The sequence below is a fragment of the Lampris incognitus genome, chromosome 3 (assembly GCF_029633865.1).
Source record: "Lampris incognitus isolate fLamInc1 chromosome 3, fLamInc1.hap2, whole genome shotgun sequence".
Lineage (NCBI taxonomy): Eukaryota > Metazoa > Chordata > Actinopteri > Lampriformes > Lampridae > Lampris > Lampris incognitus.
The window spans coordinates 2,640,700-2,698,199 of NC_079213.1; the positions used below are offsets into that span (position 1 = coordinate 2,640,700).

Here is a 57,500-nt window from a genome sequence, read left to right on the forward strand (position 1 = left end):
TTGGAAGCTCCTTCAAGAATATGTAAGACATAAAGACTAATGAGTAGGACTTGAGAAATATTAGTGTTATTATCGCTACTTTAAACTAGAACGACCAGGACGGTCATTTTGACCGTTTCATATTTTCAGAGTTTAGTACCACTGCCCTGTGATGGCCTGGCGGCCTGTCCAGGGTGTCTCCCTGCCTGCCGCCCAATGACTGCTGGGATAGGCAAACCCGACCGACCAGAGGAGGCGCTAGTGCAGCGACCAGGACACACACCCACATCCGGGTTCCCACCCGCAGACACTACTATACTATCCGTCTGCGTCCCGCAGAAGACTACAATCCGCGCCCACTAAGTACAAACCACGCCCACTTTGATAGGGACGTCACCACTACAATCCACGCCCACCACCCGCTAGGGTTAGGGTTAGGGTTAGGGTTAGGGGTAATTACCCTTCCGCGTTTGTTACAGTATGTTCTCTGTTACTGTGCTGTACAAATAAAATTACTTAAAAAAAACAAAAATGCTTCACTCGTCAAAACGTGTTACCTTCCCACGATCCTCCATTTTCACCACTAAACATTTAGAACAGCCCCGCTTCATCTTCTTCTTTGGTGTCTTCTAGTTTATGGCGGTTAGCAAACAATTTATGATGCATAACCGCCACCTCCTGGATGAATTCTCCGTTCTTGGTGTGATTGAGAAAAGTACAAGTTACACCTCCTGCTACAAGTTACGCCTCCTGCTACAAGTTACACCTCCTGCTACAAGTTACGCCCTTTTCTTGCAGTCCGCAGACAGACCCTTCTCGGAGAGACGCAGACACGGCCAACTGTGTCTGTAGGGACGCCCGACCAAGCCTGAGGTAACACGGGGATTCGAACCGCCGACCCCCGTGTTGGTAGGCAATTGAATAGACCACCACGCTACCCGGACGCCCCTGCTCTTGAGCATATTCATTCTGAGTTAAGCGCGAGCGTGACGACTACAACAAGTCATCGTCAATGGAGCTTCGACACTGCGACTCTCCGGGACAGGAGCAAAACCATGTCCCCCCCCCCCCCCCCCAGTTAAAAAACATTGCTCGTGTCCCTTTTGGGGCTCCGTACAATTCACCATGGCAACTGAACCACACCAACCACAGGCACGCTCACTGACGGACATAACACGCTAAGAACAAGCGCTAAGACCAAGTAACTACCCGGTTACCCTGTTACTTGTTCTCAGCAAGACCAAGTAACTACCCTAGAACCCTGTTACTTACTCTCAGCAAGACCAAGTAACTACCCTGTTACCCCTGTAACTTGCTCTTAGCAACACCACTACCCTGTTACTTGCCTTTAGCAAGACCAAGTAACTACCCTGTTACTTTGTTACTTGCTCTTAGCAAGACCAAGTAACTACCCTGTTACCCTGTTACTTGCTCTTAGCAAGACCAAGTAACTACCCTGTTACCCTGTAACTTGCTCTTAGCAAGACCAAGTAACTACCCTGTTACTTTGTTACTTGCTCTTAGCAAGACCAAGTACTACTACCCTAGAACCCTGTTACTTACTCTCAGCAAGACCAAGTAACTACCCTGTTACCCTGTAACTTGCTCTCAGCAAGACCAAGTAACTACACTGTTACCCTGTTACTTGCTCTTAGCAAGACCAAGTAACAGGGTAACAGGGTAGTTACTTGCTCTTAGCAAGACCAAGTAACTACCCTGTTACCCTGTTACTTGTTCTTAGCAACACCACTACCCTGTTACTTGCCTTTAGCAAGACCAAGTAACTACCCTGTTACTTTGTTACTTGCTCTTAGCAAGACAAAGTAACTACCCTGTTACCCTGTTACTTGCTACTTAACAAGACCAAGTAACTACCCTGTTACTCTGTTACTTGTTCTTAGCAACACCACTACCCTGTTACCCTGTTACTTGCTCTTAGCAAGACCAAGTAACTACCCTGTTACCCTGTTACTTGCCTTTAGCAAGACCAAGTAACTACCCTGTTACCCTGTTACTTGCTCTTAGCAAGACCACTACCCTGTTACTTACTCTTAGCAACACCACTACCCTGTTACCCTGTTACTTGCTCTTAGCAAGACCAAGTAACTACCCTGTTACCCTGTTACTTGCCTTTAGCAAGACCAAGTAACTACCCTGTTACTTTGTTACTTGCTCTTAGCAAGACCAAGTAAATACCCTGTTACTTTGTTACTTGCTCTTAGCAAGACCAAGTAACTACCATGTTACCCTGTTACTTGTCTTACCACTTATTGTATTCACTCATTTATTTAAAAAAAACTCTTGCGCTTTTACTTCAGCATTGGTTCTGCTCTGACATGCTCGCTTAGACGCACTTATGACCTCTGGTGACTAGTAGTTCTCCTGATTTCCTACTTTAAACGATGCACTTATTGTAAGTCGCTTTGGATAAAAGCGTCAGGTAAATGACTAATGTCATGTCATGTCAGGTCATGTCGTGTAATGTAATAACATGCAGTCTCGTAATGGCAGAGAGCCCCCGGCTCCTGGGCCCCGGGCAGGTGTGGTGGTCCGCCCGGAGGTGCTGCAGCTGCTGCTGGCGGGCCTACTCGGCCTGGGCTCCAAGTCTGCTTCCTAATGGAGGTGGCTGCATTATACTGAGGAAGGTGATCGCGTTGTCTGTTTTAGCTGTGTGGAAACAGTGGAGAAACGTCTCATACCCCCCCCCCCTCTCTCTCCCTCACTCTCCCTCTCTCTCTCTCTCTCTCTCCCCTCTCTCTCTCTGTCTTTCAATCTCTCTCCCTCTCTCTCTCTCCCTCACTCTCTCTGTCTTTCAGTCTCTCTCCCTCTCTCTCTCTCTCTGTCTTTCAGTCTCTCTCCCTCTCTCCCTCTCCCTCTCCTCTCTCTCTCTCTCTCTCTCTCTCTCTCTCTCTCTCTCTCTCTCTCTCTCTCTCTCTCTCTCTCTCTCTCTCTCTCTCTCTCTCTCTGTCTTTCAGTCTCTCTCCCTCTCTCCCTCTCTCTCCCTCTCTCTCCCTCTCTCTCTCTGTCTTTCAGTCTCTCTCCCTCTCTCTCTCTCTCTCTCTGTCTTTCAGTCTCTCTCCCTCTCTCCCTCACTCTCCCTCTCTCTCTCTCTCTCTCTCTCTCTCTCCCTCACTCTCTCTCTCTGTCTTTCAGTCTCTCTCCCTCTCTCCCTCACTCTCCCTCTCTCTCTCTCTCTCCCTCCCTCTCTCTCTCTGTCTTTCAGTCTCTCTCCCTCTCTCTCTCTCCCCTCTCTCTCTCTCTCTCCCTCTCTCTCTCTGTCTTTCAGTCTCTCTCCCTCTCTCCCTCTTTCTGTCTTTCAGTCTCTCTCCCTCACTCTCCCTCTCTCTCTCCCTCCCTCTCTCTCTCTGTCTTTCAGTCTCTCTCCCTCTCTCCCTCTGTCTTTCAGTCTCTCTCCCTCTCTCCCTCTCTCAGTCTCTCTCCCTCTATCCCTCCCTCTCATATATATATATATATATATATATATATATATATATATATACACTGCTCAAAAAATAAAGGGAACACCTAAAAACACAATATAGACCTCGATGAATGAAATATTTCAGCTGAAAATCTTTATTTATTAGACAGAGGAATGTGTTTAGAGCAAAATAACCTAAGAATGATCAATGGAAATCAAAATCCTTAGCCCATTAAGGTCTGGATTCAGAATCATACTCAAAATCAAAGTGGAAAATGAGAACATAGGCTGATCCAACTTCTGTGGAAATTCTTCAAGACGATTCAAAATGAGGCTCAGTAGTGTGTGTGGCCTCCACGTGCCTGTATTCACTCCCTACAACGTCTGGGCATGCTCCTGATGAGACGACGGATGGTCTCCTGAGGGATCTCCTCCCAGACCTGGATCAGGGCATCGGTCAACTCCTGGACAGTCTGTGGTGCGACATGGCGTTGGCGGATGGTACGAGACATGATGTCCCAGAGGTGCTCGATTGGATTCAGGTCTGGGGAACGTGCAGGCCGGTCCATAGCATCAATGCCCTCGACATACAGGAACTGCTGACACACTCTGGCCACATGAGGACGAGCATTGTCATGCATGAGCAGGAACCCAGGCCCACTGCACCAGCATATGGTCTGACAATGGGTCTGAGTATCTCATCCCGGTACCTAATGGCAGTCATGGTACCTCTGGCTAGCACGTAGAGGTCTGTGCGGCCCTCCAAGGATATGCCTCCCCAGACCATCACTGACCCACCACCAAACCGGTCATGCTGGAGGATGTTGCAGGCAGCAGAACGTTCTCCACAGCGTCTCCAGACTCTCTCACGTCTGTCACATGTGTTCAGTGTGAACCTGCTCTCATCTGTGAAGAGCACAGGGCACCAATGGCCAATCTGCCAACCAAGATGTTCTCTGGCAAAGGTCAATCGGGCTGCACGGTGTTGGGCTGTGAGCACAGGCCCCAATTGTGGACGTCGGGCCCTCATACCATCCTCATGCATTCTGTTTCTCACTGTTTGAGCAGGAACCTGCACATTAGTGGCCTGTTGGAGGTCGTTTTGTAGGGCTCCGGCAGTGCTCCTCCTGTTCCTCCTTGCACAAAGGACCAGATAGCGGTCCTGCTGCGGGGTTGTTGTCCTCCTGCGGCCCCCTCCACGTCTCCTGGTGTACTGGCCTGTCTCCTGGTACCTCCTCCATGCTCTGGACACTGTGCTGGGAGACACATCAAATCTTCTTGCCACAGCACGCATTGATGTGCCATCCTGGAAGAGCTGCACTACCTGAGCAACTTCTGTAGGTTGCAGATACCGCCTCATGCCCCCTCTAGTGGTGAGGGCACTAGCAAAATGAAAAACTAACCAAAGATCGGCCAGAAAAGATGAGGACAGGCAAATGGTCTGTGGCCACCACCTGCAAATCCATTCCTTTTATAGGGCTTGTCTTGCAAATTGTCTAATTTCCACCTGGTGGAAATTAGACAATTTGCCAGCAGGTGAAATTGATTCACAAATCAGTGTTGCTTCCTAACTGGACAGGTTGATATCTCACAAGTGTGACTGACTTGGAGCTACATTGCATTGCTTATGTGTTCCCTTTATTTTTTTGAGCAGTGTATATATACACACACACACACACACACACACACAAATATATACATGTATATACGTGTATGTATGTATGTATATATATATGTGTGATATATATAGACACACCCGCACACACACATACGTCGTTTTTAGTCATTTCCCATTGGCTGCAGTGGTACCACGTGACCAAAGAAAGCTGGGATGTTTTCATTTTAAACTCCTCTTTTACGTTTAATCAGCCATCAGAATGATCCACCTTTTACTGGTCCTCACCATGCAGCATGTGTTGTGTGTATATAGGTGAGCGACATGTGGTTTTGGGTGAACCATCATGGACATGTATATGTAGGGGACTCAGACTCGCAGCTCAGCGTCCGGTCAGCATCGCTTCTCGGCCTTTTGGCTAAGATCAAGTGTAGTATCTGTTCTTATCAGTTTAATATCTGATACGTCCCCTACCCGGGGACCATATATTAAATTGATTTTTGGAGCAGGGAGATGGAATAGGGGCTTGCTCCGTCCACTCCACGCATCGACCTGGTATTGCAGTACCTCCAGGACCGGTGCACCCCCTCTGCTGTTGATGATAAACTTACATTTGTTTTTTCACTATAAGATAAGAATCGACCAGAAAGCTGTGGAAGGTTACCTGCCTCCGGCACATTAATTATCACAGAAAACAAGTTGTAGTGGTCATAAAATTACAATGCTACGTTACCCTGTTACTTGCTCTTAGCAAGACCAAGTAACTACCCTGTTACCCTGTTACTTGTCTTACCACTTATTGTATTCACTCATTTATTAAAAAAAACTCTTGCGCTTTTACTTCAGCATTGGTTCTGCTCTGACATGCTCGTTTAGACGCACTTATGACCTCTGGTGACCAGTAGTTCTCCTGATTTCCTACTTTAAACGATGCACTTATTGTAAGTCGCTTTGGATAAAAGCGTCATCTAAATGTCATGTCATGTCATGTCATGGCAGAGAGCGATGCAGCTTAGCTACGGTCTCCCCTGTCACCACCTTGCAGTATCCAATCCCTTTCAGATGGCGCCTCCTACATAAGATATAGTCCACTTGTGTGCACTTTCCTCCTCTCTTGTACGTCACCCTGTGTTCCTCCCTCTTCTCTCTTCGTGAGTCAGAATAATCCATACATTATACTTTATTTTTCTTAACTCAAAAACGAGTTGTATTAGCACAGGTCAGTATGGCCTACAGGCCGCAAATAGGAGTTCAAAACTTGTAACGTTCACAAGAACTTACACTACCGTTCAAAAGTTTGGGATCACCCAAACAATTTTGTGTTTTCCATGAAAAGTCACACTTATTCACCACCATATGTTGTGAAATGAATAGAAAATAGAGTCAAGACATTGACAAGGTTAGAAATAATGATTTGTATTTGAAATAAGATTTTTTTTACATCAAACTTTGCTTTCGTCAAAGAATCCTCCATTTGCAGCAATTACAGCATTGCAGACCTTTGGCATTCTAGCTGTTAATTTGTTGAGGTAATCTGGAGAAATTGCACCCCACGCTTCCAGAAGCAGCTCCCACAAGTTGGATTGGTTGGATGGGCACTTCTTTGAGCAGATTGAGTTTCTGGAGCATCACATTTGTGGGGTCAATTAAACGCTCAAAATGGCCAGAAAAAGAGAACTTTCATCTGAAACTCGACAGTCTATTCTTGTTCTTAGAAATGAAGGCTATTCCATGCGAGAAATTGCTAAGAAATTGAAGATTTCCTAGACCGGTGTGTACTACTCCCTTCAGAGGACAGCACAAACAGGCTCTAACCAGAGTAGAAAAAGAAGTGGGAGGCCGCGTTGCACAACTGAGCAAGAAGATAAGTACATTAGAGTCTCTAGTTTGAGAAACAGACGCCTCACAGGTCCCCAACTGGCATCTTCATTAAATAGTACCTGTTAGAGCCTGTTTGTGCTGTCCTCTGAAGGGAGTAGTACACACCGGTGTAGGAAATCTTCAATTTCTTAGCAATTTCTCGCATGGAATAGCCTTCATTTCTAAGAACAAGAATAGACTGTCGAGTTTCAGATGAAAGTTCTCTTTTTCTGGCCATTTTGAGCGTTTAATTGACCCCACAAATGTGATGCTCCAGAAACTCAATCTGCTCAAAGAAGTGCCCATCCAACCAATCCAACTTGTGGGAGCTGCTTCTGGAAGCGTGGGGTGCAATTTCTCCAGATTACCTCAACAAATTAACAGCTAGAATGCCAAAGGTCTGCAATGCTGTAATTGCTGCAAATGGAGGATTCTTTGACGAAAGCAGTTTGATGTAAAAAAAATCTTATTTCAAATACAAATCATTATTTCTAACCTTGTCAATGTCTTGACTCTATTTTCTATTCATTTCACAACATATGGTGGTGAATAAGTGTGACTTTTCATGGAAAACACAAAATTGTTTGGGTGATCCCAAACTTTTGAACGGTAGTGTAAGTTTATAAAAAGATCTAAAAAACACATTAGGTGATAATATATATACATATTATTATGGATTTATATCAGCTGTGACGGGGCAGTCATTTTCAACCGGGAACACAGTATTAATTATCATGTAAGGAGCACAACAGGAGGACCAGTCGGAGACTCACGCAACACAGCGCATGCCCAGTCAGCTGACATCACTTGACCAATCATACACGAGGACCAGCGCAGTAACGTTTGCATCGGTTGGGTAGAAATCCAACATGTGCGTCACGTCGCCATCACACTGCTGTAGAAGTACGGGTGGAGCAGCATGCCTGAACCCGCCAAGTCAGCCCCCAAAAAGGGCTCCAAGAAAGCCGTGACCAAGGCCGCCGGCAAGGGCGGGAAGAAGCGAAGGAAGGCCAGGAAGGAGAGCTACGCCATCTACGTGTACAAGGTCCTGAAGCAGGTGCACCCCGACACCGGCATCTCCTCCAAGGCCATGGGCATCATGAACTCCTTCGTGAACGACATCTTCGAGCGCATCGCCGGCGAGGCTTCTCGCCTGGCGCACTACAACAAGCGCTCCACCATCACCTCCAGGGAGATCCAGACCGCCGTCCGCCTGCTGCTCCCCGGGGAGCTGGCCAAGCACGCCGTGTCTGAGGGCACCAAGGCCGTCACCAAGTACACCAGCTCCAAGTGAGCTGCCAACTGACTCCACACAAACGGCTCTTTTAAGAGCCACCCCACCTCATCACAGAGCGCTTCTGTTGTCCATTCTGCTTTGAGAACGGATCATTCGTGTGAATGTCTCATTCTTATATTTACATTTATAACAACTGTCTTCGTACATGAAGATGGAGACAGACACAGTCACACCCTGGTCCAGATTACGAGGTATTATGTCTTCATAGAGACACAGTCACACCCTGGTCCGGACTACCAGGTATTATGTCTTCATAGAGACACAGTCACACCCTGGTCCGGACTACCAGGTGTTATGTTGTATGAAGATGGAGACAGAGACACAGTCACACCCTGGTCCAGACTACCAGGTGTCAAGTCCTCCAGTCAGAAGCAGTTCTTGTCCAGAAACAGGAGCACGTGTCTTCTCAGGCTGTCCATGTGAGCGTTCAGCACAGAAGAAGAACAACACATTCAGTGTCTGCATACAGTTTACAGCAGTCGGCTCATGTAGAAGTGATTTGCCGTCTCGCTGTCGTGAAGAAGACAAACGTTATTCATGTTCACCTCCCCAGCTGCGACGAGGCGCTGCTTGCTGCTGGCTCAGGGTTGCTGAAGAGGACGCCGAGGCAGGAGATGGAGACCGGCGCAGCCTGGCAGACGCGGGACGCTGGCTCATCTGTACACCGTGTAGGCCGAGGTGTTGGGCCATATTTGTTGTGCGTCCTCCCTTGCACGGAATAATGTGGCCACAGGTGCCAACCCTTCACTTTTCAAGGCAAGATGAAGCCACACTTCCGACCGCCGCGCGCTCTGGTCCACGGTTTAACTTGCGGAGGCGGAAACTCCGGAAGCTGCACGCGCCACCACCACGGGAACTGAAACTAACTTTAGCGCGAGCGGAAGCGATAGGCAGAATCGAAATGTGAATTTCTTAACGATTCTTTTGGCCCGGGTCCATAGAACCGGTTCTTGATGTCCAACCCTAAATAAAATGCATAACCGATTGGAAGCCCGCTTAAACTTAACGTTAGTTTTCTAGCTACGTTAACTCTAAACTATGCTAGGGTAATGGGTTATTTTGTTGCCCGGTGCGGGATTCGATACACGGTGTACTGCGCCACAAGGCGGCGCCACTAACCGCTCGGCTAAAGGGTCAGCAGACCCGTTAGCTAGGGGCTAACGGGTCTTATTAGTAGCTTACACTAGCGTTAGTGACCTTTAGCTTTCTGGCTAACGTTTGAACAGCCAATACATTCGCTACAATGGCACCTTCATGTACCTTTCTTACCTTTCTGCCTGGACTTCTGAGCATGCGTAAAGTCAATAAGGCCGTTTGCATTTTTCTTGTTACTTCAGAGTATCTCCATTTAGGCTTATTTATTTATATATTTATTTATCTATACTCGTTTATTCGTCACCCACTACAACGAGCAGGAGGACTGGAATGGTTGATATATAGGTCAACAGGTCAACTGTTGCAACCGGGAGACCTTCATGATTTCTCCATATGCCCTGTGAGTCTTGGGAAGCCCCCCCCCTTGTTGCCATAGCAACCACTCCGCATCTGATGCCGCCGCTTGGACGTCAGCAATATCCTTTTCTGTGACTTCTGTTGTAATTTCTGCTGTTCATGCCAGCTGTGCTGGGACTGATGAGGTTGCAGGCCTTTTGGCGGCCTCGTCTGCAGCGTTGTTTCCAGCTGTTTCTTTAGATTTGTCTTTTTTGTGCGCTTTGCATTTTATAATTGCTATTTGTTCTGGCCGCACCATCGCCTCTGTCAGTGCTATGACTTGCTCATGATGCTGTGTGGGGGAACCATCAGTCTTCTTGAACCCTCTTGATTTCCATATTGAGCCGAACAGATGACACACGCCGTGTGCATGAGCAGAGTCTGTATAAATCATAACTGACTTATTTTCTGCCAACACACCTGCTTCAGTTAAGGCTACTAGCTCCGCCAGTTGGGCAGAGCAAGCTTGCGCACATTGTTCTGCTTTGACTGTGACTGGACACTCAGTTTCATCCATCTGGATTACCGCATATCCTGCTTTTAACCCCTCATTGTCCGTATAACAGGAGCCATCTACGAAGTAGCACAAATCAGCGCCCTCTATAGGCTCGGCTTGCAAATCTGCACCTAGCTTTGAAAACTTGTTCAACTCTGCATCACAATATCGCGGTATCCCGTCTGTTGGCAGCGGGATTGAATCAGCTGGGTTGACTGTCTGACAATGTTTAATTTTCACATCTGGGTACTGGAGCAGGTTGTAACAGGTCTTCAGTCTTTGGGTAGTAAGTACAAATTTGCCTTTCTCAATCAAATTTGCCAATTTGTGATGAGTATGTATTTGCACTTCATATCCCATAGTGATAGTGGATGTTTTTTCATACATCAGGTAGGTTGCAGCCAGACCCCCCCCCCCCCCATTAGATCCTCTGGGCACCCCTAGTACCCCTGGTTGGGGCCCTGCCAAACATTGACAGGTCCTGAAGGGGGTCTCCTGTCCTGCTGTGGTGCTTGTGGCCATGGTTGTGTGGGGCATTCGTTTCTCAGATGCCCCATCTGTCCGCACCCCCAGCAGGCCCTCGACCCATTGTTGGACTTTCTTCCCGGCCTCCTTCCTCGGGATGGTCCTGGGTGTCCTCCACCCCACCACCCTTGGTATCCTTCTCTTGGAAAGGGAGGCTGTTGATATATTGGAGGATGTTGCATGGACAGCACAGTAGGTTGCGGTGGTACAGGGGCAGGTTGTGGAGCTTGAAGGGCTTCTTGTTGTCCCCCTTCAGGTGGTTGTGTGGGGGTGGTTGCCATCACCCCCTGCACCTGCTTTTTCCCAGCTGTCAGCTGCTGTTGAGTCAACTTTCCAACCGACCCTTGACTGGTCCAGGGTTTACACCAGGCGGAGGGGTCCAGTCCCAACAGCCCAGCCTCCGCTCCACCCGCACTCCCCCTCCCCCCTGGGGTGAATCCTCTGGTTTCCATCTTGAATAAAGCTCTTACTCGTTTCCCTGTTACAGCAGGCACTCCTTCTTAATGTGCAAATCCTGCCTTCAGATCTTAGTCAGTTAACTGTTCGTGTTTCTACTGTAATTGTCACAACTAGATTTACCCATCATGCTCCAGCCACCCCTATTTGTGCTTCACAGCCGAGTTCTGGTTGTTTTAGGAGGGAGAAGACTTCTCCAGGTAAGTCTCCCGTCAGCGATCCACACCCGGTGGTTATGGTTTTCTCTAATACAGGTGCTGCTGTGCTGTGCAGCTCCCACGAGTAGTTTAATGATGCATGTTGTGGATGTTGGCCAGTCGTGTCCACACTGAGCTCGCCCTCCTAATGTAGGAAGATTCTGCAACACTGATCTCTTATTTTCATCTCCCACCTCAGAATAAAACTGATCTTCCCAGAAATTGTCTCTAAATCCTTTTGTTTTTACCAATTTTTCACTTTTTCTGTTATTTCCTTCGATTACAGTTTTTTCTCGACTCCTTTGGCACATTTTGTCCGTCCTCAGTTTACTTTTTCAGACCAGCTCACACACAGCCCTTCACAGAAGACCAAATGACCGAAACAGCACAGGATGTCTGCAGAATGACACCACCACCTTCTCCAAACTTGTCACACACCCATCAACACCAAACATTTCCTTCAAAGCCTTCAATTTGTACTCAACTGGAAACGTATATGTTTTCTCCCTTGTTTAACAATGGATAACAAAACTGAAAGTACAGCCGTCAATACCAACCTCTGCAGCCCTCACTTCCACCTGTGTGCAGCACCCTCGCAGTACTGACAGCCACGCTACGGTTTGGGTTTGTCCCGAGCACTCTTCCTCAGGGAATACACTGCTGCAGGAAGTATTTGAAGTTGTATATTGTGAAAGTCCGTTACTCTATTTGTAAATGGCTTCAGTGAAACGGCAGTACTGCAGTGTATCGAGGCAACGCACTTTACAGAAGTATAGAAATGGCTGTTGCCAAGGGTGCAAACACAGTGAAACACAGTCCAGTAAACTGACTGCAAGGCGGCAAAGTGACTTCCCCATTTTCGTGGCGGGACGTACGAACAAGTGATGCCACAGCATGACGGCTCCGGTTTGGCTGAACCCTTCGGCCAGCCGCTCTCATGGAGAGGCCCCGATGGACCACGTGATCAATGACTGTTGCCCTAGTTTCATTAGAGCATCTTACACAAACGCCACGCCCCCTGACAGGGCCCCTCTACCGAGACCTCTTCCTCCTCTTCCTCGTCCTCGTCCTAGTCCTCGCTGAGCTTGTTGGTGGTGGCGGGGCCTCCTCCTCCTCCTCCTCCTCCTCCTCCTCCTCCTCCATCCATGCTTGGTATCAACTTCAGTCCGCTGACCTCTTGTGCAGGTTGAGAGCTAAGTGGTGACTTGTGCACAGGGAGGTCACGCAGGTGCTGGTGACCTTTAGAAGTGAGAGAGCAGGTGTCAGTAGGCGGCTACTAAGTGTCCGCAAGGTGTTGGCACGCTTATTCAATTAGGCTTTGTGTCTCTCTCCGAGAAGAGTGTTAACTGTCTCCAAACGTGTGTTAAAACTCAGAGAGACGAGCATGAAAGCGGTGAGAAACAGCTAAGCCACTCGCCCGAGAAGAGACTCCTGCTGAGCAGAGCAGGTGTGAGCACGTTATCATGTACACTAGTGTGTTATCATGTACACTAGTGTGTGATCATGTACACTAGTGTGTTATCATGTACACTAGTGTGTTATCATGTACACTAGTGTGTGATCATGTACACTAGTGTGTTATCATGTACACTAGTGTGTGATCATGTACACTAGTGTGTTATCATGTACACTAGTGTGTGATCATGTACACTAGTGTGTTATCATGTACACTAGTGTGTTATCATGTACACTAGTGTGTGATCATGTACACTAGTGTGTGATCATGTACACTAGTGTGTTATCATGTACACTAGTGTGTGATCATGTACACTAGTGTGTGATCATGTACACTAGTGTGTGATCATGTACACTAGTGTGTTATCATGTACACTAGTGTGTTATCATGTACACTAGTGTGTTATCATTTATCCTAGTGTTATCATTTACACTAGTGTGTTATCATTTATCCTAGTGTTATCATTTACACTAGTGTGTTATCATGTACACTAGTGTGTTATCATGTACACTAGTGTGTTATCATGTACACTAGTGTGTTATCATTTATCCTAGTGTTATCATTTACACTAGTGTGTTATCATTTATCCTAGTGTTATCATTTACACTAGTGTTATCATGTACACTAGTGTGTTATCATGTACACTAGTGTGTTATCATGTACACTAGTGTGTTATCATGTACACTAGTGTGTGATCATGTACACTAGTGTGTTATCATGTACACTAGTGTGTGATCATGTACACTAGTGTGTTATCATGTACACTAGTGTGTTATCATGTACACTAGTGTGTTATCATTTATCCTAGTGTTATCATTTACACTAGTGTGTTATCATTTATCCTAGTGTTATCATTTACACTAGTGTGTTATCATTTACACTAGTGTGTTATCATGTACACTATTGTGTTATCATTTATCCTAGTGTTATCATTTACACTAGTGTGTTATCATTTATCCTAGTGTTATCATTTACACTAGTGTGTTATCATGTACACTAGTGTGTGATCATGTACACTAGTGTGTTATCATTTACACTAGTGTGTTATCATGTACACTAGTGTGTTATCATGTACACTAGTGTGTTATCATTTATCCTAGTGTTATCATTTACACTAGTGTGTTATCATTTATCCTAGTGTTATCATTTACACTAGTGTGTTATCATGTACACTAGTATGTTATCATTTACACTAGTGTGTTATCATGTACACTAGTGTGTTATCATGTATACTAGTATGTTATCATGTACACTAGTGTGTTATCATGTACACTAGTATGTTATCATTTCTACTAGTGTGTTATCATTTCTACTAGTGTGTTATCATTTATCCTAGTGTGTTATCACTTACACTAGTGTGTGATCATGTACACTAGTGTATCATTTACTTTAGTGTTATCATGTATACTAGTGTGTTATCATGTACACTAGTGTGTTATCATTTATCCTAGTGTGTTATCACTTACACTAGTGTGTTATCATTTACACTAGTGTGTTATCATGTACACTAGTGTGTTATCATTTACACTAGTGTGTTATCATGTACACTAGTGTGTTATCATTTACACTAGTGTGTGATCATGTACACTAGTGTATCATTTACTTTAGTGTTATCATGTATACTAGCGTGTTATCATTTATGAGCAGCAGCCTCTCTATCGCCGCAAGGATGACGTCAGGGCTTCTTCAGTCATCGCCCTCTGACAGTCCAATGGTCGTCTTGCTACTACTGCTGCGGCTGCTGTTTCCTGCATAAGAATGGCGACACTTCCATGCTGGAATGTCACTCAACAGAAGCAACACGGTAGCAGACAGGAACCCTGCTCTCCATCATGGTGGTGTGGCTCTTAAAAGAGCCTTTGGGGTGTGGGGGTGAGGGATCTGTGTGAGGATCTACTTCTTGGCGGGCTTGTCGGTCTTCTTGGGCAGCAGGACCGCCTGGATGTTGGGCAGCACGCCGCCCTGAGCGATGGTCACTCCGCCCAGCAGCTTGTTGAGCTCCTCGTCGTTGCGGACGGCCAGCTGCAGGTGGCGCGGGATGATGCGGGTCTTCTTGTTGTCCCGGGCCGCGTTTCCGGCCAGCTCCAGAATCTCAGCGGTCAGGTACTCCAGCACAGCCGCCAGGTAGACCGGGGCTCCGGCACCCACACGCTCCGCATAGTTACCCTTACGGAGGAGTCTGTGAACACGGCCCACAGGGAACTGGAGCCCGGCCCGGGAGGAGCGGGTCTTGGCCTTGGCCCTCGCCTTTCCTCCGGTCTTTCCTCTGCCGCTCATGTTGGATTGTGCTCGTTCAGTTAAACGCTGAGAGATGAAGTCTCAGCCAGCCAGCCGGCGGTATTTATACACCACGCTACAAAGCTGAGACACGGTCCAATCAGAGAAGAGGACTCGCCTGACCAATTGGAGAAGCTCTCCACCAATGAACTTTGCAGATTCTCTTAAAAAGCGCGCCTAGCATTTGGACCAATCAGAGCTAGTGTCGTTAAAACGTCACTCTAACAGACTCCGCCTCTCGACCGTCTTCGCTACAGAGATTGGCTAAACTAACTGTCCATCTGGATACAATGTTTATTGACCGAAACGTGTCTGGGAATGTTCTCGTTCATCCAGGTCGTCCTGGTTCTCCAAAGGAGCTGAATCAAGTGCAACCGGACTTGGTGTATATCCGCGAAGACGTTTCGCCTCTCATCCAAGAGGCTTCAGACTAGCTTGGTCTAGTCAGAAAGGCACGAACTGAGGAAGCCTCCCTCTTGGTCCAGTTGCACTTGATTCAGCTCCTTTGGATTGTTGACTGAAACGTTTCATCATCATCATCATCATCGAACTGACCTCTTCAGTGTCAGCTGACTTTTTAAACTAGCGAGTATGCTAGTTTAAAAAGGTGGGTTTTAAGAGCAGTTTTGGGTTCTAGTAAGCGGATGTGACGGGGAAGGGAGTTGCAGAGTCCGGGTGCAGCATGGGAGAAAGTCCTGTCCTCCATGGTGCTGAGGTTGATGGCTGGTAGTGCGAAATAGACCTGCTGGTGAAGAGCGCAGGGGGCGAGACGGAGTGGAAGTCTGAAGGAGGTCTGTGGGAATGGCAGGGGATAGATTATGAAGAGTTTATTAAATCAGATAAATGTCCCACATTGACTGGAGGCTTCCCTGTGCATGTAGGGTGACGGGAATATAAATGGAGGACGGCATGTTTATAAATAAGGACGGTATAGAACAGCAGCATGTTTATAAATAAGGACGGTATTGAACAGCATGTTTATAAATAAGGACGGTATAGAACAGCATGTTTATAAATAAGGACGGTATTGAACAGCATGTTTATAAATAAGGACGGTATTGAACAGCATGTTTATAAATAAGGACGGTATTGAACAGCATGTTTATAAATAAGGACGGTATAGAACAGCAGCGTGTTTATAAATAAGGACGGTATAGAACAGCAGGTTGTTTATAAATAAGGACGGTATAGAACAGCTGCATGTTTATAAATAAGGACGGTATTGAACAGCAGCATGTTTATAAATAAGGACGGTATAGAACAGCAACATGTTTATAAATAAGGACGGTATAGAACAGCAACATGTTTATAAATAAGGACGGTATAGAACAGCAACATGTTTATAAATAAGGACGGTATTGAACAGCAGCGTGTTTATAAATAAGGACGGTATAGAACAGCAGGTTGTTTATAAATAAGGACGGTATAGAACAGCAGCGTGTTTATAAATAAGGACGGTATAGAACAGCAACATGTTTATAAATAAGGACGGTATAGAACAGCAGCATGTTTATAAATAAGGACGGTATAGATCAGCAGGTTGTTTATAAATAAGGACGGTATAGAACAGCATGTTTCTAAATAAGGACGGTATTGAACAGCAGCATGTTTCTAAATAAGGACGGTATAGAACAGCAGGTTGTTTATAAATAAGGACGGTATAGAACAGCTGCATGTTTATAAATGAGGGTATTGAACAGCAGCATGTTTATAAATAAGGACGGTATAGAACAGCAGCATGTTTATAAATAAGGACGGTATAGAACAGCAGCATGTTTCTAAATAAGGACGGTATTGAACAGCAGCATGTTTCTAAATAAGGACGGTATAGAACAGCAGGTTGTTTATAAATAAGGACGGTATAGAACAGCTGCATGTTTATAAATGAGGGTATTGAACAGCAGCATGTTTATAAATAAGGACGGTATAGAACAGCAGCATGTTTATAAATAAGGACGGTATAGAACAGCAGCATGTTTATAAATGAGGGTATTGAACAGCAGCATGTTTATAAATAAGGACGGTATAGAACAGCAGCATGTGGACAAAAGCTCTTCAGTGACGTGTGCGTGGCTCTTAAAAGAGCCGTTGTGGGTTGCCAGGCGACGGGGTCTAAACTAAGCGCGCTCTCCGCGGATGCGGCGAGCCAACTGGATGTCCTTGGGCATGATGGTGACCCTCTTGGCATGGATGGCGCACAGGTTGGTGTCCTCAAACAGACCGACCAGGTAAGCCTCGCTGGCCTCCTGAAGAGCCATGACAGCGGAGCTCTGGAAGCGCAGGTCGGTCTTGAAGTCCTGGGCGATTTCTCTCACCAGCCGCTGGAAGGGCAGCTTGCGTATCAGCAGCTCGGTGGACTTCTGGTAGCGACGGATCTCTCGGAGGGCCACGGTACCGGGCCTGTAGCGGTGAGGCTTCTTCACGCCGCCGGTGGCCGGGGCGCTTTTCCGGGCCGCCTTGGTAGCGAGCTGCTTCCTGGGGGCTTTGCCGCCGGTGGACTTCCGGGCGGTCTGCTTTGTTCTGGCCATAGTAGACGCTGGTCTCTCCTCTCCTTACTGAAGACTTAGTGGTGCGCGGCACACGCCCTGCTTATATAGCCAGAGCCGGAGTCCAGTCACACGCTGATTGGTCTTAGCCAGGGCCACGCGCTCTCTGACAGATCCTTATTGGAGGAAAGACGCTTTGAAAACCCGCGGAACGTTCAAACTACAGCCGCCGCCTCCTGACGTCAGCTTCTCGCTCCACCCAAGTCTGAAGAGGAGCAAAGGAAAGAAGCTCAAACCATCTCACATTAATATTGGTATCGATTATTAAATTATTGGCTGATGAATGAAATGCTAAAATCATCCAGTGAGTCCAGTAAACTCTTCATGAGGCAGTCCAACAAGCCTGTTTCCTGCCATAAGCAGCCCCCAGCTGTTAATGGATCATGACATACTGAACCACAGATTCAGCTGGGTATTATATCGATATATAGCTTATCGTTTTGAATATGGTTTGATAAGTATGTTTATTATCGTCTCCCCAATGAGTGGCTGTGACAAATCAAATATGCTTGCCACCATTTCCCCGAAATTTAGTGACAAGTAGGAAAAAGAGGTTTTAAAGATTTGGAAGAAACAGGAGTAAAACAGGAAGGAAAAGCTTTAAACTGGTCCTTTAACAAAGCCTAGGCTGACTGCTGAGGATGGAGGAACCTTTGTAAACGTGTTCGTAGATTTACTGAAGATTTCTAAAGTTTACTGTAAGGCCCTTCCAATAAGTCACTGCTGCGTGCCAGTGAACGTGATTGACGCGCGCCGGCATCAGCTGTTACGTAACAGTGTCCAGACGTCACCGATGATTTGCTTCTTCATGTATTACATCAAACTTCTTCCTCACGGTTAGGGAGCCTATGGTAACTTCATACTGCTACTCTGTCCTCCACCCCCCGGACGCGGTCAAACAACTGTATGCCACCCAGCATCCACCCCTGACCTCATTAACCCACTCGTAGAAATGCGCTTCCCACAATAGCAAACTGCCACCTACTGACCAAAAGGTGAACTGACTCAAAATAAATAAAGGGCTGTTACATTTACATATAAATTATCAAAATACTAAATAGAGTAAATAAGCCATCAGAGTCCTGCAGGCATGTCTCTCTGCTGCATGGGGGGAATGGGAATGTGGAGGCTGCATGTTGGCTCACTAGAGGCAGGTGACTCCTCAGTTTGGAGCCAGTGTGCTTGCAGCGTCCCTGAACAGCTGACAGGTGGAGTCCAGCCAAGTCTTCTTTCTTTCTGCACGTGAGAATGAAGGCGGTGCAGTGCTGGACGTCCCGGGTCATGAGAAGAGGCCACTGACAACAGAAGCGCTCTGTGAGGAGGTGGGGTGGCTCTTAAAAGAGCCGTTGGTTTGGGGTCAGTGAGCAGCAGCAGCAGCAGCTCACTTGGAGCTGGTGTACTTGGTGACGGCCTTGGTGCCCTCAGACACGGCGTGCTTGGCCAGCTCCCCGGGGAGCAGCAGGCGGACGGCGGTCTGGATCTCCCTGGAGGTGATGGTGGAGCGCTTGTTGTAGTGCGCCAGGCGAGAAGCCTCGCCGGCGATGCGCTCGAAGATGTCGTTCACGAAGGAGTTCATGATGCCCATGGCCTTGGAGGAGATGCCGGTGTCGGGGTGCACCTGCTTCAGGACCTTGTACACGTAGATGGCGTAGCTCTCCTTCCTCGCCTTCCTTCGCTACTTCCCGCCCTTGCCGGCGGCCTTGGTCACGGCTTTCTTGGAGCCCTTTTTGGGCGCTGCCTTGGCGGGTTCAGGCATGCTGCTCCACCCGTACTTCTACAGCAGTGTGATGGCGACGTGACGCGCATGTTGGATTTCTACCCAACCGATGCAAACGTTACTGCGCTGGTCCTCGTGTATGATTGGTCAAGTGATGTCAGCTGACTGGGCATGCGCTGTGTCGCGTGGGTCTCCAACTAGTCCCCCTGTTGTGTTCCTTACATGATAATTAATACTGTGTTCCCGGTTGAAAATGACTGCCCCGTCATAGCTGATATAAATCCATAATAATATGTATATATTATCACCTAATGTGTTTTTTAGATCTTTTTATAAACTTAAGTTCTTGTGAACGTTACAAGTTTTGAACTCCTATTTGCGGCCTGTAGGCCATACTGACCTGTGCTAATACAACTCGTTTTTGAGTTAAGAAAAATAAAGCATAATGTATGGATTATTCTGACTCACGAAGAGAGAAGAGGGAGGAACACAGGGTGACGTACAAGAGAGGAGGAAAGTGCCCACAAGTGGACTATATCTTATGTAGGAGGCGCCATCTGAAAGGGATTGGATACTGCAAGGTGGTGACAGGGGAGACCGTAGCTAAGCTGCATCGCTCTCTGCCATGACATGACATTGCAGTCATTTACCTGACGCTTTTATCCAAAGCGACTTACAATAAGTGCATCGTTTAAAGTAGGAAATAAGGAGAACTACTAGTCACCAGAGGTCATAAGTGCTTCTAAACTAGCATGTCAGAGCAGAACCAATGCTGAAGTAAAAGCGCAAGAGTTTTTTAAATAAATGAGTGAATACAATAAGTGGTAAGACAAGTTACAGGGTAACAGGGTAACGTAGCATTGTAACTTTATAACTACTACAACTTGCTTTCTGTGATAATTAATGTGCCCGAGGCAGATAACCTTCCATAGATTGCTGGTCAATTCTTAACTTATAAGGAAAGAACAAATGTAAGTTTACCATCAACAGCAGAGGGGGTGCACCGGTCCTGGAGGTACTGCAATACCAGGTCGATGCGTGGAGTGGACGGAGCAAGCCCCTATTCCATCTCCCTGCTCCAAAAATCAATTTAATATATGGTCCCCGGGTAGGGGACGTATCAGATATTAAACTGATAAGAACAGATACTACACTTGATCTTAGCCAAAAGGCCGAGAAGCGATGCTGACTGGACGCTGAGCTGCGAGTCTGAGTCCCCTACATATACATGTCCATGATGGTTCACCCAAAACCACATGTCGCTCATCTATATACACACAACACATGCTGCATGGTGAGGACCGGTAAAAGGTTGATCATTCTGATGGCTGATTAAATGTAAAAGAGGAGTTTAAAATGAAAACATCCCGGCTTTCTTTGGTCACGTGGTACCACTGCAGCCAATGGGAAATGACTAAAAACGATGTGGGTGTGTGTGCGGGTGTGTCTATATATATCACACATATATATATATATATACATACATACACGTATATACATGTATATATTTGTGTGTGTGTGTGTGTGTATATATACACTGCTCAAAAAAATAAAGGGAACACATAAGCAATGCAATGTAGCTCCAAGTCAGTCACACTTGTGAGATATCAACCTGTCCAGTTAGGAAGCAACACTGATTTGTGAATCAATTTCACCTGTTGGTAAATTGTCTAATTTCCACCAGGTGGAAATGAGACAATTTACAAGACAACCCCTATAACAGGAATGGATTTGCAGGTGGTGGCCACAGACCATTTGCCTGTCCTCATCTTTTCTGGCCGATCTTTGGTTAGTTTTTCATTGTGCTAGTGCCCTCACCACTAGAGGGGGCATGAGGCGGTATCTGCAACCTACAGAAGTTGCTCAGGTAGTGCAGCTCATCCAGGATGGCACATCAATGCGTGCTGTGGCAAGAAGATTTGATGTGTCTCCCAGCACAGTGTCCAGAGCATGGAGGAGGTACCAGGAGACAGACCAGTACACCAGGAGACGTGGAGGGGGCCGCAGGAGGACAACAACCCCGCAGCAGGACCGCTATCTGGTCCTTTGTGCAAGGAGGAACAGGAGGAGCACTGCCGGAGCCCTACAAAACGACCTTCAACAGGCCACTAATGTGCAGGTTTCTGCTCAAACAGTGAGAAACAGAATGCATGAGGATGGTACGAGGGCCCGACGTCCACAATTGGGGCCTGTGCTCACAGCCCAACACCGTGCAGCCCGATTGACCTTTGCCAGAGAACATCTTGGTTGGCAGATTGGCCATTGGCGCCCTGTGCTCTTCACAGATGAGAGCAGGTTCACACTGAACACATGTGACAGACGTGAGAGAGTCTGGAGACGCTGTGGAGAACGTTCTGCTGCCTGCAACATCCTCCAGCATGACCGGTTTGGTGGTGGGTCAGTGATGGTCTGGGGAGGCATATCCTTGGAGGGCCGCACAGACCTCTACGTGCTAGCCAGAGGTACCATGACTGCCATTAGGTACCGGGATGAGATCCTCAGACCCATTGTCAGACCATATGCTGGTGCAGTGGGCCCTGGGTTCCTGCTCATGCATGACAATGCTCGTCCTCATGTGGCCAGAGTGTGTCAGCAGTTCCTGTATGTCGAGGGCATTGATGCTATGGACTGGCCTGCACGTTCCCCAGACCTGAATCCAATCGAGCACCTCTGGGACATCATGTCTCGTACCATCCGCCAACGCCATGTCGCACCACAGACTGTCCAGGAGTTGACCGATGCCCTGATCCAGGTCTGGGAGGAGATCCCTCAGGAGACCATCCGTCGTCTCATCGGGAGCATGCCCAGACGTTGTAGGGAGTGCATACAGGCACGTGGAGGCCACACACACTACTGAGCCTCATTTTGAATCGTCTTGAAGAATTTCCACAGAAGTTGGATCAGCCTATGTTCTCATTTTCCACTTTGATTTTGAGTATGATTCTGAATCCAGACCTTAATGGGCTAAGGATTTTGATTTCCCTTGATCATTCTTAGGTTATTTTGCACTAAACACATTCCTCTGTCTAATAAATAAAGATTTTCAGCTGAAATATTTCATTCATCGAGGTCTATATTGTGTTTTTAGGTGTTCCCTTTATTTTTTTAGCAGTGTATATATATATATATATATATATATATATATATATATATATATATATGAGAGAGAGGGAGGGATAGAGGGAGAGAGACTGAGAGAGAGGGAGAGAGAGAGACTGAAAGACAGAGAGAGAGAGGGAGAGAGAGAGAGAGGGAGAGTGAGGGAGAGAGGGAGAGAGACTGAAAGACAGAGAGAGAGGGAGAGAGAGAGGGAGAGAGAGGGAGAGAGACTGAAAGACAGAGAGAGAGGGAGAGAGAGGGAGAGAGACTGAAAGACAGAGAGAGAGGGAGAGAGAGAGAGAGGGAGAGTGAGGGAGAGAGGGAGAGAGACTGAAAGACAGAGAGAGAGAGGGAGAGAGAGGGAGAGAGAGGGAGAGAGGGAGAGAGACTGAAAGACAGAGAGAGAGAGGGAGGGAGAGAGAGAGAGAGAGAGAGAGAGAGAGAGAGAGAGAGAGAGGGAGGGAGAGAGAGGGAGAGAGACTGAAAGACAGAGAGAGAGGGAGAGAGAGGGAGAGAGACTGAAAGACAGAGAGAGAGAGAGAGAGAGAGAGGGAGAGAGAGAGAGAGGGAGAGTGAGGGAGAGAGGGAGAGAGACTGAAAGACAGAGAGAGAGAGGGAGAGAGAGGGAGAGAGAGGGAGAGAGGGAGAGAGACTGAAAGACAGAGAGAGAGAGAGAGAGAGAGACTGAAAGACAGAGAGAGAGAGGGAGAGAGAGGGAGAGAGAGAGAGAGGGAGAGTGAGGGAGAGAGGGAGAGAGACTGAAAGACAGAGAGAGAGACTGAAAGACAGAGAGAGAGAGAGAGAGGGAGAGAGACTGAAAGACAGAGAGAGTGAGGGAGAGAGGGAGAGAGGGAGAGAGACTGAAAGACAGAGAGAGAGAGAGAGAGAGAGAGAGAGAGAGGGAGAGTGAGGGAGAGAGAGGGGGGGGGATATGAAAGGTTTCTCCACTGCTTTCACACAGCTAAAACAGACAACGCGATCACCTTCCTCAGTATAATGCAGCCACCTCCATTAGGAAGCAGACTTGGAGCCCAGGCCGAGTAGGCCCGCCAGCAGCAGCTGCAGCACCTCCGGGCGGACCGCCACACCTGCCCGGGGCCCAGGAGCCGGGGGCTCTCTGCCATTACGAGACTGCATGTTATTACATTACACGACATGACCTGACATGACATGACATTAGTCATTTACCTGACGCTTTTATCCAAAGCGACTTACAATAAGTGCATCATTTAAAGTAGGAAATCAGGAGAACTACTAGTCACCAGAGGTCATAAGTGCGTCTAAGCGAGCATGTAAGAGCAGAACCAATGCTGAAGTAAAAGCGCAAGAGTTTTTTTTAAATAAATGAGTGAATACAATAAGTGGTAAGACAAGTAACAGGGTAACAGGGTAGTTACTTGGTCTTGCTAAGAGCAAGTAACAAAGTAACAGGGTAGTTACTTGGTCTTGCTAAGAGCAAGTAACAAAGTAACAGGGTAGTTACTTGGTCTTGCTAAAGGCAAGTAACAGGGTAACAGGGTAGTTACTTGGTCTTGCTAAGAGCAAGTAACAGGGTAACAGGGTAGTGGTGTTGCTAAGAGTAAGTAACAGGGTAGTGGTCTTGCTAAGAGCAAGTAACAGGGTAACAGGGTAGTTACTTGGTCTTGCTAAAGGCAAGTAACAGGGTAACAGGGTAGTTACTTGGTCTTGCTAAGAGCAAGTAACAGGGTAACAGGGTAGTGGTGTTGCTAAGAACAAGTAACAGGGTAACAGGGTAGTTACTTGGTCTTGCTAAGAGCAAGTAACAGGGTAACAGGGTAGTTAGTTTGTCTTGCTAAGAGCAAGTAACAAAGTAACAGGGTAGTTACTTGGTCTTGCTAAAGGCAAGTAACAGGGTAGTGGTGTTGCTAAGAACAAGTAACAGGGTAACAGGGTAGTTACTTGGTCTTGCTAAGAGTAAGTAACTACCCTGTTACCCTGTTACTTGGTCTTGCTAAGAGCAAGTAACAGGGTAACAGTGTAGTTACTTGGTCTTGCTGAGAGCAAGTTACAGGGTAACAGGGTAGTTACTTGGTCTTGCTGAGAGTAAGTAACAGGGTTCTAGGGTAGTTACTTGGTCTTGCTAAGAGCAAGTAACAAAGTAACAGGGTAGTTACTTGGTCTTGCTAAGAGCAAGTTACAGGGTAACAGGGTAGTTACTTGGTCTTGCTAAGAGCAAGTAACAGGGTAACAGGGTAGTTACTTGGTCTTGCTAAGAGCAAGTAACAAAGTAACAGGGTAGTTACTTGGTCTTGCTAAAGGCAAGTAACAGGGTAGTGGTGTTGCTAAGAGCAAGTTACAGGGTAACAGGGTAGTTACTTGGTCTTGCTGAGAGTAAGTAACAGGGTTCTAGGGTAGTTACTTGGTCTTGCTAAGAGCAAGTTACAGGGTAACAGGGTAGTTACTTGGTCTTGCTAAGAGCAAGTAACAAAGTAACCGGGTAGTTACTTGTTCTTAGCGTGTTATGTCCGTCAGTGAGCGTGCCTGTGGTTGGTGTGGTTCAGTTGCCATGGTGAATTGTACGGAGCCCCAAAAGGGACACGAGCAATGTTTTTTAACTGGGGGGGGGGGGGGAACATGGTTTTGCTCCTGTCCCGGAGAGTCGCAGTGTCGAAGCTCCATTGACGATGACTTGTTGTAGTCGTCACGCTCGCGCTTAACTCAGAATGAATATGCTCAAGAGCAGGGGCGTCCGGGTAGCGTGGTGGTCTATTCAATTGCCTACCAACATGGGGGTCGGCGGTTCGAATCCCCGTGTTACCTCAGGCTTGGTCGGGCGTCCGTACAGACACAGTTGGCCGTGTCTGCGTCTCTCCGAGAAGGGTCTGTCTGCGGACTGCAAGAAAAGGGCGTAACTTGTAGCAGGAGGTGTAACTTGTAGCAGGAGGCGTAACTTGTAGCAGGAGGCGTAACTTGTAGCAGGAGGTGTAACTTGTACTTTTCTCAATCACACCAAGAACGGAGAATTCATCCAGGAGGTGGCGGTTATGCATCATAAATTGTTTGCTAACCGCCATAAACTAGAAGACACCAAAGAAGAAGATGAAGCGGGCTGTTCTAAATGTTTAGTGGTGAAAATGGAGGATCGTGGGAAGGTAACACGTTCTGACGAGTGAAGCATTTTTGTGTTTTTTAAGTAATTTTATTTGTACGGCACAGTAACAGAGAACATACTGTAACAAACGCGGGAGGGTAATTACCCCTAACCCTAACCCTAACCCTAGCCCTAACCCTAGCGGGTGGTGGGCGTGGATTGTAGTGGTGACGTCCTATTAAAGTGGGCGTGGTTTGTACTTAGTGGGCGCGGATTGTAGTCTTCTGCGGGACGCAGACGGATAGTATAGTAGTGTCTGCGGGTGGGAACCCGGATGTGGGTGTGTGTCCTGGTCGCTGCACTAGCGCCTCCTGGTCGGTCGGGTTTGCCTATCCCAGCAGTCATTGGGCGGCAGGCGGGGAGACACCCTGGACAGGCCGCCAGGCCATCACAGGGCAGTGGTACTAAACTCTGAAAATATGAAACGGTCAAAATGACCGTCCTGGTCGTTCTAGTTTAAAGTAGCGATAATAACACTAATATTTCTCAGGTCCTACTCATTAGTCTTTATGACCTTACATATTCTTGAAGGAGCTTCCAACACTTGTCCGCTGAAGTTTTTGTGTGTGTTTTTTAAGCAGTACTGATAGTTTAAAGCTCTACACTCTCTCCCACTGCGCTCTTTCCAACTTCTTCCTCGGAGTCACATTTCTGACGATACAGTAATACACCACCCACCGTTTCTTCCTCTCCACAATATTCACACCTTCCATCATTATTATGCTGCTTTCCAAACACACACAGCGAACTGGTCTGAATCTTATGACCCTCCTCTCCTATGTCATCCTCCGAGAGACGCTGCGCCCCCAACTGGTAGGAGGTCGGGCCACCAGTATGAACTGTACACATGTCAACGTTACAGATGCAGCTGGGAGGGGGGAATAACAAGCTACCCAGGTAGCACGTGCCCGCCACTTAAATCTACTAATATATGACGGCCCGGAAGTTACGTAGCATTGTCACTTTATGACTACTACGAATTTCTTGTAATAAACTTGTGTGCCGCAGGCAAATAATTTTTCATTGATTTCTTGTTGATCGACATTTCGTAATAACAAATCAGATAAAGATTTTCTCTCAACATCAGAGGGGGTGCACCGGTCCTGGAGGTACTGCAATACCAGGTCGATGCGTGGAGTGGACGGAGCAAGCCCCTATTCCATCTCCCTGCTCCAAAAATCAATTTAATATATGGTCCCCGGGTAGGGGACGTATCAGATATTAAACTGATAAGAACAGATACTACACTTGATCTTAGCCAAAAGGCCGAGAAGCGATGCTGACCGGACGCTGAGCTGCGAACCTGAGTCCCCTACATATACATGTCCATGATGGGTTCAACCAAAACCACATGTCGCTCACCTATATACACACAACACATGCTGCATGTTGAGGACCAGTGAAAGGTTGATCATTCTGATGCTGATTAAACGTAAAAGAGGAGTTTAAAATGAAAACATCCCGGCTTTCTTTGGTCACGTGGTACCACTGCAGCCAATGGGAAATGACTAAAAACGATGTGGGTGTGTGTGGGTGTCTCTATCTATCTAGAGAGAGACACCCACACACACCCACATAGAGAGAGAGAGAGAGAGAGAGAGAGAGAGAGAGAGAGAGAGAGAGAGAGAGAGAGAGAGAGAGAGAGAGAGAGAGAGAGAGAGAGAGAGAGAGAGAGAGAGAGAGAATGTCAGTGAAATCAATTGTATCTTTCAGACGGCAGCAAACATGGTCCTACCAAGGACCAACAACAGAAAAAAGAAACAACCTAAAAATGAAAAATGGTTTGACAACGATTGTAAAAATATAAGAAAAGAACTGCGTAAATTGTCAAACCTGAAACACTACCAACCTCAAGATATGGATATAAGAAAGAAATATAGCGAAACATTAAAACTATATAAACACACATTAAGAATGAGCAAACAAAGCCATGTAGATAGAACCCTACAGGATATAGAACATTCCCTGAATCAAAACCAATTCTGGGAAATGTGGAATAATTTGAGCTCTACAAAACCACAAGACCTGCCTATCCAAAATGGAGACATTTGGAAAAGTCATTTTGAACATATCTATTCAGAAATCCAACAAGAACACTCAAATTACAATTACAATCTGATCAAACAGAAATTACGGTTGCTCGAATGCACTATAAAAGCCAACCAAAACCCACTGGATTTTCCAATAACACAAGAAGAATTGGCACAGAAGCTCAAATCCTTAAAACCCAATAAAGCTTGTGGCCTTGACAGCACCAGAAGCGAGATGCTTAAAAACAGCACACCTGAGCTGCAAAGGGCAGTACTCAAATTATTCCCAATCCTTCTAAATTCGGGATTTTTTCCTGACATCTGGAGCAAAGGGCTTATAACTCCTATTCATAAAAATGGAGACAAATTGGATCCTAATAATTTCAGAGGCATTTGTGTGAGCAGTAGTCTGGGGAAGGTGTTTAATAGCATTTTGAACAATCGAATTCTAACCCTCCTTAACGAACACAATGTCCTGAGCAAAGGTCAAACTGGCTTCCTCCCAAATCACCGGAGTACGGACCATATTTACACCCTACACACCCTTATAAATGAAAATGTGAATCAAACCAAAAATGGAAAAATATTTGCTTGTTTTATTGACTTCAAAAAAGCTTTCGACTCTATTTGGCATGAAGGACTATACTATAAACTCTTACAAAGTGGTGTAGGGGGTAAAGTGTATGACATAATAAAGTCAATGTATTCGGACAACAAATGTGCAGTTAAGATTGTAGACAAACACACTGAGTTCTTCACTCAGAATAGAGGGGTGAGACAGGGCTGTGGACTTAGCCCGACACTGTTTAATATATATATTAATGAACTGGCGGTGCAGCTGGAACAGTCTGCAGCCCCAGGTCTCCCCCTGTATGACATGGAAGTGAAATTTTTGCTTTATGCAGATGATCTAGTTTTATTGTCACCAACCGCAGGTGGGCTGCAACAACTACTAGACCTGCTTGAGGACTATTGCCAGCACTGGGCCCTGGCAATAAATCCAAAAAAGACAAAAGTAATGGTCTTCCAGAAGAAGCCCAGATGTCAGGAAAATAGATTTCAGTTAACTCTAGCTAGCATCACCTTAGAGCATACGATGCAGTATACTTACCTGGGTCTAATTATTACAGCATCAGGGAGTTTCAGTAGGGCAGTGAATAACCTAAAACAAAAAGCTCGAAGAGCTCTATATGCAATTAAAAATAAATTCTTTAACATTGATATACCAATCTCCATCTGGTGCAAACTGTTTGATAGTGTAATTCTGCCCATTGCACTATATGGAAGTGAGGTATGGGGTCCACTCAGTCTTTCCAGCTACACTAGATGGGACAAGCATCCAGCAGAAACCCTACATGCTGAATTCTGTAGAATGATTCTGAAAACACAAAGGAAAACACCAAACAACGCATGTAGGGCAGAATTAGGCCGGTTTCCATTATTGATAAATGTACAGAAAAGGTCTCTAAATTTCTGGATGCACTTAAATACAAGCCCAACAAATACCTTGCACTTTAAAGCTCTGAAAACCCAAGAACTGAACCCCAAAAAGAGTCCCCTGAAGCAGCTGGCTCTGAGACTCACTAACCCTTTAACAAATACTAAGACCAACCAACCTCAGGCCAGCACTGCATCCCAAACAAAGTTTACGATAAATCAGGCTATAAAACAAACCAACATGAGGATAAATCAGCTATAAAACAAACCAACATGAGGATAAATCAGCTATAAAACAAACCAACATGAGGATAAATCAGCTATAAAACAAACCAACATGAGGATAAATCAGACTATAAAACAAACCAACATGAGGATAAATCAGCTATAAAACAAACCAACATGAGGATAAATCAGACTATAAAACAAACCAACATGAGGATAAATCAGCTATAAAACAAACCAACATGAGGATAAATCAGGCTATAAAACAAAGCAAGAACAATTATCTGAAACATTGGAACGCTGAAATCAAAACTCAAAACAAACTAGAAGTCTATCAGGCCCTAAAAACAAACTATGATTTGGAAGAACACCTCTTAACTGTCAGAGACAGCAAGCAGCGACAGACCCTCACCAAATACAGGCTCAGTGACCACAGTCTAGCCATGGAAAAGGGGAGACACAAAAAGACCTGGTTGCCAAAAGAGCAACGATCATGTGGTCAGTGCATGACAGATGGGGTGGAGACAGAGGGGCACTTCCTCCTTAAATGTGACACATGTGAAAAACAGCGCCGGGCTTTTGTCCAGGAGCTGGAACATGTGATTCCAGAGGAGCAGGACATGGAGGACGCAGGTAAGCTGCGGGGGGTCCTGGGAGGGGGGCAGCGGCGAGCATTGCAGCAAGATTTATATTATCTTGCCACAACCTGAGAGACAGTGGGGGACGGCCCCATGTTGCTACTGTTGTTGTTTGATATCATAATCATTGTTGTTGTTGCTGTTATTATCATAATCATTGTTGTTGTTGTTGTTGTTGTTATTATAATCATTGTTGTTGTTATTATTATAATCATTGTTGTTGTTGTTGTTATTATTATAATCATTGTTGTTGTTATTATTATAATCATTGTTGTTGTTGTTGTTATTATTATAATCATTGTTGTATTGTGTTGTTGTTGTTTTACATGCTTTGGCAATATGTACACAAATGTATGTCATGCCAATAAAGCACATATTGAATTGAATTGAATTGAGAGAGAGAGGGAGAGAGGGGGGGAGAGAGGGGGGGGATATGAGACGTTTCTCCACTGCTTCCACACAGCTAAAACAGACAACGCGATCACCTTCCTCAGTATAATGCAGCCACCTCCATTAGGAAGCAGACTTGGAGCCTAGGCCGAGTAGGCCCGCCAGCAGCAGCTGCAGCACCTCCGGGCGGACCGCCACACCTGCCCGGGGCCCAAGAGCTGCGTCAACTCAAGCTAACGTCGCCGCAGCAGCAGCACAAAATGCTGGAGGCGTTAACGTGGTTTCAGTCGAGGCATCACTGCACACCAAGCAGCCCACTTCACTTTTCCTACAAGGCAGTTTGGAAAGAGACCTTTTCTCCTTCATTCAGTGCCAACTGGTTCAATATATACATATACATATACATATATATGTATATAACGTTGTTAAAAGAAACACTCCACGGTAGGGAAAGTGCTCAACAAATAAGGGGCAACATAATCCAGTGGGTCAAGTAAATTCTCTATCAGACAGTGCAAGTCTGTTTCATGCCATCAGCTTATGAGTTACATGCTGATGAGATGTATATATATATCTATATATAGATATATATATCTATATATAGATATATAGATATAGATATATAGATATAGATAGATAGATAGATAACCCTGACCCCTCCCCCTCCCCCTCCCCTACCACCTTCTATCCGCCCGCCGGCAGGCGCAGGCGCGAGCCCGTCACCACTCCGCGCGCGTCGCCGACATCCACCCACGGCGAACCCCGCACGCGCCGCGAAAAGCACGCTGCCGTCAACTTCACACGCCAACAAACGGAGACCCGGCACGAGCGCCGCAGCAGAACCCGGAAGTCAGCAGACCACAGCCACGCGCCGCGTGGGTTTAAATCGGCCATTTCACAACCCGGAAGTTACTGTGGGCGTGAATAACAATAGTAAAGTAAACGTATACAGCGCTTTTCTAACACTCAAAGTGGCTTTACAGTAAACGTGGTGACGAGAGGGAGAAGCGGCCGCCACGCAGGACGCCAGCAGGACTCCCCCACCTGGACACACATACACACGGGCAAGGAGACCAAGAGGGAGGCGCTGAGGGAGGACATGCAGCGGAGACCAAGAGAGAGGCGCTGAGGGAGGACAGGCAGCGGAGACCAAGAGAGAGGCGCTGAGGGAGGACATGCAGCGGAGACCAAGAGGGAGGCGCTGAGGGAGGACATGCAGCGGAGACCAAGAGGGAGGCGCTGAGGGAGGACAGGCAAGGAGACCAAGAGAGAGGCGCTGAGGGAGGACATGCAGCGGAGACCAAGAGAGAGGCGCTGAGGGAGGACAGGCAGCGGAGACCAAGAGAGAGGCGCTGAGGGAGGACATGCAGCAGAGACCAAGAGGGAGGCGCTGAGGGAGGACATGCAGCAGAGACCAAGAGGGAGGCGCTGAGGGAGGACATGCAGCGGAGACCAAGAGAGAGGCGCTGAGGGAGGACAGGCAGCGGAGACCAAGAGAGAGGCGCTGAGGGAGGACAGGCAGCGGAGACCAAGAGAGAGGCGCTGAGGGAGGACAGGCAGCGGAGACCAAGAGGGAGGCGCTGAGGGAGGACATGCAGCGGGCTGGTGCCACAGAGGAGGCTGCAGGGGACAGGAGGAGACGGAAGCGGATGATCCGCTGTGTCGAGTAGCAGGAAGTATCCCCGAGTAGTTTTCACAGTAAAAGCACCACCGAGAAGTCTATTGGTCTTTTCGCTAGTCTCTAATCCAATCAGAAGCTGTGTCTGTGTAATGTCGAAATAGTATTCATAATAAAAGCTCTTAGAGGTACTCTTATTGGTTGAAAGCACACTCGTGCATAGACGTCCCTGGTGGTGCTTTTGGTAAACTACATAGCGGGATTCTAATCAGTAATGGTCTATAAGCGGTTATCAGCAATATAACACATGACAGAACACACGTGGTGTTGAAAGCGAATTTATTCTCAACATCAGAGGGGGTGCACCGGTCCTGGAGGTACTGCAATACCAGGTCGATGCGTGGAGTGGACGGAGCAAGCCCCTATTCCATCTCCCTGCTCCAAAAATCAATTTAATATATGGTCCCCGGGTAGGGGACGTATCAGATATTAAACTGATAAGAACAGATACTACACTTGATCTTAGCCAAAAGGCCGAGAAGCGATGCTGACCGGACGCTGAGCTGCGAGCCCGATTCCCCTACATATACATGTCCATGATGGTTCACCCAAAACCACATGTCGCTCATCTATATACACACAACACATGCTGCATGTTGCGGACCGGTAAAAGGTTGATCATTCTGATGGCTGATTAAATGTAAAAGAGGAGTTTAAAATGAAAACATCCCAGCTTTCTTTGGTCACGTGGTACCACTGCAGCCAATGGCAAATGACTAAAAACGACGGGATAAATTCGGCCTGTTCCGGAAGGACGGGTGCGATTAGGTTGCTTGTTTTCAACTGACTGTGTCATTGTGGCATAACCGTGTGATGTATCCGAACAGAACCGTCTAAGGTCCGCTAAAAGACGGACTTTCGGATCCAACGCAATTCACCGCGGCGAATGAAGTACCCTGGAGGACAACCCGGGAACTGCACCCATGTGACTTTTCACCGCTTTACCGCCACTCATGCTGTCTGCGTCCACGTGTCGTTCTATCATTTTTTTAGAATCCAAAATCAGAAAAAACTAATAACAAATAAAAATGTTAAAAATAAAAAGAAACAATAAAGGACTGTTTTTGGTTGTTTTGGTTTTGTTCTGAAGTTAAAAATAGAACATGAGAAAATGGGATAGTTGTCTTCGATTTTGTCATTTAACATTTCTGATAATGGATGGATGGATTGCTTGTGACCAGGAAGTTATTGATTTTGGGGGTGCAAGCACAGGGCATCCGTCTGGACTCGCAGCTCCTCTGAGGAGGCGGCCGCGCCGGTGGAGACTGCGGAGGAGGAGGAGGAGGAGGAGGAGGAGGAGAAGCCACGTGCGTCTTCCCGGACCTTAAACTCGCTCAGAGGGCGCCCTTGCCGTATTTACCCATGCACGTCCTTCCCTGCACCTAATCTTAATACCTGTGTCCCTGTTTGTCTGACAAACAGAAGTGCTCTCATGTTGCATTCTCTGACGGTCCACGACCGCTACCGTAGCACTGATTACTTTAGCCAATTAGGTGCAGGAATGGGGAACACTTAATGACACGCGCCACTACAGACAATATAATATCATTGAACATTACAGAAGGATCTTTCCTCCACATCACCGTACTGAGTGCATTTAAACTCGATTTAAACCTTCCTTCCTAAACAAACGTAAACCTTATTGCCTAAATTTGCATAATCCGTCCATGCATCATCCAATCCGTTTATCCTGCTCTCCCAGCCCAGGGCGTCTGCACAGCTGCTGCTGCTGCAGCTGCAAGCCCACGTGTTGGGTCCTGCAGGGGGCGCCGTTGTACTGTCCGGCTGCTGTTCAAACACAGCGAGGTGTGGTGCTCATTGGTTAAATCCTCACCCTCTGCCTGGGTCATTATGCCGCTTTTTCATTGAAGCATGTTTGGGTTTTTTTGGGGGGGGGGGGTTGTCTTCATCGGACCAGTACCACCTTTCAATGGGAAGAACAAAATTCCATTGTGCGTGTTTTACACAGGACACTGGAATGGGAACAAATGCTGTAATACACACAGCAAATGCCCCTTTTAGGACTCTCAGGGCAGGCTTGTACACACAAGGAGGTGTTTGGTTAGTCCAGTGATTGTTATTAAGAGATTTCGACCACTACTGTGTTTTGCTAATCATTGGTTTTAGTCCCCAAAAGCCTCGTGGAACTGTTTCAATCCCTAGTCCATGTATTAAACCACCCGGCACAACACAACGCCAGCAGAACACCAGTAGTGCCACTGCAGCACCTGAGCTGCCCGCCGAGCTACCTGATGATCTGCAGATTACAGCTGCAGATGGTGCGCCCCCCCCCACCCCCAGACCCCACACCTGTCTCCAGTGAGACCCCACCCCAACCACAGACTGGGTCTCCCCGAAGGTACCCTGTGAGGCGACGTTGTCCTCCACTCCAGCTGACGGACTTTGTACCTTAGTTCAACAGGTGCTGCGGGACACACTGAGTGGTTAAAGGGGCAGAATAATCCCCTCACTCAGTTGAGGGCTGGGGCAGTCTAACCCCCCCCCCTTGGGAGAAAATATTCTGCTGAATTATTTTGTTCAACAACAAAAAAAGGAATAAAGAAGTGCTCTGTGTCTTCTGTACAAAGATAAAGTACTTTATATTCTTGTAAGGGAAAGAAAGGGGGACGTTCTGTGGGATGAAAAGAAAGGTGGTGTTATTCGGTGTTGTAGTCTTACAGATGTGGATATGGTGATTTCCAGTCAGTTGTAACCAGTGGCGTAACCAGGAATATTTTTGTAGGTGGGCCTGAGTGAAAATGGGTGGGCCAAAATTTTCCAGCAATAATCCTTCAAACAAGACGCAAATTCTAACACATCACAGCAGTAAACACACAACACAGGTTTTTAGTACGTGACCAAGAAACATACTAAAACTTTAATAAAAACCCACTTAAACAAATACCACCCCAGTCATTCTCGCCAGGCTCTACACAACCATTTCAACATCACTGAGGAAAACAGCCCGACTCAGTCTAAAAGGTCATGACACAACATGTAAGCTATAGGCCTATAGTACACGTTTTACAGCACCATGTGTAGACGCCGAGGGCGAGCGTTGAAGATCGAGATTATTTCATCATAGTCCAGAGTCAGTAAGTTCCCTTTCAAAGGACAACAGGGACAGATTGTTGAGGCGTGCAGGTAGCATGGAAGATCTTAGACATGTGTTGACACGGCCTGTAGTGGAGAAGAGTCTGTCAACAGTACATGAAGTCAGGGGAATGGGGATCTTTGCCCTTAACAGTCTGTTAATGTTTGGGAAAACGTCAGAGTTGCAGCTGTCCAGCACTTCAATGAGGGATGGGTAACACTGACCCCTCTCCACTTTACCACGCAGTGCCTGAATGAAAACGCTCCATTCCGAACCCTCACATTTACCAAGTGCAATACAGTGGGGGGGGGGGGTTTGCTAGCCCGATGTTTCGAGCATGCCTGGCGGAGGTGCTTCCAATCTACAAACCCGCTTCGAAAAACCGTGTTTCCCATGTGGGGCTCGGGGAAAAGCCTACACATCTTACAGAAAACAGCCTTCCTTGCTGAGCTGTATTCAAGCCACTTAAATTCTTCATACCACTTATGGGAAAAAGAAGGTCATTTTCCTGAAATGTTGGTTGTGGGGAACACTAATTTAGGCTGCGTGGGTGGCTCATCCACAGCAGACACATCTGGCGGCGGTGGCATGGTCAAGGGAATCGTCTCACCGTCGTCAGAGGGGGGAGGAGGAGAAGCTGCCTGCAGCGGAGAAGCTGTAGCCTCCTCTGTCCTTCTCTCCGGCGGTATCTCACTCTCATTGGGCGGCTCAGTCGGTGCTGGAGCAGGTGTGCTTTCCTCCTCCTCCATCCGTGGCTTTTAAAAAAAGCGGAAGACTGAACTTTGTTTCGCCATTCCATGAGTTATGGCTAACTGTTGGCTATTGGCTAGCTAGCAGCAGTGGAGAATACAGAGCGTGACGGTGTGCGCGCTCAGATGTTGCAGTTCTACGTACGTAAAAGGGGCCGGCCTACGTGCTTGTGAGCCAGCGTGATTGGGTGGGCCTGGGCTTGAAATGGGTGGGCCCCCGTGGTTACGCCCCTGGTTGTAACAACAGTAAAAACGGAATGTTTTCATCTCAGAAAGGGGGACGTTGTGTTGGGTACTTACGGGCACCCGTAGGGGGCGCTGTGGGCTATATAACCGAGACTGGGCGGGGAAATTAAGCATCTTTCTAGTTCAGGACATCATGCCTGACGCGTCTCCTTCGTGCTCCGTGAACCGGATATGAAAGGACTGACGTGGCGGGTTGTGTTACCAACTCGTTTGTCTCGAGTGTCCCCGTTACATGGCTTGTAACGTCGGTCACGCCACTGAAGCCCCCAGGTGGGTAACGCCCGCGTGCCGTCCGGCCTGCTGGGGGTGGTGGCGGTGGTGACGGTGACCCCACCGGTGGTGACGGTGACCCCACCGCCGCTTCTGGATGAAACGAGGCGCAGCACTGCGGGCTTGGACACACGTTTGGCTGACAGAACGGGCGTTCTAGCCGCGGGACAACAGCGCCGCCACTGTTTCAGTTCATCCATAACAACCAATCTGGACATGCACTCAGAGTAGTCCACCATTTAAACAGCCATGTCCCCGTTAGACACCGTTAAAACAGCCATGTCCCCGTTAGACACCGTTACAACAGCTATGTCCCCGTTAGACACCGTTAAAACAGCCATGTCCCCGTTAGACACCGTTAAAACAGCCATGTCCCCCGTTAGACACCGTTACAACAGCTATGTCCCCGTTAGACACCGTTACAACAGCCATGTCCCCGTTAGACACCGTTACAACAGCCATGTCCCCGTTAGACACCGTTAAAACAGCCGTGTCCCCGTTAGACACCGTTAAAACAGCCATGTCCCCGTTAGACACCGTTAAAACAGCCATGTCCCCTTTAGACACCGTTTAAACAGCCATGTCCCCGTTAGACACCGTTAAAACAGCCATGTCCCCGTTAGACACCGTTTAAACAGCCATGTCCCCGTTAGACACCGTTAAAACAGCCATGTCCCCGTTAGACACCGTTTAAACAGCCATGTCCCCGTTAGACACCGTTAAAACAGCCATGTCCCCGTTAGACACCGTTAAAACAGCCATGTCCCCTTTAGACACCGTTAAAACAGCCATGTCCCCTTTAGACACCGTTTAAACAGCCATGTCCCCGTTAGACACCGTTAAAACAGCCATGTCCCCGTTAGACACCGTTTAAACAGCCATGTCCCCGTTAGACACCGTTAAAACAGCCATGTCCCCGTTAGACACCGTTTAAACAGCCATGTCCCCGTTAGACACCGTTAAAACAGCCATGTCCCCGTTAGACACCGTTAAAACAGCCATGTCCCCTTTAGACACCGTTAAAACAGCCATGTCCCCCGTTAGACACCGTTAAAACAGCCATGTCCCCGTTAGACACCGTTAAAACAGCCATGTCCCCGTTAGACACCGTTAAAACAGCCATGTCCCCGTTAGACACCGTTTAAACAGCCATGTCCCCGTTAGACACCGTTAAAACAGCCATGTCCCCGTTAGACACCGTTAAAACAGCCATGTCCCCTTTAGACACCGTTTAAACAGCCATGTCCCCGTTAGACACCGTTAAAACAGCCATGTCCCCGTTAGACACCGTTTAAACAGCCATGTCCCCGTTAGACACCGTTAAAACAGCCATGTCCCCGTTAGACACCGTTTAAACAGCCATGTCCCCGTTAGACACCGTTAAAACAGCCATGTCCCCGTTAGACACCGTTAAAACAGCCATGTCCCCTTTAGACACCGTTAAAACAGCCATGTCCCCCGTTAGACACCGTTAAAACAGCCATGTCCCCGTTAGACACCGTTAAAACAGCCATGTCCCCGTTAGACACCGTTAAAACAGCCATGTCCCCCGTTAGACACCGTTACAACAGCCATGTCCCCTTTAGACACCGTTTAAACAGCCATGTCCCCGTTAGACACCGTTAAAACAGCCATGTCCCCTTTAGACACCGTTTAAACAGCCATGTCCCCGTTAGACACCGTTAAAACAGCCATGTCCCCGTTAGACACCGTTTAAACAGCCATGTCCCCTTTAGACACCATTTAAACAGCCATGTCCCCGTTAGACACCGTTAAAACAGCCATGTCCCCGTTAGACACCGTTACAACAGCCATGTCCCCTTTAGACACCGTTAAAACAGCCATGTCCCCTTTAGACACCGTTTAAACAGCCATGTCCCCTTTAGACACCGTTAAAACAGCCATGTCCCCGTTAGACACCGTTAAAACAGCCATGTCCCCGTTAGACACCGTTAAAACAGCCATGTCCCCGTTAGACACCGTTAAAACAGCCATGTCCCCGTTAGACACCGTTAAAACAGCCATGTCCCCTTTAGACACCGTTAAAACAGCCATGTCCCCGTTAGACACCGTTAAAACAGCCATGTCCCCGTTAGACACCGTTAAAACAGCCATGTCCCCTTTAGACACCGTTTAAACAGCCATGTCCCCGTTAGACACCGTTAAAACAGCCGTGTCCCCCGTTAGACACCGTTAAAACAGCCGTGTCCCCCGTTAGACACCGTTAAAACAGCCGTGTCCCCGTTAGACACCGTTACAACAGCCATGTCCCCGTTAGACACCGTTAAAACAGCCATGTCCCCCGTTAGACACCGTTAAAACAGCCATGTCCCCGTTAGACACCGTTAAAACAGCCATGTCCCCCGTTAGACACCGTTACAACAGCCATGTCCCCTTTAGACACCGTTTAAACAGCCATGTCCCCGTTAGACACCGTTAAAACAGCCATGTCCCCTTTAGACACCGTTTAAACAGCCATGTCCCCGTTAGACACCGTTAAAACAGCCATGTCCCCGTTAGACACCGTTTAAACAGCCATGTCCCCGTTAGACACCGTTAAAACAGCCATGTCCCCGTTAGACACCGTTAAAACAGCCATGTCCCCGTTAGACACCGTTACAACAGCCATGTCCCCGTTAGACACCGTTAAAACAGCCATGTCCCCGTTAGACACCGTTAAAACAGCCATGTCCCCGTTAGACACCGTTACAACAGCCATGTCCCCGTTAGACACCGTTAAAACAGCCATGTCCCCGTTAGACACCGTTAAAACAGCCATGTCCCCGTTAGACACCGTTAAAACAGCCATGTCCCCTTTAGACACCGTTTAAACAGCCATGTCCCCGTTAGACACCGTTAAAACAGCCATGTCCCCGTTAGACACCGTTTAAACAGCCATGTCCCCGTTAGACACCGTTAAAACAGCCATGTCCCCGTTAGACACCGTTTAAACAGCCATGTCCCCGTTAGACACCGTTAAAACAGCCATGTCCCCGTTAGACACCGTTAAAACAGCCATGTCCCCTTTAGACACCGTTAAAACAGCCATGTCCCCTTTAGACACCGTTTAAACAGCCATGTCCCCGTTAGACACCGTTAAAACAGCCATGTCCCCGTTAGACACCGTTTAAACAGCCATGTCCCCGTTAGACACCGTTAAAACAGCCATGTCCCCGTTAGACACCGTTTAAACAGCCATGTCCCCGTTAGACACCGTTAAAACAGCCATGTCCCCGTTAGACACCGTTAAAACAGCCATGTCCCCTTTAGACACCGTTAAAACAGCCATGTCCCCCGTTAGACACCGTTAAAACAGCCATGTCCCCGTTAGACACCGTTAAAACAGCCATGTCCCCGTTAGACACCGTTAAAACAGCCATGTCCCCGTTAGACACCGTTTAAACAGCCATGTCCCCGTTAGACACCGTTAAAACAGCCATGTCCCCGTTAGACACCGTTAAAACAGCCATGTCCCCTTTAGACACCGTTTAAACAGCCATGTCCCCGTTAGACACCGTTAAAACAGCCATGTCCCCGTTAGACACCGTTTAAACAGCCATGTCCCCGTTAGACACCGTTAAAACAGCCATGTCCCCGTTAGACACCGTTTAAACAGCCATGTCCCCGTTAGACACCGTTAAAACAGCCATGTCCCCGTTAGACACCGTTAAAACAGCCATGTCCCCTTTAGACACCGTTAAAACAGCCATGTCCCCCGTTAGACACCGTTAAAACAGCCATGTCCCCGTTAGACACCGTTAAAACAGCCATGTCCCCGTTAGACACCGTTAAAACAGCCATGTCCCCCGTTAGACACCGTTACAACAGCCATGTCCCCTTTAGACACCGTTTAAACAGCCATGTCCCCGTTAGACACCGTTAAAACAGCCATGTCCCCTTTAGACACCGTTTAAACAGCCATGTCCCCGTTAGACACCGTTAAAACAGCCATGTCCCCGTTAGACACCGTTTAAACAGCCATGTCCCCTTTAGACACCATTTAAACAGCCATGTCCCCGTTAGACACCGTTAAAACAGCCATGTCCCCGTTAGACACCGTTACAACAGCCATGTCCCCTTTAGACACCGTTTAAACAGCCATGTCCCCTTTAGACACCGTTAAAACAGCCATGTCCCCGTTAGACACCGTTAAAACAGCCATGTCCCCGTTAGACACCGTTAAAACAGCCATGTCCCCGTTAGACACCGTTAAAACAGCCATGTCCCCGTTAGACACCGTTAAAACAGCCATGTCCCCTTTAGACACCGTTAAAACAGCCATGTCCCCGTTAGACACCGTTAAAACAGCCATGTCCCCGTTAGACACCGTTAAAACAGCCATGTCCCCGTTAGACACCGTTAAAACAGCCATGTCCCCTTTAGACACCGTTTAAACAGCCATGTCCCCGTTAGACACCGTTAAAACAGCCGTGTCCCCCGTTAGACACCGTTAAAACAGCCGTGTCCCCCGTTAGACACCGTTAAAACAGCCGTGTCCCCGTTAGACACCGTTACAACAGCCATGTCCCCGTTAGACACCGTTAAAACAGCCATGTCCCCCGTTAGACACCGTTAAAACAGCCATGTCCCCGTTAGACACCGTTAAAACAGCCATGTCCCCCGTTAGACACCGTTACAACAGCCATGTCCCCTTTAGACACCGTTTAAACAGCCATGTCCCCGTTAGACACCGTTAAAACAGCCATGTCCCCTTTAGACACCGTTTAAACAGCCATGTCCCCGTTAGACACCGTTAAAACAGCCATGTCCCCGTTAGACACCGTTTAAACAGCCATGTCCCCTTTAGACACCATTTAAACAGCCATGTCCCCGTTAGACACCGTTAAAACAGCCATGTCCCCGTTAGACACCGTTACAACAGCCATGTCCCCTTTAGACACCGTTAAAACAGCCATGTCCCCTTTAGACACCGTTTAAACAGCCATGTCCCCTTTAGACACCGTTAAAACAGCCATGTCCCCGTTAGACACCGTTAAAACAGCCATGTCCCCGTTAGACACCGTTAAAACAGCCATGTCCCCGTTAGACACCGTTAAAACAGCCATGTCCCCTTTAGACACCGTTAAAACAGCCATGTCCCCGTTAGACACCGTTAAAACAGCCATGTCCCCGTTAGACACCGTTAAAACAGCCATGTCCCCTTTAGACACCGTTTAAACAGCCATGTCCCCGTTAGACACCGTTAAAACAGCCATGTCCCCGTCAGACACCGTTAAAACAGCCGTGTCCCCGTTAGACACCGTTAAAACAGCCGTGTCCCCCGTTAGACACCGTTAAAACAGCCATGTCCCCCGTTAGACACCGTTAAAACAGCCATGTCCCCGTTAGAAGTCGCCGCCTTGGCGCTCGTGGTGTGGCGCGGGTCCCCGTTTCCCGGGTTACCGTGGGAAACGTCAGTCCAGATCAAACGTGGACGTCGGTGACCGCGGCAGTATGACGGAGAAGCCACGGAACACAAGAAGCAAGCGAGCGCCGTCACTTCCACAGCGCTACGTCTTCCCTCGGCCGTCAGTCAGTCTCATCACCATGACACCGCCGGGCGATGACGTCAGGGTGACGCAAGGAGTCTCCACCCACTTCCTCTTCCCTGCTCGCTGCGAGTGTGTGGCGTCCAACCGCCGGCTGCTGCTGAAGGACGTTACCCGTGTCCAAGTTAAAGTTTAACGGCGGCTCCGTGTGTGTCCGTGTGTGTGTGTCCGCGTGTGTGTCGGTGTGTGTGTCCGCTCGGTCGGTGAAGTCGGATTCTCATCCGGCGGCATCACAAAAGGACTGAAAGCGGTAAGAAAAGCCACTTTATCTGCAGACTGGTGCGTTACGACAAGACGGGGACGGATTGTTCCCCTAAATGCGGCGCTGGTCGCGGGTTGCTGATGTGACGCGTACATGGAAGGACACTGGACGAGCTTCAGGCTGTAATTCAAACGGCATACATATCCGGGCTGTCTCAGGCTCAGCACGCCGGCGTAAATCAGAAATGTCACCTGCTGACGGGAGAATACCAAATAAAACCAGTCCATGTGGGCCTAATAACTAAGGCGGTAAGGGCAAAAAGCTGGAAGAAGAAGAAGAAGAAGAAGAACCAATAAGGTGGTAAGGACAAAAACTGAGAGAAGAAGAAGAACCAGTGAGGTAGTCAGAGAAAAAGCTGGAAGAAGAAGAACCAGTGAGGTAGTAAAGGAAAAAGCTGGAAGAAGAAGAACCAGTGAGGTAGTCAGGGAAAAAGCTGGAAGAAGAAGAAGAACCAGTGAGGTAGTAAAGGAAAAAGCTGGAAGAAGAACCAGTGAGGTAGTAAAGGAAAAAGCTGGAAGAAGAAGAACCAGTGAGGTAGTAAAGGAAAAAGCTGGAAGAAGAAGAAGAACCAGTGAGGTAGTAAAGGAAAAAGCTGGAAGAAGAAGAACCAGTAAGGTAGTATATCCCAGCAGTCAGATTATATATATTTTTGCACACATTTGACATGGTGACTTATATTCACTCCAGCAGTTTCGTTTCCTGTCAACTTGTGGGAGACATTGAGACGTTGACATTGAGCCTGACATTCTATAGGAAGGTTGCAGAAATGCGAATATACCAGCACCGTTGTATATGGTCTGCTCACTGAATGCATGCTCATCCTTTCATACAGGACCTGCTGCAGACTCTGAAAGCCTTCTCTTTTCTGATTCGTTTGGTGAACATTATTCTCCAACTATGGGAGATTACTTCTTTCCCTTATAACTTCGATTTTGTTGAATATTCTTAGTGCAATTTTGAATTAACAATGTTATGTACAACCCCTGCGATGCAGGGAGAGAAGCTGGAAAGATGGACAGTTACAGCACGAGCCTTTATTTCCACACAGTAGTCAGGGGCAAAACCTGCTCACAGTTATTAGTCACTTAAATCAACCCTGAATTCCTTCTTATCAGCTGCAGTGCAGGAAACAGCAAATCCATTATCTATATTCATTCTAGTCAAAGAAAACATTGGGTATTATGACTAATGGAAACCAAACTGGACGGCGCCAGTGTTAAGTCACACTGACTGTCTTTTCCCCCCCTTTCTTCCCAAACAGAAAGGGGAACGACAGGGAGGGAGAAAGAAAAGGTGGTATGTAAACAAACGAGAGGACGTCTCAGCAAGGTTGTTACCAGGAAGGAAAAAAAGCATGAAAGATTGAGGAAATAGAAGTGAGGCATCCACCCTCCTCCAGCCTGTCTTTGATCCAGTCAGCGTTTGCCCTACTGAAGTGCCTTAAAGGGACACAATAAAGTAAAGACAATTTCTCATCAGATTTGTCTAAACCGAGTGGGAGAGGATACTAGGACCTCCTCTCACCGTCAAATCCGAATCCTCAGTCGCAGCCATGGAGCATGAAGCCACAGCCCAGGAGGACGTGGCTCCCTGCTTGATATACCACGTAGAGCGGCCGGTCTACGACGAAGAATACCTCCACTCGCAGCTCCTCCACCGCAAGGAGAGATGTCCCATCACCCTGCGCCAGAGACTGGCACAGCATGTCCAGTAAGTACAGAACCACATGGTTGTCTATCAATACCTTTCATTTAGATTTAACTCTTTTCCACCAGCTGGTGTGAGTCCTGAAGTGAAAACTGTCTGTGGCAGATGATGTGGAAGAGAGAAATTGGTTCCACATCGCAAATTAAGATGCACCAGAGCCAGGGAGACAGCTAAAGGCTTGGGGACGCAGACCCACAAGGATCCCTCTCCACCGAAAAGACTTAATGAACGTTTCCTTTTACTCTTTTTAACATGGTTGAAACGCAGGTGTTTTCAAAGTCTTGGTTTTAATAAATGGGCTGTTGTGCCCTCATAGACCATTTGTGTCTGTGTCTTCACCGGGGAGCCCCAGCTATGATGTTGGTTTGCCCCAGTCGGGGCCTGTGCGGGGTGCTTCAGCACAGGGAAAGGACACGGGCCTGGCCGCCAAAAGGCACGAAGGTGAGAAGACTGTCTGCTTGGAGAGCTACACCAGGGAGAAGATGTCGCTCTGCCAGGGAAGCACAGCGGGGAAGTGGGGGATGATGCCCCTTCCCCTGGTCCCCTCCACGAAGCGACTCCTTGCCTTTTCAACCTCTTGGACTGGGAGAGGCTGTCATGTGGACTACGGCCCACAGGGATTGCTGCCGTTGCTCCTGGTAGGGATGCTGGTCGGCTGGGCTGGGCTGGGCACCGGCTGTAGTTCCACAGCGACTGATCGCCGTCGGCCCGCGGCAGAACATCTCCTGGCCAGCGTAGCTGTCTCTGGTGCATCTTTGTTTGGAATGTGCAATCAATCTGAGTTAATTAGAATAACTGGGGGTAGCTGGTCCATACCCCAGTCTGCCACAATCTCAAAAAAAAGTCTTTATCTGCTACTTTGGCCGTAAAATAATGTGGTCACTGTGAACAAACCAGCAAGACAAACTCCTGCTGTGTGCAAACTGATAGGCTGTCAGTTGACCTTTTCAACTTCTGAACGTGATTTGAACTGAAGCTGTCGTCTTTGGGATGGTAATTATCTCTTTTTGAGGTGGAATGATAAACAGATCATTGCCTTTATCACTGACACACACACACACACACACACACACACACACACACACACACACACACACACACACACACACACACAGAGGGTGACTCCCTGTCTCATCCAACAGTTTCCTCCGTCAAAAGCTGATTTTGCTGATTTGCTTCTCTACCTTTCTTCATTTCACTTAACCCTTAAAAAAAAACTGAACACACTACACTACTAAAGACACATTCAGTAGAAAGGCATTGATAGATCTGTGATGGCCTGGCGGCCTGTCCAGGGTGTCTCCCCGCCTGCCGCCCAATGACTGCTGGGATAGGCTCCAGCAGAGCCTATCCCGAGAGCAGGATGAGCGGTCCGGATGATGGATGGCATTGATAGATATTTTGTCATTCCTGTGCTGCTCTGTTGAAAAAAAAATATGGACTGGTCTTAGATTTTTTGTTATACACAGCTATATCTTCTACTTTTTAACTATTGAAGTGCCTGTGTAGTCACCTCCTTGCCAAAGGGATAATCTTTAAACAAAACCAGACTGGCAGTTTACACGAACATTAGTGCTGATCGTAGACAACAGGGGAAACAAGTCATTATCTTGCTGAGGTATTGCAGTATTACTGTGTTAGGAATAATAATAATGATAATAATAATAATAATAATGGTAATGCAGTGGTTAGCGCGGTCGCCTCACAGCAAGAAGGTCCAGGGTTCGAGTCCCGGGGTAGTCCAACCTTGGGGGTCGTCCCGGGTCGTCCTCTGTGTGGAGTTTGCATGTTCTCCCCGTGTCTGTGTGGGTTTCCTCCGGGGGCTCCGGTTTCCTCCCACAGTCCAAAGACCTGTAGGTCAGGTGAATCGGCCGTAATAAATTGTCCCTAGGTGTGTGTGTGTGAGTGTGTGTCGGCCCTGTGATGGACTAGCCAGTCTGTCCAGGGTGTCTCCCCACATGCTGCCAGTGACTGCTGGGATAGGCTCCAGCATCCCCGCGACCCTGACAGCAGGATAAGCGGTTCGGATAATGGATGGATGGATGCTTCTCTATGTGCTAAAATCTCTGTTCTGCTGGTCCTCAGCAGTGTCGGATTAAAAACTACTCCTCGAGGACAGAAGTCGACTCTTTTGAATCTGTTTGTTATGTCTGGGCATTGATTCAATATTACCTTTTATCATCTGTCCTCGGTAACGTATCCAGATGAAATTCAGATAGTCATATTGAGACACACAATTTTGTTGTCTAAATTAACAGCAGGGCTTGACTCTGGCTGTGTTCAGCTGGGGAGGGGAACTGCTGACCCAGACTGGGGATGTTGTCGGGCGGTGGAAAGAACACTTTGAGGAGCTCCTGAACCCGGCTAACACGTCCTCAGGGGAAGAGGTAGAGTCTGAAGATTCGGGGGAAGTGCCACCCATATCCCTGGCAAAGGTCTCTGAGGTAGTTAAGAGGCTCCTCGGTGGCAAGGCGCCGGGTGTGGATGAGATTCACTCTGAGATGCTGAAGGTTCAGGATATTGCTGGGCTGTCTTGGCTGATACGCCTCTTCAGTGTCGCGTGGAGGTTGGGGACAGTACCTGTGGAGTGGCAGACCGGGGTGGTGGTTCCCACATTTAAGAAAGGTGTGGGTGTGTGTCCTGGTTGCTGCACTAGCACCTCCTCTTGTCGGTCGGGGCACCTGAACTGAGGGGAATAGTGTGATCCTCCCACGCACTACGTCCCTCTGGTGAAACTCCTCACTGTCAGGTGAAAAGAAGCGGCTGGCGACTCCACATGTATCAGAGGAGGCATGTGGTAGCCTGCAGTCCTCCCCGGATCAGCAGAGGGGGTGGAGCAGCGACTGGAACGGCTCGAAAGAGTGGGGTAATTGGACGGATACAGTTGGGGAGAAAAAAGGGAACACCCCACCCCCTCAAAAAAAGAAAAGAAAATCCTGAGTTGGTTTTGTCTTTCTGAGTACGTTTAATTCAGCGTTTGCAAATGGGCTGGCCTCATATGGGTAGGAAGAAGAGAGAGAATAGAGAGCCCTAAACAGGAGGAATACAACGTTTTTATAGAGATACAAGTGTAGATGTTGTCTAAGCTGCCCTAACTGATATCAGCCCGATGCGACCTTACTCAGAAATATAAGGACGCGCTGACATCTGTGGAAGGCTCAGTTGTAGGCAAAACATAAGTTGTAGGCAAAACATGTGAGCAGTACATGACATCTAACTAGGAACATGTAGTTCTGTATTTTTCTAGTACAGTGCGAAGGCACATTCTCTTTGTATGGACTTCCAAAGGAATACAAAAGGGAGATTTGGTGATTAAACTTCCTTTTTACCACTATTCTTCAGCAGTACAACCCCAACCTTTTATGGTGTCCTCTTCATTTTACTGAGGACTGCTTCCTGAACCAGGCACAGTTCAATGCTGGATTTTTCATTTGTTCAGCGTGTTTATTTGTTCAGGCTGGACTTTCAGCTAGGCTGGTTCTAAAAGACAGGGCTGTTCCATCTGTACAGGGCTGTGATGAGGAGTCAGAAGCGCAAGCTGCAAGTAACATTATGTCTCTAAAATGTTTGTCTTGTATCTGTAATCGGACCAAATGGCTTGTGAGTACAGTTTCAGTGCAGACAATGGGCGTATACAACGAAGCTAAAGTTATTTAGAGAGCTAACGGTGGTTCGCTCGAAACAATAAAGCCGTGCACCAAGCAGTCAGATTACATGCCTTTATTTCGGCTGAATCTGAGAAGTTGCCATTTCCAATCAAGAACAAGAAATTAAGTTACTTAATAGGTCTATAGTGTGCTATGGAACCTCCTGCACCGATGATGTATCAAACTCTGTTTTCCATCGAATTTTGTTTCCCCCCCTGAGGATGTGGTGGCGCTCAAAGCCCTGACCGCTTCCCCTTGGTGGGCTTCCAGAAGTTGGCCAATTAGAAGAAAGCAGTGGAGATTTAGGGAAAGGGGCCTTAAAGAGACAGCTAAAACAAGCTAAACAGATTGTTTCAGACAGATAATGAACTGAAGGGCTACAGAAATGGCCAGTTTAAGATAAATAAGGATTTTTATTTTTTAACTGAGTCATGCAAAGCTACTCTAATGGAGCTCCAGAGTAAAAAAGAATAGAAATGGAATGAGCATGATATGGTCACTGTAATAAATTCACTGGTATTTGCCTTGAAGTGCAAGAAGGATCTTTTATTACAGAGTGTGAGAATATGACAAGAGAATCACCACAGACCCTCCCACACCCAGGACACAGTCTGTTTGAACTCCTACCCTCTGGCAAGCGCTGCAGAGTTATGTGCACCAAATCCACCGGACACAGGAACCGTTTTTCCCACATCCCATCTCTCTAGTGAACACTTAAAAACATGGTGCAATAATGGACACTTATGTAAACCTGACACTTTGTGAACAGCTCCTTCTGGTCAAGATGTCACACATGTATATACACTACCGTTCAAAAGTTTGGGATCACCCAAACAATTTTGTGTTTTCCATGAAAAGTCACACTTATTCACCACCATATGTTGTGAAATGAATAGAAAATAGAGTCAAGACATTGACAAGGTTAGAAATAATGATTTGTATTTGAAATAAGATTTTTTTTACATCAAACTTTGCTTTCGTCAAAGAATCCTCCATTTGCAGCAATTACAGCATTGCAGACCTTTGGCATTCTAGCTGTTAATTTGTTGAGGTAATCTGGAGAAATTGCACCCCACGCTTCCAGAAGCAGCTCCCACAAGTTGGATTGGTTGGATGGGCACTTCTTTGAGCAGATTGAGTTTCTGGAGCATCACATTTGTGGGGTCAATTAAACGCCCAAAATGGCCAGAAAAAGAGAACTTTCATCTGAAACTCGACAGTCTATTCTTGTTCTTAGAAATGAAGGCTATTCCATGCGAGAAATTGCTAAGAAATTGAAGATTTCCTACACCGGTGTGTACTACTCCCTTCAGAGGACAGCACAAACAGGCTCTAATCAGAGTAGAAAAAGAAGTGGGAGGCCGCGTTGCACAACTGAGCAAGAAGATAAGTACATTAGAGTCTCTAGTTTGAGAAACAGACGCCTCACAGGTCCCCAACTGGCATCTTCATCAAATAGTACCTGTTAGAGCCTGTTTGTGCTGTCCTCTGAAGGGAGTAGTACACACCGGTGTAGGAAATCTTCAATTTCTTAGCAATTTCTCGCATGGAATAGCCTTCATTTCTAAGAACAAGAATAGACTGTCGAGTTTCAGATGAAAGTTCTCTTTTTCTGGCCATTTTGAGCGTTTAATTGACCCCACAAATGTGATGCTCCAGAAACTCAATCTGCTCAAAGAAGTGCCCATCCAACCAATCCAACTTGTGGGAGCTGCTTCTGGAAGCGTGGGGTGCAATTTCTCCAGATTACCTCAACAAATTAACAGCTAGAATGCCAAAGGTCTGCAATGCTGTAATTGCTGCAAATGGAGGATTCTTTGACGAAAGCAAAGTTTGATGTAAAAAAAATCTTATTTCAAATACAAATCATTATTTCTAACCTTGTCAATGTCTTGACTCTATTTTCTATTCATTTCACAACATATGGTGGTGAATAAGTGTGACTTTTCATGGAAAACACGAAATTGTTTGGGTGATCCCAAACTTTTGAACGGTAGTGTATATATTTTTTTTTATTTTTTTTATTTCCCCCCCTTTTTTTTTCCTCCCCAATTGTTCACAGCCAATTACCCCACTCTTCCGAGCCGTCCTGATTGCTGCTCTAGCCCCTCTGCCAATCCGGGAAGGGCTGCAGACTACCACATGCCTCCTCCCATACATGTGGAGTCACCAGCCGCTTCTTTTCACCTGACAGTGAGGAGTTTCACCAGGGGGGACATAGCGCATGGGAGAATCATGCTATTCCCCCCAGTTCCCCCTCCCTCCCCAAACAGGCGCCCCGACCGACCAGAGGAGGCGCTAGTACAACAACCAGGACACATACCCACATCCGGCTTCCCACCCACAGACACGGCCAATTGTGTCTGTAGGGACGCCCGACCAAGCCGGAAGCAACATGGGGATTCGAACCTGGTGATCCCCATGCTGGCACGTAATGGAATAGACCGATTTTGATATATTTCAGTGATCGTGTAGGGAAATTACGCTCTGCATGTTACCCATCCTAGCTGTGTAGCTAGGAGCAGTGGGCAGCCACCATGCAGCACCCGGGGACCAACTTCAGTTCTTCTTTCCCTTGCCTTGCTCAGGGGCACAGACAGGAGTATTACCCCTAACATGAAGGTCTTTTTGATGGTGGAGGAAACCGGAGCACCCGGAGAAAATCCACGGCAGACACGGGGAGAACATAGCGGATGACCTGGGATGACCCCCAAGTTTGAACGACCCCAGGGTTTGGACCCAGGACCCTCTTGCTGTGAGGCAACAACGCTAACCATTGAGCCACCGTGCTGCCCATCTTGGTGTATGGTGTCTAATTAGGATTTAACTGTTTGCTTACTGTCTAATAAAGAACATTATTTCTAGTTTTTGTCTAATTTGATTCAAAGTACAGCTTTTTACATCTTACAATGTAAGGTAAAGTGATTCCAGTATGTTTTGGTGACATTTTAAGTCATCAAAATATTAAGTATTAAGCATGTATTGCAGGTATCCCCACCCATATAAACAGCATAGTGCCGTTTATAAGGTTGGGAATACCTGCAGTCAGTTGAGACTAACAAAGTCACTTAGATGAGTGACCTGGATTATGCCTCATTTCCGTGAGAATTGCCTTAAACTTGTGTGCGAGTATGAGTGACTAGCGCGTAAGATGGCAGACATCTGTCGCCATCTTACAATGCTGTGATTGCAACATTTCCTGAATCCTCTGTGACTAGTACACATGACCATTATAACTCTAGTTTGTAACACGGTATATTTGGACTCAATTGCAGAGAAGAGGCAGAGGCCGTTGGTAAAGTACACAGTGTCTTTACTGGACTTCAGCAAAGCACACAATAACAAAAGACTACTGCCAAATAGGGCAGGCAATAATGCGAACTCGAATAAAAATAAAATAATAAACTAAGCGCAACACTCACACAGAGGAGGCAGAAGAGGGTTCAGGATACAAGAGCTTCCGCAGACCGACGTGAAACCTCTCCAAGACTCGACAAATGTCTGCAAACAACCCATTAAATAGTCCCCAGCACAAGTGCACATCATCACCGGCCAACCAATACGCAGGTGCAACTCATACTTGCTGATTGCAGGCCGATAGAGAAATATCACCTATTGGCTGCTGGTCCTCTGGCCAGTGATCGTGTCATAGTTAATGATCATGGCTATTTGCATATGAAACCGATCATTGGTTTCAGTCGTTATGCCACTGTATTGTTTATAAGGGTGGGGATACCTGCAGTCAGTTGAGACTGAGGGCCCAGACACACCAAACCGACTAGCGGCAATGAAGGCCAACTGTTGCGTCGCCTCACATCGCCTGCCATCTGGGCCAAAAAGTAGCACTTGAGCACACTACAAAGACTACAGCTGACAGCCAACTAGCAGGTACGTTCTGCACTGATTCGCTAAGCTGGACAGCCAATCAGAGTGATCTCTCTCACCAACGGGCTCAGCCGATTCAACATGCTGAATTGGCCGAAAAGCTGCCAACAGGAGCCTGATGAGTGCCGAGGGTGTGGGACACACCACAAAAACTAGGGTCACTAATGCGCACCGACGGCCCGACATTGGCCGATGGCCAACTGTCGGCCTGGTGTTTCAAGGCCCTGAAGAGGTTACTTAGTTGAGTGATGAAACATTTCTCTCATCAAAACGTTGTGTCCAGATGAATTGATTCAACTTTCTGGGATCAATGCTATCTGCTTGGCTGCTATGATGAATTCATTACTTTATCCCTGTTTTCTCTCCCTGTATCTCCCATTATAAGTAATCCTAAATCTTCACTGTGTTGCTGTAGGTGTTCATCAGTGAAGGCTAAAGCCCTGGCTCTCAATTTCCTACCTATCCTTACTTGGCTTCCATCCTATCCGGTTAAGAAGTACCTGTTTCATGACGTGGTGTCTGGTCTCAGCACCGGCGTCGTGCAGCTTCCTCAAGGTCAGTGCCGCATTTCCTCAAGGTCACAGGGCATTGTGCTGTATTTCATTCAACTTGTGAAGTAGAAATCTTTGACATCCTAGAAGGAATAATACACCAGATTTCCCCCTAGATCAGGGGTGGCTAACCATGTGCCATGGAGAGCCATGTGTGTGCAGGTTTTCATTCCAGCCGGACTCCACACCAGGTGATTTCACTGATTAGCAGCCCTCCAACCAAAGAGGGAGAATGTATCAGTAAAACCACCTGGTGTGGAGTCAGGTTGGAATGAAAATCTGCATACACCTGGCTCTCCATGGTACATGGTTAGCCACCACTGCCCTAGATGGAGGAACTCCACCTTGGACATTCAGACGTATGTATTTTGGCAAATTCAAGGTTGAGAAATCTTGCCTGTCATCTCTGAATGTGAAGGCATATGCTGTTAGTTGTGACCAGCTTGCTTTTATTATCAGTTTAAAGACATTATCCTTACTTTCACTTCTGAGTTTGTGTTCATACCACCAATCCTTGAGTTCCATTTGAAACAAACGTGATCCTGATCACGCAGAAAATGTTCACATGTAGAACACAATTTCTGATGGCTACAGATTTTGGTTTAACATTGGCAAAATAATCCAGCAGTAACGCGTTTATTTTTGGAGAAAGGAAACTAATCAAAAATGTCATCTGACACAGTAATATTGAACAACATACCAATCCGTATTAAACATTGAACATAATTAAATCGAAGGTAATGTTTAGCTAGCTTCTCTGCATTCAACATGCGACTTTCCTCTTCTTCTTTTTCTTATTCTTTTGTGGCAGACTCAACACATGTCCTGTTCAGACTCCACTATATCTGAACACTAGCTGGGAATGGTAGACCCTGCTAGTGCCAATATGAAATAGCTTATTTATAAAGGGCAATTACAGACTGCTGATACATTGAATGGCGTTTGTTACAAAAATGCTAGCAAGAAAAGTTGTCATATGGCATTTTCTACCTGAAAAATTACAAATAACCACTTAAAACTTCATTATACAATTAAGCTGTATCGCACAGCACTTGGTTGCATAATTGCATTTTTTTTATGTATACATCAATGTGGTTAAAGATGTCATCGATATAAAAACATTGGATGGGAAAATAGAGAAAGGTTGTCAAGAATCTGTTTCCATCTCTCTTCAAAATGGCGATCTCGAAGATTTCCCCTGTCAGTTAGATTGCTATGTTTCGCTAGTTGAGCATGTTTGATGCTTCTGTCTGACTGGTCCACCAGCGAGGAAGTTCTTCCACACTGCAGCAAACAGTAAGATCAGCAGAAGAAAAATCATTGCTGCTCCCTTTCTCACTCTACAGGACTTGTAGGGTGAGCCTGGAAACGGGTGGGTAGAATCAGCACAAACCCCCACACCCAGTACACAGTCTGTTTGAACTCCTACCCTCTAACAAGTGCTACAGAGAAATGTGCACCAAAACCCACCAGACATATGAACATTTTTTTCCCACAGGCCATCTCTCTCATGAACACTTAACAGCATGGTGCAAGAATACATATGACATGTTGTAAATAGCCCCCTCTGGTCAAGATGTATTACAATTTACAATTTACAATTTCATTTAGCAGATGCTTTTATCCAAAGTGACGTACATCTGAGAGTTAATACAACACAAGCAAGGATCTAGTAAGGAGGCGACAATGTAAGTAAGTGTCAAAAAAACTAGGTTCAAGTCCGATAGGATATAGGTGTCAACAGGCAGTGCACAGGGTCCATAAAAGCGATTTTTTTTAACACCGTCAGGTGTGGAGGTGTTGGAGAAAGAGCTGGGTCTTTGGCTTCTTCTTAAAGATGGAGAGGGACTCAGCGGATCGAATGGACTTTGGTAACTCGTTCCACCACTGGGAAACTAAAGAGAAGAGTCTGGCTAGTGACTTAGGGCCCCGTTGTGGCAGAAGCCAGGCGCCTTTCATTGGCAGAGCATAGTAAGTGAAACTGAGTGTAGACCTGAATGGGGGAGTTCAGGTAGGCGGGAGCCGTTTTAGTTGCTGTTTTGTCAGTGAGCATTAAGGTTTTGAATTTGATGCGGGCAGCAACTGGGAGCCAGTGCATGGATATGAACAGTGGAGTGGCATGTGCTGTTTTGGGTTGATTGAGGACCAGATGCACCGCTGTGTTCTGGATCATTTGCAGAGGTTTGGAAGTGCATGCAGGGAGACCTGCCAGTAAGGAGTTGCAGTAGTCAATGCGTGATATTACAAGAGCCTGCATCAGGAGTTGTGCTGCATGCTCAGACATGTAGGGTCTAATTTTCCTGATGTTGTACAGGGCAAACTGGCAAGACTGAACAACTGAGGCCACGTGAACCTTAAAGGTTAGTTGGTCATCAGTCATGACACCCAGGTTTCGGGCAGACTTTGTGAGCATGAGTTGGGTTGATCCAAGCTGGATATTGATCTTTTGTTCTAAGGATGGACTGGCTGGGATGACAAGGAGCTCAGTCTTAGATAGGCTAAGCTGAAGATGCCGTTCTTTCATCCATGCAGCTATATCAGCAAAGCATGACGATATCCGTGCTGAGACTGTGAGGTCATCTGGTGGGGAATGATAGGAAGAACTGGGTATCGTCAGCATAGTAGCAACGGTATGAGAAACCGAGGGAGCGGATGATTGCACCAAGTGAGGAGGTGTATATTGAGAAGAGAAGGGGACCGAGCACTGACCCTTGAGGTACCCCTGTGGATAAGCCATGCAGTTCGGACACTTCTCCCCTCCAAGATACTCTAAAAAATCTCCCCTAGAGGTAGGACTTGAACCAGTGGAGGGCAGATCCTGAGATACCAAGCTCAGGGAGTGCTCAGACTTTACCGATAGGACCTGGTTAGAAGCAGTCTGACCAAAGTACACGGCAGCTACAGCTGAACAAAGACTGATCATAATTTCAACAGTATTTCAAAGATGATTTAGTGTTGAGATTAATTCTTCTCTCTCTCTCTCATTCTCTTTTTTTCAGGTCTTGCCTATGCTATGCTGGCTGCTGTGCCCCCGGTCTATGGCCTCTATTCCTCTTTTTACCCGGTTCTGCTCTACACTTTCTTCGGCACGTCCAGACACATATCTATCGGTAAGAACTGATCCCAGACCAGCCGTTCTGTTTACAGTATGCTTTTGATTGTATTTGGATATGATTTATCCACAGTGTGTTTGCTTCTGGTGGCCAGACATGAACCCGATCTCACTCCTCCAGTTGACCTGTCAGTTGGCATTCTACAGTGTGAATGTTAACAAATGACTAAAACAATGTGTTTAAATTTGCCCTCAAACCCCGGCGTCCCTGTCTTATCCTATAAAAATGCTTAGATACAGAACTTTTTTGTTCTTCTTTTGTTTTTGTTTTTTTTCTTTTCTCGGGTGTGTTCCTCGAGCACAGGAGAAAAGCTTGGTTGGGATCAGGCTGTCTCTGATAAGTGGGTTGAAAATATTCAGTCTTTTTTTTTACACACATGACCTATCTTTGAACTAAAGCGTTGGACATGTTCAACCAGCAGGGGTGACACGTTGGCAGATGTATTAAAGGAAACGGGGATGTTGTCATATTGTTGAGATTTCCTCTAAAATTGATGTCTCTCATTGAAATGAAGGCACACATTTCCTTTTTTTCCACTCAAAGCATTTATTTTTACTCTGTGCCAACTCTGATTTCCTGTGTCTGTAGATGTCTGCATGCTAACCAGTGAGGCTGCGCAGTATCTACTGAACTGTTGCAGCACAGGTGTTAACATGGCAGTTAGACCAGAACGCCTTACAAACAACACAGCTTTCAAAGTGAAGCAGACCTTCGTTTACTACCATGTCCCTTCATGTCTGAACAGCCGCTGCTCTTTCCCCCTCTCCAGCGGATTAATTTCCACAGTCTGTGCCAAGCATTTTACAGACCAGCTCCAAATGCCAGTCGTCTCAGCCTCTCCAGTGGCGGGAGGTTGTGTGTGTGTGTGTGTGTGTCGGGGGGGGGGTTCAGCCTTTTACCTTCATATGCCTAAATTAGCCTCAGCAGCATTGAAACTCTATTAGGTTTGACACAACACGGTTTGACACAACACACAGTTCAGGTCATCCAGGATACGAAACTGTTTTCACTCAGAGGTGCTGTCTGACCCGACAACAGTGTTGAGATTTCAGTAAAACTAAAGCCCACCACACACACACACACACACACACACACACATATATAAACAATAATATTATTATAATATAATTAATAATATAATTATAATATTATGATTAATATCATGATAGATTATAATATTATGATTAATATATTATCAGTCAATCAAGTTACATTTTATATAGCGCTTTTCTAGCTGCAACAGCCACTCAAAGTGCTTTACAAAAACATTCTGACCCATAACCATAATAATGATGATAATATAATAATAATATATTTAGAATTTAATTATATTAAATTATTGATATAATTTATTGTTTAATTATAATAATTAAATATGTTACAATATTTAATAATATAGGAATATAGATAGATAGATAGATAGATAGATAGATAGATAGATAGATAGATAGATAGATAGACATAGGAAAAAAAAACTTTAATTCAACTTTAAACTTTTTACATTTGAAACTTTAATTTTCCGCTCCTCATTTGTTTAGCACTCTTACCAATACCATTGATGGTTTCCGGAGGGAAAAAAACGCCCTATATATATATCTATATATAAAATCCAGTGAGTCAAGTAATTCTTTGAGACAGTACAAGTCTGTTTCATGCCATAAGCAATCATCAGCTGTCAATAAAGCTACACAGGAAAAAACATATTAACTTAATTATGTTAATATATTGTGTTCTTTATTATTATTATTATTATTAATTATAAATATTATTAATAATTGTTAATATGTTATGTTCTTTATTATTAATTATTAATATTATAATTAATAATTGTTAATATATTATGTTCTTTATTATTATTATTGATTGTTAATATGTTAGTCTTTATTATTAATATTATTAATTATAGTTAATATGTAATGTTCTTTATTATTATTAAGTATTAATATTATTATTAATCATTGTTAATATGTTCTTTCACCAGCAGCTTTATTGACAGCTGATGGTTGCTTGTGGCGTGAAACAGGCTTGTACTGTCTTATAAAGAATTTACTTGACTCACTGGATTATTTTGCTCCTTATTTTTTTTAGCACTTTCCCTACCGTTGAGTGTTTCTTTTAACAAAGTGTTATATATATATAGAGAGAGAGAGAGAGAGAGAGAGAGAGAGAGAGAGAGAGAGAGAGAGAGAGAGAGAGAGAGAGAGAGAGAGAGAGAGAGATGAGACAGTACAAGCCTGCTCTGTCTCATAAAGAATGAATTGAATCGCTGGAGTTTATATATTTTTTCAGACCGCCTGAGTCTTGTCTCGTCCATGAGGATGCTGGGGGGGGGGGGGGGCTACTTAGCTTAGCATGTGGCCCGCCCCGCTTCCCCTCTCTGCTTACGTTGCCGACGGGGGCAGCGTTTGTGCTGCGGGACCGGCGAGCGGATGCTGTCGATGGGGGAATTGTCCGTGATGGTGGAGGGGAGCGAGTCATCCGTTAC

General features: G+C 46.6%; 4 protein-coding genes, 4 non-coding genes and 1 pseudogene across 11 annotated transcripts in view; 3 read left to right on the forward strand and 6 right to left on the reverse strand.

The window, feature by feature from the left end:
* Nucleotides 1–5,413: 5,413 nt before the first annotated feature.
* On the forward strand, nt 5,414–5,604 carry LOC130110864 (U2 spliceosomal RNA). Its single transcript, XR_008810082.1, has one exon. It is a non-coding gene; the product is annotated as a U2 spliceosomal RNA (small nuclear RNA).
* A 2,177-nt stretch (nt 5,605–7,781) lies between these two features.
* LOC130109103 (histone H2B) lies at nt 7,782–8,205 on the forward strand. The gene has a single exon (XM_056275846.1). The coding sequence runs from the start codon at nt 7,795–7,797 to the stop codon at nt 8,167–8,169; it is 375 nt and encodes a 124-aa protein (XP_056131821.1). The 5' UTR covers nt 7,782–7,794; the 3' UTR covers nt 8,170–8,205.
* A 6,424-nt stretch (nt 8,206–14,629) lies between these two features.
* Nucleotides 14,630–15,090, reverse strand: LOC130109102 (histone H2A-like). Its single transcript, XM_056275845.1, has one exon. It carries the CDS (start codon nt 15,068–15,070, stop codon nt 14,687–14,689), a length of 384 nt encoding a protein of 127 aa, XP_056131820.1. The 5' UTR covers nt 15,071–15,090; the 3' UTR covers nt 14,630–14,686.
* Nucleotides 15,091–17,120: 2,030 nt separating this feature from the next.
* Nucleotides 17,121–17,710, reverse strand: LOC130109101 (histone H3). Its single transcript, XM_056275844.1, has one exon. The coding sequence runs from the start codon at nt 17,596–17,598 to the stop codon at nt 17,188–17,190; it is 411 nt and encodes a 136-aa protein (XP_056131819.1). The 5' UTR covers nt 17,599–17,710; the 3' UTR covers nt 17,121–17,187.
* Nucleotides 17,711–18,560: 850 nt separating this feature from the next.
* Nucleotides 18,561–19,372, reverse strand: LOC130109104 (histone H2B 1/2-like; annotated as a pseudogene).
* A 954-nt stretch (nt 19,373–20,326) lies between these two features.
* Nucleotides 20,327–20,517, reverse strand: LOC130110865 (U2 spliceosomal RNA). The gene has a single exon (XR_008810083.1). It is a non-coding gene; the product is annotated as a U2 spliceosomal RNA (small nuclear RNA).
* A 6,114-nt stretch (nt 20,518–26,631) lies between these two features.
* Nucleotides 26,632–26,822, reverse strand: LOC130110866 (U2 spliceosomal RNA). Its single transcript, XR_008810084.1, has one exon. It is a non-coding gene; the product is annotated as a U2 spliceosomal RNA (small nuclear RNA).
* Nucleotides 26,823–32,237: 5,415 nt separating this feature from the next.
* Nucleotides 32,238–32,428, reverse strand: LOC130110867 (U2 spliceosomal RNA). Its single transcript, XR_008810085.1, has one exon. It is a non-coding gene; the product is annotated as a U2 spliceosomal RNA (small nuclear RNA).
* A 9,504-nt stretch (nt 32,429–41,932) lies between these two features.
* The window catches only part of slc26a5 (solute carrier family 26 member 5), a 37,209-nt gene continuing 21,641 nt past the window's right edge, over nt 41,933–57,500 (forward strand). Inside the window, exons 1-5 of one of the 4 annotated variants that reach the window (XM_056276615.1) lie at nt 41,933–42,607; nt 42,647–42,727; nt 43,374–43,822; nt 51,767–51,906; nt 54,902–55,012. In XM_056276615.1, coding sequence (XP_056132590.1) covers nt 43,665–43,822; nt 51,767–51,906; nt 54,902–55,012 — 409 coding nt within the window. In that variant the 5' untranslated portion in view covers nt 41,933–42,607; nt 42,647–42,727; nt 43,374–43,664. Of the gene's footprint in view, nt 42,728–43,373; nt 43,823–51,766; nt 51,907–54,901; nt 55,013–57,500 lie in introns of all 4 variants that reach the window. The other 3 variants (XM_056276614.1, XM_056276616.1, XM_056276617.1) reach the window with 3 other exon arrangements.

Coding starts and splice junctions, on each gene's coding strand:
- LOC130109103 (XM_056275846.1), top strand. CDS start 7,795: ATGCCTGAACCCGCCAAGTCAGCCCCCAAAAAGGGCTCCAAGAAAGCC.
- LOC130109102 (XM_056275845.1), bottom strand. CDS start 15,070: ATGAGCGGCAGAGGAAAGACCGGAGGAAAGGCGAGGGCCAAGGCCAAG.
- LOC130109101 (XM_056275844.1), bottom strand. CDS start 17,598: ATGGCCAGAACAAAGCAGACCGCCCGGAAGTCCACCGGCGGCAAAGCC.